Raw genomic sequence first — 58,702 nt, 5'->3', positions numbered from 1 at the left:
TCGTGAGCCCTGGCTCCCCTGCCCCACGTCCCCCACCTTCTCTGCCACACTTTCGACGGTGCCGAGGGCCTGGCTGAGCTCCGGCTGCTGGGCAGGTCGTGACCTGGCTGTCCGTGCTCCCCCAGGGCAGGGTCTAGCAGGTGGGGTGGTGGGGGTCGAATAGCCCTTCACTCTGCCCCTTTGTCCCCAGGCTTGGACAAATGAGTGATGAGTCAAGGGGTCGGGCAGGTGGACTCAGCTCTGCCTCTATCCTCCTGCTCCTCGTTCCTCAGATGCCTGTCGCCCGCCGCTGCCTCTCCCTGCTGCTCCTGTCCGCCTGTGTGGCTCTGTTGCTGCAGCCACCGCTGGGTGCCCGGGGAGCGCCGCTGGAGCCGGTGTACCCGGGAGACAATGCCACGCCGGAGCAGATGGCCCAGTATGCGGCCGAGCTCCGCAGATACATCAACATGCTGACCAGGCCCAGGTGTGTGTGCGAGAGAGGGAGAGAAATCCCTGTCCCCGCGGCCCTGGCCCACGAGCCCAGCCATGCTCTTGGGAAAGCAGAGCATGTCTACTGACCAGGCCTGGAGCCCTGGGCCCTGGGTGGGATGGTGCCCAAGGGTGGGCATGAGGCGGGTAGGCTGGCCCCTGGGCACAGGTCTTCCCGCCCCCTGCCTCTCCACCTGCCCCCTCACCAGGTATGGGAAAAGAGACAGAGGAGAAACGCTGGACATCTTGGAGTGGGGCTCTCCCCACGCAGCTGCCCCCAGGTAGGTTTGCTTCCCTGCTGTGTGTGCCCAGGTCCCCGGGGGCTGTAATGGGGGTGGGGGGAGGGGAGAACACAGGCCCAGAGTTGGCCTGACGTCTCTCGAGGGCGCAAGGACTGTCCACCCCCACTGCCATGTCCTGCCCTCTCCTCACAGGGAGCTCAGCCCGATGGACGTGTAATGCCACCGCCTGCTTCCTCTGGCTCCAAGGGCAGTGCCGGCCCAGCTCTCCCCTCTGCGCCCTTGGCAATGGCCAAAGCTTGCTCCCCGCTGCTCCTCCGCAGACTAAATAAAGCAAATCAAAGTCACAGCCTCTCTGTGTGTCTCTGTGGACCCCTAGGAGGGACGGGGGGGGGGGGGGGGGGGGGGGGAGGAGCAGGCTGGCCAAATGCTCAGGAGAGAAAGGGGGAGGGGAGGGAGGCGAAGAAGGGAAAGGAAGGTATTGCCAATGATCCAGAAGGTCTGTGGGGTCTTCAGAGCCCTTCAGCTCCTCCTCCCCACTTCACAGAGGGGCAGGCCCAGGGGAGGCAGGGACTCCTTCAAGGCCATTCAGCAAGTCAGTGAGGCTTGAATTTTCCCATTTCAGCACTTTAGACTTTCCTGGTCAACAGTCTGATGACAGCCCTGCCCCTAAACGTATCCTCTCCTCCACCAATTCTTTCCTACACCCAGGCAATAGGTGAAGTACTCATTTATACTAAAGTGTCCTTGACACGGGGCGGCGGGGGGGGGGGGGGGGGGGGCGGGGTGGGCAGGGGCAACAGCCCAGCCCTGAGGAATGACTGGTGCTAAGTCATGACTGGTGCTGTATCAGCAGCATTAAGAGCCACCCGTCCCTGGACAGGTCAGAGACGTGTCACTGTGCATGTTCAGTAGGAACACGGCTCATCAGGGGGCGCGGGGCCCGGCAGAAGCATGGCCGGTGGAGGGGGACTGTGACAGGGAAGGATCTGGAGATGGGGTCATGTGCAGACTGTTGGGAAAAGGAGCTTACCGTGTGCCAGGCGCATTCAACAACGCTGTGAGGGAGATACTGTTAGCCTCACTCTACGGAGGACGAAACCGAGGCTCAGAGAGGTGCAGCCGCTTATCCAAGGTCCTGCGCAGACAACAAGCTAGTAATACAGGGCTACGGCATTGGCTATAGAATCAGATGAACTTGAGTCTGATTCCAGGATCTGCCACTTTCTGTCTGTGTGCTTTGGGGCAGGGCTATAACCTCTCTGAGCCTCAGATTCCTCATCTGTAGAGTGGGAAGGATGACAGGGTTGTCGTGAGCGTGATGTGAACACATATAAAACACTTAGCATGGTCCTCGACCAGGTAAATGCTTAGTAAATGGGAGCCTTTGAGGGGCAGACTGGTTTGCAGCTCCTGGCCAACCAGCTGCATCCACGAAGCATGCTAGAAAGATGAGCAGAGAGGAAACACACGAAGCTACACTTTCTGGAAGAGGGTGACGGTGAACTCCGCGTGGCTCCTGGATGGGGCTCTGGAGGGCAGGCTTTCCGTGATGAGAAGGAAGCGTCTTGGACGGACCAGAAACTTAAAGAGAACTTGTCCTGAGAAGTAGTGAAATCCTGGTGTAGGAGCTGCTCACGCAGCTGCAGGAGGGGAGGCCGCAGGGGGAGTCGGCCTTCTGGGAGGAGGCTGGGTTAGCCGAGAGTTCCAGCCACCCCCAGGAGTCCGGTCTTCGGCTTCCACACTCTGGTTCCATGAGGCTGAGGACCCAGATTCTGCCCCAGGGAGGCCTGCACTGAGGATAAGTCTCGAGTCTCGGTGGGCCCCAGTGGCCTTCTCCAGCCCTTGCCCTTCTTGGACACCTTGAGTAGGTGGGATGGGATAGTGTGTGTGTGTGTGTGTGTGTGTGTGTGTGTGTGTGTGTGTGTGGCAGCTATGAGGCAAAGGCATGGCTGAAGGTGATTCTCAAACCCAAGTGGGTGGATGGGAGGGGGCTGGTTTCAGCAGAACAAAGTCTGAGTTTGGATGACGGAGGCCGAAGCCCCAGAATTTTCTCTGGCAGCTAAGGGGATAGGCTCTGAACAGGGAGAGAGGTAGACACTTCCCTGGGACGGGAATTAGGATCCTGCTCAGGACACACTTGTGTGTGAGAATTGGCTCAGGAGAGATGCGTCTGCTGCTGACAGCCCCTGCCCCTGCCCAGGCCTTCTGATGGCCACCAGCCCCCAGAGGAGAGTGGCACCCTGGCACCCAGCTTCTCAGGGACAGGCCCAGGCTGGGCTCCTGCCTCTTCCCCTGCTCTGCTCATCGCCAGAGGGGCTGAGGCAGACCTGCAAGGAAAGGCAGGACACATTCTTTACCCTGAGGGGCAGGCAAAAGCACTGCGGCTTGTTCCTGTGCCAACACGGACATCTGGGCTAGCATCAAAGCTTCTGTGTGTGTGTGTGTGGGAGGGGGGGTCATGGCTGAAGCCCCTCCTTTGAGGTTGCTGGGACCGGCTCCTCTCACCTCTGCTCGCCCTCTAGTTAGAGCCCCCCCCAATGGTGCATGTGTGTAAGGTGAGGGCAGGTGGCTGGGCTGCAGGGAGAAGGCGGGGAAGAACCGCAGGGGAGTCTTTTTCACTCGCAGTAGGCGCTCCAGGGTCCCCTTCAGCCTATGGCCCCCAGAAGTCACCCCCCAGAAGTCACCAAAGCCGTAGAAATATTTCTCTTTATTGTTCTCACTGGGGGTGGGGGAGGTGGGCAGGTAGGAGTTAAGGCTCCTCGCGGAATATAAAGCGGGTCGGCGGGAGAGGAGACTTGAGCCAGGCATCTAGAGGTCAAGGCCCGGCCTGGAGAAGGAAGTCCCTGCGGCCCCCGGTATCCCCACCCCCACCCCAGGGGCTTCCTCTCCTTCCAGCCCAACCTGCCCCCAGTTCTGCAGCTCCCTATCGATCGATCGATCGATCGGTGCCAGCCTGCCCAGGCTCTCCTACCTGGGGCCCTGGGAGGAGGTCAGTGGTTATGGTTTCCCGGTGTTCTGTTGGGGAGGTTTCCTAGCATTCTCTGGTAGCGGTTTCACGGTGTTTGCTGGTGGACTTTTTGTGGTGTTCGCGGCATTCTTGGGGTTTTTAACGTTTTTAGATTTCTTGGGGTCCTTAGACTTCACGCTGGGGAACACACGTCTTTGCACAGATCACGGGGCGGCCAGGAGCGGTGGGTGGGGGTGCGGGTGGCGTCCGTTTCCTCCCCCACCCCCACCCCCTCCGTCCTCCCTCCCGCTCTCTCCCCCCGCCCACCTGCTGTTGAAGAGCTTCTCCAGGTACTTGTTGAAGTGGGCGAAGTTGGAGAGCCAATCTGCCGCCCTGGGCCCGGGGGGCTGCGGCAGCCGCATTTCCTAGCCCAGGGCGCCCCGGGGCCGCAGCAGCAGCAGCGGCACCAGGCACACCAGGACCAGTGCGCACGCGCAGCGCAGAGACGGCGTCTGGAAGGGGGGGGGGGGGGGGCAGACAGAGCCGCGGGGGAGGGGCGTCTCACGTGACGCCCACGCCGGGGGGGGGCGTGGCCGGGTGCGCGAGCCCCGCGCCGGCGCTCACGCTCAGTGGCGCGTCTGCCTGTGGGACGCACACAGGCGCGCGAGGCCGTCAGGGACATCCCGGTGCCTGGGTGTCCCGACCGAGAGGGGCGCAGCTGGACCCGCAGTGATGCGCCTGCGCGCGCAAAGCACCGGGGAAACGCGGCTGGCGGGGATGAACCGGGACGCGCGCCCTCGGATGGACCGGGAGGATTGCGTGGAGCCAGCGGTCAGCTCCCCCCCCTCCAATCTCAATCTCTCTCTCTCTCTCTCTCTCTCTCTCTCTCTCTCTCTCTCTCTCTCTCTCTCTCTCTCTCTCTCTCTCTCGCCTCCTTGCTGTTCCTCAAAAATGCCAGACAGGCCGTTCTCTGCCTGGAAGACTTCCTCCAGGGGTCCGCAGGGCCAACTTCCTCCCCGCCTCGGGCATCAGCTCAAAATCAACCTCCTAAATGGGTCCTACCCCTGTTTACAATTGCAGCCCATCCCTTCATCTGGTTCTACTTTCCCCCTCCATTTCACCTTTAACCTTTATATTCTGTGCTTTTAAAAATTGTCTTCATCTCTCCCAAGAGGCACGCCCCGCCCCCGGCCAGTGGAAGCACCATCACCCCTGGGCCTTTTGCCTGTTTTGCTCACGGATGTAGCACAAGCACCTAGAACAGTGCCTGACGCTTCGCAGGTGCTCAATAAAACATGTTACGCGAATGCCTAATGTGGCCACATCCTGGAAAGCCCGCCCGGGGATCCCCACGTATGCCCCCAGCTGTGCACGGAGAACTTTGTGCTGGCGACCCACGCGCACGTCTGGTGACTCGCAGACTGTGACGCCCATTCACTTAATACACACCCTCCAGGGCCTCTGGGACCCTCAGCCCTCTCTTGACCAGGCACGCCCCTCATCCTCCCTGCCCAAAGCAGGGGCAGGAGACCCTGGCAGCTGTTCTGGCCATCAGATTGGCAGAAGGGCTGCCCTGGCCTCACTCCTTCATGCCCTTAGTGCCTGGGGAAGGGCCCTTGGTGCCAGCCTCCGTCCCCAAGCTCCTGGAGAGCACAGCTGACAGGGGTCCCGGACTTGGCCATCAGACATTACCATGGTTCTGGGCAGGCACAGAGCGGCACAGCGGAAGGGCATCTGTCCAGGATCCCCCGGGGCTCTTTATATCCATGCCCCCTTCCCCGCTAAGGTCCCCCCACCCCAGCTCGGCCTCCTCCCGCCCCTGTGTCTTAACCTGGGAGTTGGGAACAGGGAGAAAGCGGGGGTGGAAGCACATGGACTGCCAGCTGTCCCGACCCCGGGGCACAGTTCCTGCCAGGGGCCCAGAGGTGTGGGCGGCGGAGGCTGGAGGCACCGGGGAGGAGGGTCACGTTTTGCTTCGAGTCTAAAGATTCTAGGGAGGGACAGTCTCTGGGGTTGAGAAGGGGCTGAGCTTCGCCCAGGGACTGTTCTTGGGGTTGGGAGGGGGCTGTGCTGAGAGACCAGGTGCGCTTCCCCCCCACCCCCCCCTCAGCCGGGGCCTCAGCAGCCCTACTCCTGGCTTCAGAGCTGCTGGCAGGGGCATGGGTGAAGTTAAGGTTTCTGCCTTTAGGATTGCAAGCCCTACTGCTCATCCTGGAGATTTTCACGGCCTGTGTAGCCACCTTGGAGACCCTGATGGGAGACCTGCAGAACTTTCTAAAGTGTGGTGGGCCTTGGCTGCCTCAGTGATGAACTCAGGCCTTGAGCTGCCTCAGGTCACAGAGCTTTGGCCGTGCGGCCTGTCAGGGCCCCTCTACCTGCCCAATGGTGCTGCTTTTCTGTGGCGGGGTTGTAAAAAGCGGACTGAAGCTTTTTCATGCCAGTCCCTGTCTCCCTGCCCCCCCACCCCCCAGAAGGGACACAGTAGGAAGAGCAGGGGCTTCTGGGTAGGAATCCTCACTTTACTACTTCCTGGCTGTGTGACCCTGATTAAGGGGCATTATCTCCCCTGAGCCTCCGCATCCTCACCTGTGAAATGGAGCTAACCACACCTATAGCCTTGGGGTTGTTGTGAGCAGTTGAGTAGGATGATGTAGCTGAAGCCCTTGGGCAGCTTCTGGCACACAATGATGTGAGCCCCTCCACTCAGGGATGCACCCTCTGCCCCCATCCTCACTTCTCCCTTGGGGGAAGGGATGAGAAACTCAATGTCAATGTCACCGAAGTTTCTGCGATGGTTCAGCAGCCAAGTGAGACGGGACTGCGTTCCCACAGAGCCAAGACTCTCAAGAAAAAGAAATGAGGTTCCTATGATAAAATTCCATAGTGCAGATTGGGAGGAGAGATGTAGATATCAGTGTAGATATCAAATGTAGATATCAGATGTAGATATCAAATCCCAACAAATGGACCATATATATATTAAAGTTAGTTTATTTTGAGAGAGAGAGAGAGAGAGAGAGAGAGAGAGAGAGAGATAGCATGCCCTTGCTCAAGCGAGGGCAGAGCAGAGAGAGACTCCCAAGTAGTGGCTCGAACTCACAAACCGTGAGATCATGACCTGAGCCAAAATCAAGAGTTGGATGCTTAACTGGCTGGCCACCCGGGTGCCCACAAACAGGCTATCTTTTATTTCATCTAGGCACAAGCCCACTGTTGATGACCCCGTGCCTGAAAGAGCTCAAATGATGTGCCCTCGTACAGCCTTGGCTTTGAGGACCCAAACTGCCCTTACAAACCCCAGGGCTTTCACTCTCAGTCCCTCACTCTTCTCCACTCACTCACTCATTCCAGGAACTGTCACGTGCTGAGGGATGGTGTTCCTCTACCCTCCTTCCTGGCAGAAGAAGAGAAAATGCTTGATGGGGTGAGCAGGCTGGGGAAGGAGGCAGAAAGCACTGAATATTATTATCACAATCACAAAATATTATCACAGTCCTCATAGCCCTGCCGAGTATCTTATCTATTTATTTACTAATAACTGATAATCACTGCAGTTGCTCAGGCATCATCAACTGCTTTTGCGTTTGAGGAAACAGACTCAGAGAAATTATGAGACTACCCAAGGCTAGTGGGGCTGAGACGCAAGCTCAGGATGGTCTCAGATCTGGAGAAGCGGTCCCAGCTTCTTGGGAAGCCACCCTGTCTCTGTCCCTCGGGATTCAGGCCATCTGCAGTTCGGAGTTCCCCTCGATCACTTCTCGGTCCCTTGGCCTGTCAGCTACTCCTGACTCTGAGTGGGTTTTCTCGCCAAGCTCTGCGCCCCCTCCCCCCTTTCCATTCTCCCTCCATCTGCTTGGCTCTGTTTCTCCTAGAGGCCTTTTTGAGTAAACTCTTCCCTGTTCCTCCAGGTCTGGTGGTCAAGACACAGGCACTGATATCAGAATGACCTGGGTTCCAAGCCTGGCATAATCGCTCGTTGGCTGTGTGTCCCTAGACAAGTCGCTTTGCTTCTCTGATCATGATGTCCTCAGCTATGGGGGAAACACCAGGGCTAGGTCATGGGGCTATTGGGAGACGAAGCTGAGAGAAGGATTCTCAGGCTTCCGGCCCCGAGTCTTCCTTGAATTTTGTGAGTTGTCCCAGGACCCTTCAGAGAACCCCCCTTTTGCTTCATCTGGTCTTAAATTGGATTTTTACTTGTTACTGAGCCAAACCAAAGCAAACTGAAAAAAAAAAAAAAAAAAAAAAAACTTTGGCTAACAAGCCTTCCATTATTTCCTGGATTAAACCCAAACTTCTTAGTATGACGTTTGAGGTCGCTCACAATGTGACCACAGCCCACTTAAAAAAACACACAAAGCCTTCAAACACAATTTTATAGGAGTATAATTTAAACACAATAAAATTCGTCTATTTGAAGTGTACAGGCGGATGAGTTTTGACAAATGTGTAACCACCCCCACAGTCAAGACACAGAACATTTCCATCGCCTGAGCTGGTTCGCTCCTGCCCCTTTCCAGTTCATCTGGCCCCAAATGACTAGTGATTTGATCTCTATAGATTAGTTTTGCCTGTTTCCGACTTCGTATAAATGGCATCAAACAGTCTGTTCTTTTTGTCTGGCTTCTTCCACTCAGCATAACGTTTTTGACATTCTTTTGTATTGCCAGGCACATCGGCCATTTGTTCTTTTTTATTGCTGAGTAGAACTGTCCCTGGATGAGGATGTACCGACCATCGGTTTATCATTCCCCTGTCCTGGAAGTTTGCTTTTCCACCCACTCTCTTTAGCCACATCACCTGCTCATGGGCAAGTTCTTCCCTCAACGGACCTGTCTGACCCTCCGCCTGTTAAGACTCCAGTGGCCTCCTGAACAGCTCTGCACTTTCATACCCCAGCCCTTGCTTGTCCCTTCTATCTGGAATGAGCGTCTTCCACTCTTCTGCCTGGCACAGTCCCAGGTGGGACTCCGTTCTGGCCGTTCCTTTTCTGCGAAGCCTCCCCCGTCCCCTCCCTGCCCTACCCCGGGGTCCTTGGCTCCTCTGCAGAGAGGATATCCGGATATCGAGAGGCAGATATCCACTAACTAGCCTGGCAGTCCTCACCCGTCCGCACGCCAGGCCCATCGTCTGATGATGATCCCTTACCTATTCCCATCCTTGGCTGTACGCTGCAATGAACCGGAGGACTTTCCAACTACCACTATACGGTCCTGCCCCCAGGGTCCGAACCGTGTAATCGATCACCCACCTGATGGCAGGCACGGCTTTAGGTGCTGGAGTTACAGTAGTCAATAAGATATAGTCATTATCTTCAAAGAACCTCACAGTAGTGGGAGTAGGTACTTCTCGAATGGACTAGTTAATAGTTCAAGAACGATCTACCAATCCCTGTTGGGGACTTGGGGCCGGAAGCCTGAGGGTTTTGGGGGGCGCCTGGGTGGCTCAGTCGGTTAAGCATCTGACTTCCGCTCAGGTCATGATCTCACGGTTCGTGAGTTCGAGCCCCGCATCGGGCTCTGTGCTGACGGCTCAGAGCCTGGAGCCTGCTTCGGATTCTGTGTCTCCCTCTGTCTCTGCCCCTCCCCCGCTCATGCTCTGTCTCTCTCCTTAAAAAATAAATTAAAACATTTTTTAAAAATTAAAAAAAAAAAAAGAAAGAAGGTTATTAGCCCCTTTATGAGCAGAGTGGGAAATTGTCAGCTTGGATACATATTTTGATGGAGTGGGAAGGGAATTCAGGAAATGAATTCCAATTCCCAAACCTCCCATTTTATAGATGAGAAAAGCCAAGGCCAAGTAGCCAGGTTTTCTGCACTGGAGGAGGAAGGGGGTCTCTAAAAGCCAGAAGGTTCTTGCCTTAGGGCTTCACTGCTAGCCACTCTTGAGAACTGCTCAGCTCTTCTCAAGCCCAGGGTCGGATGCCAAGTTAATAAAAGATTTAGGACCCATTCGCAAAAGTATTTTAATCAAGCCTGGACAAATTCAAGATTACTTTAAGCTGTGACGGATAACAGCGAAGGATTAGCTAGAAAGACTACAAATTGTGTCTAGAAGTTAATTTCTTGTAATGCTGATAATTTTATGCACTGTCTTAAATTAAGTCACATTTAAATGTTATGTAAGTGCAGCAGTTTCTGTGAGTTATCATATTTTTGTAGACTGGAGAACAATTTATAGAAAACTAAGCAAGTTTCTTTACTAACAAAACCTGCTAAAGCTTAGCTCTGCCACTTGCTTGCTGTGCGATCCTGGGCAGACAAGTCACTGAGCTCGTCTAACCTTTCATTTCTTCATCTATGAAGAAATGAAAGCCAGAAATAGTACCTATGAAGTAAGGCCGAGGCCGCACGACCTGGGGCCAAATCGCCGCTCCATCACCTAGCAGTGGAATGCCTCTGGGCAAATTTCTTAGTCTCTGTGGCCCCCAGTGCCTTCGTCTGTAAAATGGGGTCATAGTAGTCCGCCTCTCGACGAGTTGTTATGAGGACCAAAGGCATGTATACGGGCGAAGGGACTGGAACTGTTGCGGGCTGAGGGTTCACAAACGGCCGCTGTGGTGCGGATCGTGGTTGGAGCACGGAGTGGCAGCCCACGAGTGCAGGATAAAGCTTTGAATTATGAGTAAGCTTTCTGAAAATTAAAAGGAGGCAAATCTCAGCAGTGGGGGTGAAGTGAGTAGGCAAATGCCCCAGACACAGTGGAGAGGAAAGAGCTACCCCACTTCTCCTAATTCCATACTATCTCTCCTCCTCCCCCAGGAAGCGTGGAATAGGGCCCATCTGGCCATCTGGCCCAGGAAGTAGGAGGCTGGGGCACTTCGGTGCTGTCAGAGTTCAATTCTCACGGCAGGCACTAGAGACAGCTCGGGGCAAAGCAGGCTTTGCGTGTGAGCTGTGACCCTGAAGGTGGTGACCTCAGACAGGAGAGTGCACATCGTGGGCCCAGTGTGGCTAAACCCCGACGCGGAGGGCAGCAGAAGGTGGTGGTGGGGAGGCTTGGAGCTGAGCAGTTGGAGCCAAGCAGGGCTGGGGGCGAAGAGCCTTTGCTGTGTGTGTCAGGGGAGGGGCAGAAAACGGATCGGGGCCTGGGGCCTCCCTGCATTCCGGGGAAGGGGCCATGGCCAGGGCATGCCCTGAACAACATTGCCGTGGTTCACAAAGCGCTTTTATGTGGGTCACCCGCTCCAGTCTATACAGGGCCTGTGAGATGGATATTACCCAGCCCAGGCCAAACTGGTCTTGCCTGAAGTCTCCCAGCAAGCCGCCCTAATGATCTCCATGGCCCCCCGTCCCTTCTGTCTCTGCCCCAACCCCACTCTGCGAGTGCTCCCTCGGCCCAGGGTGTGGGTGCGTGCATGCACGCCCGCACACGCAGCCCTCTTCCAGGTCACCGATTCAAGCAGGGACACCCCTCTCTCCTTTCTTTCTGTCTCTAAACAACAACTCAAGTGCCTCACACAGCCCACAGGGCATACGTATATTCCCACTGTCTATAGCCTCCCTCCACTCTCTCCCCCTTTGGCCCCTCATCCCTGCCTGTCCGGGTCTACAGGAGCAGTCCAAGGCATAATCGGTTTACGAGGGTCTCCAGCAATGGATATTGGGTTTTGGGGCTACTGGGGTGGCTAGCAAGACTCCCTCCCACTCTTAAGGTCTGCATTGCCTTTTGCAAGCTCGTCCCCACTCTGGTGATGGGCTACTTATTCCTGGCCCCTGATGTGGCGTCCATAGCAAAGCCCTCGGCACCCTGGTGGGGGAAATGGAGGAAGAAGAGGAAAAGAGAAGTGGGTGGCACAGACAGGGCTGGGCAAGATGCCACCAATGGTTGTGTGGGCAGCGGGAAGAGGACACACAATCCATACCAAATACCTGGGGATCCAGAAGCCCTGGGACGTCCCATGCCCTGGAGGACCTGAGGTCAGTTATGGGCACACCAGATATCCAGAGGCAGAGATTAAACATCCGCTGCCCAGAGGGCACCTTGCTAGAGCCTCTTCGACCCAGACCCAAAGGGGAACATTTTCGGAGCACTTCCTGTGTGCCTTGCATTGTGGCAGCCACTTTACATCTGTCCTCTCCCAAGGCGGAGGCTGTTATGCCCATTGTACACATGAAAAAAACTGAGACCCAGAGAGGTAACTGGCCTGGGACACACACATCACCCACGTATATATATGCAGTGAGAGTTTCAAACTTGTTTGTTTGTTTGTTTATCTATTTATCTATTTATTTATTCTATTGAAAGATATAGCCAATAGGAAAGATTTCCAGAACAAGACTGGCAAGTTGCAGCGGTGGGGGGGGTGAGAAGTTGAAGCGGGTGGGTCTAGACAGACTTGGGATAGCTGTTGGCGGCCCCTGCTGGCCATTATCGGGAGTGTAACATCACTCTACACCGCGCGAGAGCTGCCTGAAACTCACAACAGCCACTCTCTGTGTCCTGATTCCCAAAGCCCTGGGATGAACATCCACCAGAGGAAAGCCTTGATTTTAGGGGAAGCAGAGACACTGCCTGCACCCTTGTGACCTGCGGAGGCTGGAAGACTGAACTAATTACAGACCACAGAGAAGACTCTATCCCCCTCGCCCTTTCCCCCTTTTCCCAGCACGGTGGGCAGCCACTGACTGGCATGGGATGCGTTGTGAACCTCTCCAACCGGCTTCCCTTCTCAGCTACTCTATCTCCCACCAGTAGTACCTCTCATTCCTTGGGGACCGCTTACTGCACCTCTGTTATGACATTCAACTATACCACCAGGCACCACCCGCCTCCCCGATCTCCACCCCAGTCTGTGAGCTCCAGGAGATCAGGAGTCACTGAACCTGGCATCCAAGCTGGCATCTGACTCGGTATGATGGAAGCTGGCCCCTTGTCTGAAACAGAATAGGAGCATCCTACTCTGCATCAAGAAATTCTTCTCCCCACACCAGAACCTCACCAGGCTGTTGTGAGAATCAGCTTATCAATTGTAAGGTCCTAAAAAGATGTGAGGGGCTGGCATTCTGTAAGGCCCTTTTAGAAAGATACTTGTTGACTGACTACTGGGGTGTGTATGTGGGGGAAAGCAGCTGGTAAAAATAACAAATTGGGCTCCACCTCCCTCGTGGGCCAGAGTCTGGGATTCCACCTTGTCTTGGGGATCCTGAATGGAATTGAAGGTTTGTTATGGGTTGCTATGGCATTATAGTTGCCTGATTGAAAAGAAGTAATTAATATTTCAGAGGGATTCAAGATCCTTCCACTTCCCAACCAAATGCAATGAGCTGAGTGATTCTCTGCTTAGACGTGGACAGGTGACAGTGGAGGGTAGCCTTCATAACGGGAAGGGGACTTTTTTTCTGAGTTGAATTAGGAGGATCTTCTGGTTTGAGGGCTGAGGAGGGGGTTGACAACCGTGCCCCAGCAAGCTTCTGGTTGGCAACTGAAGCCTGCAATTCCAGGATTCACCATCTGGGGTCGCTAACTACCTTTCTTCTCCTCCCTCAGTAAGGGCGGAGAGCATGGATGCTCATGGCTTTCAGCAGAGTTTGGCCTGGTGTTATGCCTTTTCCCTATACCTATATAACCAAGAGCCCTCCAGAGCTCATCAGGGGTGAACTGAGTCTCTTGGGGCCCTGGGGCCAGTCTCCTGCTTCCTGGATGGAATCACAAGTCAAGCCCATTTCTGAGATTTCCAGGCAAGATTCCAGGATGTAGTCCATTTCTCTCTCTCTCTCTCTCATTTAAAATGTTTATCTTGGGGCACCTGGGTGGCTCAGTCAGTTGAGCATCTGACTTCAGCTCGGGTCATGATCTCACGGTCTGTGAGTTCGAGCCCCATGTCGGGCTCTGTGCTGACAGCTCAGAGCCTGGAGCCTGCTTCGGATTCTGTGTCTCCCTCTCTCTCTTCCCCTCCCCTGCTCATGCTCTGTCTCTCTCTGTCTCAAGAATAAAAACATTAAAAAAAAAAAAAATAAAAAAAAATAAAATGTTTATCTTGAGAGTGAGAGCGTGCACGCGCAAGTCAGGGACCAGCAGAGAGAGAAGGGGAGAGAGAAAAAAAAAAGAAGAATCCCAAACTAACTGTCAGCGCAGAGCTGACTTGGGGCTTGATCTCACATGAGATCATGACTTGAGCTGAAATCAAGAAGCAGAGACTTAACGGACTGAGCACCCAGGCGCCCCTTTCTTTCTTCTTTAAGATTTTTTAAAAAGTAATTTTGACACTCAAAGTGGGACTTAAACTTACAACTCAGAGATCAAGAGCCGCAAGCACCACCACTGAGACAGCCAGGAGCTTCGTTCCATTTCTGACATTAGGATCCCAGCTAGCAAGAAAGAGGGATAATCTCTGCATATTCCGGAAGGCGATTGGAGGGGGTGGGAGAACACTGAAGTCAGAAAGGTACCGTGGCTGGCCCCAAATGCTCAGCCCTTTGAACCAAGGATGGTCTCCAGGCTGAACTTCCAAGTATTCAAGGCCATACACTATCTTTTACAAGCAGGTCTGGGGTGGAGCCAGAGGCTGGGCTAAGGCAGGCAACTAACTGGGTTTAACACTTTATTTACTTCTTGAGATGGAACTCTGAAGACTGGATAGCAAGTTACTTCTTTCCCTATTCCGTAGGAAGGGTATGGACTAGCTCTCCGATCCAGACTTAAAATAAGATCTCAAACTACTCCTGGAAGGCATTTCCCCCATTTTTGCAAATTCTTCCAGAGTGGCTGGGATCCAACTATCCACCATTCGAGTCCTTGGAAGCTGCCCCTGAGCCCGAGACCCTCTGGGGATGGGTCTCTTGCCCCTTGGGGAATCTTCCTAAAGGGAACTCCTGTTCCCTTTTCCGAAGCGGGGAGAGGGATAGCGGGGAGAGGCGAGGCCCGCCTGAAACTGGAACGCGGGTCTAAGCGGAGAGAAGGGAGCAATCTTTCACCATCGCCCTTTTAAGGGATCGCTGGGCGCCGAGGGACACGGGTGGGTACAGGTCCCAGCCTGTGCTTCCCCGAGTGGAAAGAGAGCAGGGGGTCTTGGGCTGCTTGGTGTCTCCCAAACCACCACCTCCCCGCCTACCCTCCAGCCGCTCGGGAAGGCTACTTTCTCCGGCCTTTCCCGCGACGTCCGTATCCCCCTCCCTTCCTCTCCCCTCTCCGTCTCCGCCCCCTCGCGCAGAGGAGGCCTCGCCGCTTTAAGAGCCAGGGTAACGATTGACAAGCAATAAACGCGAAGAGCCGGGTTGCGCTGGAGCCGCACCGAGCTACGGACTCCCCGGGGCGCAGGTAGGCGCCTCCCCCCCCACCCCTGGGCCAGCGCTCACCCCAAGGTCCTTGCTTCCTCTTCGTGCAGGTACAGCACTTGGGGCCCTATTCTCTGGGTCCGGTTTTCCCCGGGTCCCTTCCCTCGGGTCCGTCCCCTCCCTCTCCACCTCCCTCCTCCCTTCCTCTCTCGGGGGCTCCTAGGGAGAAATCAAAGCCCGGTGTCCCGTGATGCTGCCCCCGCGGTTAGGGCTGTAAAGTGACATCGGGCTCAGAGCTGGTGAGCTGTGCGAGGCTCCGGTATCCGCGAGGCCTCTTCGGGGGCCGTGCGGATTCGGGGGACTTTGGAGCCGGGCATTACGTAAGAACCGCGCTGTTAGCGCTTCCGGGGGGTGGGGGCGCGAGGCAGAGGTTGCGTGGGTCCCCGTGGCCCCTCAGACCCCCTTGGGAGGTCAACACTTCAACCTACCCTGGGAAGGGGTCCTGGGAAGGGGGGCGCGCTGCTTCTTTCGCCTCCCAGGCTGTAGCGGGGGCGGGTCGGGGTCGAAGGCCAGGGCTACGGCCTGGAGACCTGGGAGGGGATCGGTGCCAGGAGCGAGGAGCGGGGGTCAGAAAGTTAGGTCAACTAAGGGGCGGGGGGAGTGAGGCGGGGGGCATCCAGTCAGTGACCTCATCCCCTAGACTCCCGCGGGCGCGCTTGCAAAGAGCCTCCTTTGATGGCTCGCAACACGCCCCCCTTCCCCCAGGTCCTAGCGCCCAGCGGGTTAGGGCCGAGCCGGTGGGGCTGGGGCTCTCTGACTGTCGGTGCGTGCAGGTCCGCACGTCCCTAGACCCCCATCCTTTAGGCTGTCTACCCCTCCCACGATCTATCGGTCTTCAAAGCTCCTTTGTCAGACCTTTCTCCTCAACATCTCTTTGTATGTGTATTGATGGAGGGGTCCGCATCACCTACTGACCCTGGGTGGTGTGGATGGTCTGGAGGTAGGGGTGAAAGGACACCGAGACGCAGGCTTTTGGAAGCCGAGGAGCGCGTTCCCAGAAGCCTGGGCCCCGGACCTTGGCCCAGAGCCAGCCTGGCTTGCCTGGCACTGCTGTTCTCATGTGGGCACAAGCCAGGCCCCGCCCTCTCAGAGGCCTGGGTGGGGGTGGGGAAGAGCTAGCCGATGCTGTGGGAACGGATTACCCAGAGAAAAACCCAGGCAGGCTGGGCAAGACTCCAGGGGACAGGATCCTCCCTGCCTCTTCTCACCTTCCGCTCTCTAAGGAAGGAAGATGTCTGGAGTCCCCTCTGCCAATAACTGTCGGGGAGAACGGCACCAGCCAGGAGAATGCCCCAGGTTCCAGGTGGTCAGGACTTTGGATGGGGGAGGAGGGAAGGAATCCGGACAGCAGGGGTTGGCGTGGGGGCACTGGCTGGCACAGTAGATGCTGGGCATTTCTCCCAGCCTGGGTGCTAACCTCACGGGGGGGGGGGGGGGTGGTTCCCTTCTTCTCCCCTAAAACTCCTTTCTTCCATGTCTTTAAGGGGCAGATCCAGGAGGAAGCGAAGTCTTCCCCCAGCCTTTGTAATTACTGCTACCTGAGTTCAGGTGACCAGCTCTGGCCTGGGGGTGGCAGGCATGGGACCAGGGAGGGTTGTATTAAAATCTGGTATTGGTCCCTCTAGGGAGAGTCCTTTTTTTAGGGGGAGGTGAAGGTGTGGCTCCCTACGCCCAGGGCCCAGCAGGCATTCAGTCCTAAAGTGGGCACTGCCAGCTGCTTCCCTCCTCTCCCCCACCCCTGCTGGGAGTCACTGCCTCTAGTTGTCACGGCAACTGGGAATTAGGGTTTTCACCACCAGCAAGTGCCCAGGAAGGCAAAGGGAGGAAAAGGTAGTGGGTGGCTCCCTTGCACACACCCCGCCCCCCACTGGAGACTGGGGAGCCCACTGCTCTCCTTGCCCCAGCTCTGGGCTAAAAAGAGGCAAAGGGAGAAAGAGGAAGTCAGAGAGGGCTTGGGAAGGTATGACTTCATTTCTGTCGGCCAGACAGACGAAAGATTGTAAGAGCATCTCCACTGGCTACGTCTAGGTTCCAGAAGCAAAATAAAACAGGTGTAGTTCTTGACTTCACACAGCTTACAGCCTGGGAATGGACATCTTTCCTGCTTTTGCCTCAAATTCTGGACTCTTACCCTCCCCCCTCAAAAAAAAATAAATGAATAAAGGACAGATGGCAGACAGAAACAGTTAAAATCCCAGGTTTTCATTGTAGCTCTCTATATTAGCTCTGTGACCTTAGGCAAAGCAATGAACCTCTCTGATCCTTCATTTCCTCCTCCTTGGAGGAATGGGCATGTAATATGTGCTCTTCCTGCCTTCCTGTGGGATCATATAGTCTCTGGGTAATGCCTTGATCCTGAGGGGAACCCCCACCACCACCACCACTGCCGCCATTCCTTCCCCATTGCTGTGCCATTGTTCCTTCTCATTCGTTTTCCTCCCCTCCTCCAGGAGAGACACTGCAGAGCCCTTGCAGACCTCACCATGCCAGTTGCTGCCACCAACTCTGAGTCCGGTAAGAAGGGGCTGAGGAGGTCAGTTTGTATCAGTGGTTCAGAGAGTGCCAGGCAGGGGCTTGGGGTTGGAGAGCAGCAGTCGGGCACGTCCACGGCTACCTGGCTACCTCTAAGGATAAACTGGCCCCCACTGCTGCTCCATCCTGCCACTCAGCCTTTCCTTCCAGCTGCTTCTATGGCCCTGCTGCGTCTGCCCCAGGGTGGGGCTAGAGACGTGGCACAGCTCACCTCCGTGGAGGGCAGGGACTTGTGCGCTTCGGAGATGATCCACAGTATTGCTGGAGGGCAATGGCACGGGGCCAGGCTGGTTGGGGAGGTGGCCCTTAGGAGCTGGCCCTTGGAGGATGGCTTGGGAGTAGAGGGACTATAGCAGAACAGCCTGGGGCTGAGAAGTCCACAGTGCGGTGCCCACCAGACAGGTGGAGTAAACCAGCATGTGCCAGCGACATGTGCGTCTATGTGTGCTGGGACATAAGGACCTGTGTGTGGGGAGTGCCAGTTCAGGAAGCCTGGACCTGGTTCTGTAGGAGGTTTTAGGGCAAGGGAGTGAGCCACCCAGATGAGCTCGGAAGCCTCAGGAGCAAATTACTTAACCTCTTGGGGCCTGCGTCTCCTCTTCCATCAAGAGGTTGATGTGAAATTCAAAGGCTGTGATGATATTTCCATCATAGGACTATTCACAGTTGTTATGCTGTGCTGCTGGGTTATTACCTCAATTAGCCTGTGACCTTGAGTCCTTTTTAGGACCTAGGTTTTCCCGTCTGTAACATGAAGCGATTGGACGAGAGAAGTGTTCTTAACTTTTCTTGGTCCTGAATCCCTTTGTGAGAATCTGATGACAGCTGTGGGCCCTCATCATAGACCAATGCTTCTATGTACAAAATCTGCATTCTGCCCCAGGGGTTCATGGACCCCCTTGTGCATTCAGGGGCCCACCAGGTGAAGTTCCCTATGCTTGAGGCTAGGGGCCCTCACACTGTAATCTGCTCTGTTTTGCTCTGATCTATCTGACCTCCTGTCCATGCAGCCCCTTCCCTTGCCTCTGCAAGACATTCCAGGCCTCCCAATTTGGCTAGAATGATTCCCCTGTCCCTCTCCTCTGAGAAAGTGAGCCAGGAAAGTGAAGGATGCTGTGAGTAGGCCAGACCCTAAACTGTGACACCCTTGTCCCCACAAGAAAGGCCTTTTCTCCATGTAGTAGAGGCACTGTCCCCCAGCTTTGACAGCCTTGGAGGGCTCAGTGCCCCTACCTCCTGTCCAGCCTGCTCCCACTCTGCTCCAGTCTGCCTGGGCCCCACTGTAAGCTGCTTGGGAGTTAATTAAGCCCATCCCTGAGCCCGTGATTAAAGGCCTCTCAATCTGGGGCTGCCCAGTAAACCCATTAATAGTGCCTGGAAGGGGTGTAGAGGGAGGGGAATTTGACTTCTTTGTTGCAGGCCAGTTGATAGGGGCATGGTGGGGGTGCAGTGGGGGGTCAGGCAGGGAGGGGAGTCTAGGGGCATGGGTACAGTCTGCTTCCTCTGAGGACTCCTGGGGACCCTGATCCCCTGGTGTTCTGCCATAGGCTACTTCTGCCTTCCCACATCCAAAGGAAGGAGGACAGGAGCAGGCTGCTTAACCTCTTGGAGCCTGAGTTTCCTTTTCTGTAAAGAGGTGATGTGAGACCCTGAGACCATGAGCCTCTCGGTCCTTCCTGCAGGCAGCCCTCTCTGCCTGCCCCAGGCTGGATTGGCCCCTGGCCTCAAAAATCTAATGATGGATCTGCCTCTGCTCATTTGTGGCCGTTACACTTTCTACAGGCCTGATAGACAGATAGCAGTGCCCCTGCCTCTGAGTTCAGGGTCACCCTCCCTCTCCTCACTCCCTTCCCCGAGGGATCCCAGCCTAGGGATCTGCACAGTGAAGTTAACAATGTCCTCCTACCCTTCCCCACGGGTCAACATGGCCATTGTCATTGTGGAGTGGGATTCTCACAGAGAGACCCAACTCTACTTCTAGTAGAGTGGAGGGCCCCCTTGGGGATGGGTTGGGAGATATGTGGGTTATGGCATGGGCTGGGTATTTAGAGAACTTACCCCTGGAGTCTCCAGACCTGCAGCCCTACCCTCTCTTCCCTCTTTACTTGACTCCCCCTTGTCTTTGAATCGAGGCTGGGATGTGGGCTGTTTTGAGGTGGAGCTGTCTCTTTAAATCTCTCTTGCATCCCTGGGTTAATGTCCTGGTGTGTAATCCCTCCTGCTGCCATGGCAACCAGGGGTGCGTTAGGACCTGGTGCCACTCCTCAGGGAATGGCTGGCTGGCTGGCTGGCTGGTGGCAGCAGCAGTGTCTGGAGGTGGCCTCATAGGTACAGGGTATCAGAGGAATGGAGGCAGCGGGCTGGGGTGACTGCCAAGTCCTTTGCTCCTGCCCACCTGTGTCCCTGCTGCGAGAATGCACCTTTACCTTTTCCCTTCCCAGATGCCTGACTTGCCCACCAGGCATCATCCCTAATCTAAGGGGAGAAGCTAATGCGTGATGGGGGAGGGGAGAGGCTGCGGCTGAGGTGTGGGGTCAGAAGGGCTTGAGGCACCCTCCCCTGCCCGCAGTAATAGTGCTCCCTTCCCCTCCTTTTCCTCCCTGTTCCCCCCCACACCTCTTCTGCGCCCCCCTCCACTCCCCCAAGGCTAGCAGGTAGGGGGAGGCATTTGGGGTTTGGTTATCTGCCCCATGCCACTGCCACTGCCCCTGGCAGTGAGAGTGCCCCTGGTACTGAGAGTCATTCTTGGGGGCTTCCTTTGATCCTGAGGGGGTCATCGTAAAGGAAACTGGGTCTGGAGAAGGAACATACGGTAGAGGTCTGAGGGCCAGAGGAGGAAGTGGCCTGGGTGTACTGGAGAAGAGACTTCCAGAAAAGGGGGGCGGGAACAAGCTGGGGCCAAATCCCCGCCCCGCCTTAGGTTTCCTGCAGCTGGACTGTGAGAGGAGGGGTCTCTGAGCACCGCCTCAGTTGTGAAGGGGCAGCAGGCTGAACCCCCTGCCCCACAAACCTCCTCTCTGCCGCCTCCTCCCCACCCCCGCTGGTGCGAACACGGGTGGGGGGGGGTGATCGAGCACCAGGAAGACCAGGACTCCCTTTCCCTCGGCCCCACTCGCACCCTATCACCGCCCCCTCCCCACCCGGCTGCTCCAGTCGGGCTTTGGCCAATCAGCAGGGCGGGCAGGGAGTCTGAGCCTAGCTATTGGCTGATCCTGCAGAGGGCGCTCCCCGAGTCCCGCCTCCTCCAGCGCTGCCCTCCTTGGGCAGGGAAGGCAGCGACGGCTGCGTGGAGGCTACTCCAGGAGCCCCGGAGCCGGGGGTGGGGGGTAGCCATGGCGGGCAGTCCGGGCAGCGGGGCCTCCTTGGAGGGTATATCCCTGGGCTCTTCTGAGGAAGCCGATCTCCAGAGGGAAGGTAGGGAAAGGCGGGGCGGGAGGCTGGGGGGAAAGCTGGACCCTTAATCTACTCTCCTCCCTGGGGGTTTGGGCATCTGGAGAGCGTGTCCTGGGAGCGGGCTCTCAGGAGCCTAAGGGTCTGGGGGCACAGCCTGCCAGGAGAGCTGGCCTGGACAGAGGGCATTAACTCCCCTGCCTCTGTCCTCCTCCAAGGCTGACAGGCTTGTGAGCCTGTACGTGAGGATGGCCCGGGAGGGTGGATCCCAGGATGCCCTCGCAAAGCGGGAAGAGTCCCTACCCTGGCTTCTTTCCAAGGCCACTAAAGGCCTTGAAGGTCTCTGATCAATGCCAAGCCTGGGCCTGAGTAGGAGGGGTCTAGAGGGCTGGCTTGGATGCTGTTTCTGGAGAAGGTGGGGGGGGGGGGGAGGGAAAGAGGGGGTCCTTGAGCCATGGCTGCTTCTCCAGTTCAGAGCCCCCTCCTCCTCGTCCCCATTCCTGCCTGGAGGAGGGGGCGCTGATAAGAGTGGTGAGAGGAGGCAGGGACTGTATCCACCCCTCCTCCATAGCTTGAGTGCTGTTACGTAGATGCAGGCGTGGGTGGCTGGGTGGCAGAGTAATGATACCCCCTGCCCATCTCTGCCCCCAGCTGGGCACATTCTGCTTCTCCCGTCCTCCTCCTAGAACCTGCCACAGCCAGGAGCTCCCACCTCTGTGGGTGCGTGAAGACAGCCCCTACCTCAGATCTCAGCAGCCACTGTGGTGGCCCAGTGTCAGGTGTTCTCACGTCCTTGTTATGTCCCATGCCAGGCTGCGGGTTTGCTGATCCCTGGGCTGATTTGGTCTAACCTCTGCCCTTGGGTGCCCGTTTCCCCAGCTCCTGCCAATGTTCTGGGCCTCTCTGTGTTCTATGGCTTTGGCTCTCTGTGTTCTATGTTAACTTCTCAATGGTAATAGATCACTCTCTGCCAGAACTGAAGGGCCTGTAGACACAGTTGCACCCACCCGTTTTACAGGAGGGAAAGACCGAGGCCGGTGAGGGACCGTGACTTTTGAAAAATCACACTGAATTAGTGGTACTGTTTGTACTGGGTACTGTGGAGGCTCTGGCCGCCTGCATGGCTGCCTGCTTGACTCTGGGCCTGCACTCAGGGACACCCCCAAGTACTGTCTGTCTTATCCTTGAACCCTCTAGGTGCAGGTGGCTGAGTCCCGGGACCAGCCCATCCAGAGCTTGAGTGAGGAGTCTGTGATTCTCTGGTTTAGGACAGAACCTGGAACCTGACAACTGCTTCCGTTTCTCCCCCCACGCACCTCGAGTCCATTTTCTGCTTCCAGGAGCCCCCCACCTGCCCCGGCTGGCATTACCTAGGGCCTAGAGAACAGGCCAAGCAAACTGCCCCGTCCCCCCACCTCCCTTCCCCAGGCATTCAGGGGCCTGGAGTGTCGGTGCTGGGCATTGAGGGAATTGCTGCTGGAGAGGGGCTGTCTTCTGTGGCGCACAGGGCAGGAGGGTGGGATTGCTGTGCTGTGTTTTGGCCTCCTGTGCCCAGCTGGTACCTGTGTCTCACTGCCCGTCTCTTCTTCCCAGCCATGCAGCAAGTCCTGGACAACCTGGGATCCCTCCCCAATGCCACGGGGGCCGCGGAGCTGGACCTGATCTTCCTTCGAGGCATTATGGAAAGTCCCATAGTAAGATCCCTGGCCAAGGTACAGTGCTTCGGGGAGGTGGGCATAAGAGCACGGTGTCTGGGGAGGTTGTGGGGTGTTGGCCACAGGGTGCCTGGGAATGGGGCATGTGGCACTTAGAAGACCCTGGGAGGGTCTCTGCATGATGATGGTGCCCAGGTGATGGATCTGCATGACTGCAGGTGAGGGGGCTGTGTCGTGCCTGGCTGGTGAGAGCGTGGACAGGCCCATGTGGGCAGATGTGACCGCCAGCTTGTGGAGGGTGCGTCTGCCGAGGGGCGGGCACGTCTGTGCATTGGAATCTCCAGAGTTCATCCTGCCTGTCTCTCCCTGCCTTCGAGCATTTTGTGCAGGTGTCTTTTTTAAAGCCACCTGCCACACATCAGGTGGGGGAGAAACTCACTAAGAGAGAAAGTCATGAAACGAGTTGGTAATGGCCGTGATAGAGACAGATGCACTAGGTGTTTGGGGAATATAAGGACAGATGCCTAACCTGGCCCGATGTAGCCAGTGAAGGCTTCCTGGAAGAAGGGCCACTTGAGCTGAGTCTGGAAGAACAAAGAGGAGGGAGAGGGCATTTGGGGACAAGGGAAGAGCTTGAGCAGAAACAGAAGTGAGAAAAAGCCAGAAGTATGCGGGGGACTGTGAGTGTCGGTGTGAGGCTTGAGCTTCGGGTGCAAGACAGAGAGTATAAGCTGCCGAGATGCTGACAGGTTGTGGCGGGCCCCGGGGGCTGTGCTGGGGACTTGGGCCTCGTCCTGTGATGTCCTGTGAGTGACATGGGGCCTTTTGTGGGTTTTAAGCAAGGGCGTGTTGATGGCACATGGTCATTTTAGGAGCATCCCTCTGGCAGCCATGTGGAGGATGGTTGGAGGGTCAAGGCTGGAGCTGGAAAGACCTGAGTTGGAGATGGCCGTGAACTAGACCTCTAGTAACAGGGCTTGAGGGAGGGAAAGAGGAAAGAATTATTGAGGAAATAAATTGACAGCGTTTGGTGTTTGGGTGTGGAAGGTGAGGGGTGGAGGTCGCAAGGCACCCAGGATTCTGCATAGGGGAAGTAAGAGGCTGGTGGTGCCCTCAGCTGAGGTGCGGGGGGTGGGGGGGGCGGGTAGAAGGGCGCCCCGTCTCCTGGGGAGGAGGCAGCGGAGTTGCAGAGAATCATGTGTGATTGCTCAGGGTTTTCAGAGAAGCGGGGGGCAGTGGTCTGCTGGAAATTAGGGATCCGGATGGAGCAGGGGGATTTGGAGATGAAGATTTGACTAATCGCTGAAGGGAGGGCAAGGGGTCCCCACTAAAGCCAGGGAGCAGGATTGACAGGGCCCCAGACTGCCCGTGGCAGATGCCGGACTTTCGAGGTGGGGGTGGGCTCAGTCCCGGGATGCCAGGAGGAAAGGGGGTGGCTTTGGTCTATGTCTTGTGGGCTGTGGAGGCTGGGATGCAGGGGGGCAGTGTGAAGGGGACCAGTGAGAGGGAGGGACTCAGAGCATCACTTCTGGGGCCCAGACTGGGAGAGCGGGGAGGGGGGGAAAAGATGGAGGCCTGGGGGCTCTCTGAGGTCATAGAGTGTTTGGGGAGAGAGTGCATAACTAGAAGAGAAGGCAGAGATTAGAGAGAGGGAGGCGGGAGGTGAAAGATTTCCAAGGAGCACAGCTCTAGGGGGTAACACGACAATTTAGGATGTGGCTGCAGTGGATGGGGAGGTCATTGATGTTAAAGAGGCTCAGAAAGGAAAGGTTTGTGTGGGGGTGGCGTGGGAATCTAGGGTACGACAAGACATTGGGGTGGGAGAAGACCGAGGCAGGCCCAGGGTTTCAAGGAGTGGCGATGGAGTGACCAGGAGTGTGACAATGATGCTGTTGAGACAGCGGTAGAGGGCGGTACAGCCAGGTGGTGGCTTTTCCTCAGGGTAGGGATGGGGACTCTGGCACAGGACAGCCGTGGCTGGCTCCAGCATGGGGTGTGGGAGGGACCAGGCCGCACTGGAGGGAGAGAGCTACTCAGGGGACACTGTGCCCCGGGGACAGAGCCTGGTCGTGTGGAACGTTCCGTATGAAGACCTGGGGAGGTTGCTAACCACGGAGGGGGCAAGGGCTGAAATGGTCAGTAGTGGGATGTTCTGGGGAGGAGAAAAGTGAGCAGACTGGGGGGAATTGGAGAAAAGGCCGATTGCTTTTCGTTCAATGGTCAAGGACTGTATTCGTGTATTAAAAGTAAAAACAGGAAGGGGCTTCTGGGTGGCTCAGTCGGTGAAGCGTCCAACTCTTGATGTCGACTCAGGTCATGATCTCATGGTTCATGAGATTGAGCCCCTTGTCCGGCTCCGTGCTGACAGTGCAGAGCCTGCTTGGGATTCTCTCCGTCTCTCTCTGCCCTTCCCCCGCCCCCCACCCAATTAAATAAATAAATAAATAAATGAGCATTGAAAAAAATAAAAATAAAAACAAGGCATCACGCATGTTTCCGACAAAGAGAATGTGAGGTCCCGGAGGGCAGGGGTGTCCTTCTGTTTGCATCCCCAGAGCCCAGAACAGCCCTTGGCATACAGTAGGTGGTCACTAAATATTTGCTGAATGAATGAATACAACGAGTGTAGGAGTTAAACCCAACAGCTGTGTAAGTACCTATCTCCAGGTCGTGAGTGCTGGCCCTGTTTTCTTTAGTGCTTGTTGTTTCTTTGCAAGAAATAGGAAGTATGTTGTCGTAGGGGCCCCTGGGTGGCTCAGTCGGTTAAGTGTCCGACTCTTGATCTCGGCTCAGGTCACGATCTCACAGCTCGTGAGTTCAAGGGCCGCCGTGTGGGCTCTGTGCAGACAGCTGAGAGCCTGGATCCTGCTTCAGATTCTGTGTCTCCCTCTCTGTTGTGTGGTATTCCAGTTTATGAGATAGAGCCTGGTGTATTTATTTATCGGTTCTACTGAGAAAAGGTGTGATGTTGCCGACTTTCTTCTACTAAGGACAGCGCTGCGGTGAGTGTCCTCACATTCAGCTGCTTCTGCACGTGTGTGAGTCTCTCTACGGTGGACACTTGGCAGTGGCATTGCTGAATATGCACATTTTGACCCTCGACACCTGTAACCGGCCAAAGCCAATTTCAGAGTTGGATTTTTTAGACCGTTGTCCCCTCTGGGTCACGTTAGCTGTTGCTTCTACAGTGAGACAGCCAATGAAATAGAGAGCTTTTAGGATAGCAGAATCTCGGGGTTAGAAGGTCCCTCTGAAGCATGATGGCCCTTGCTAGCGTCCTTCTTCGGTGTCTTTGTCTGATCCACGAGACGGCCCTCCAGTGAGGGGATTGCTGGCTGTACGATTTCCCGTCACTCACCCGGTCAGCCATCACTGATAAAGCGAATATCTGTTGTGTGCTCACTGAGTACCAGGCACAGGGCTAGGGCTGTGGGAGTGAGCGGTCAGATAGTTTGTTCTCCAGATGGAGTCCAAGTCTGTCGCCCTGGGGTGTCACGGTACAGCCTACCTGAGAAGTTACCGACGAACCGTATCAGACTGGAAACATAAACTCCCTTCTCCAGACTTGTCCTTGGGGGATAAGCTGGTCAGAATTTCCTCCCAAGAGATTCCCAGGATGGTTCCAGATGCATAAAGCACAACAGAGAATAGGGTGGACCTTTCTTCAACTCTGAGACCCCCCAGTACGAGGCTGACAGGCCAAGAGGACCCTGTGACTTCTCTCCACTGAGCTGTGAGACAGACAAGAAGTGCATCTCCATAAAGGCCTGTCTGAGCTCAGTAAGAATCCTTCCCATCCCTGTACGTGTGACGCTTTGCAATGGAACTTTGTCACTTGTCTCATCGAGTGGCAGAGTTTCTCCATTCTTCAGTCTGGGCTTGACCCCATGACCTGCTTTGGACAACAGGACCTACTTATTCCTTCTCACAACTTTAATGGCCTTGCATACAGAGATACATTTCCAACTTACCAGACAAAAGGGCTCGGATCAAAGATCCAGTTGTAAAAACTTGGTTCTCTTGGCAAAGTGGCCCATAAACAAGCTGGAACTTCCTGTAGTAGCTATTAAGCCCCGGCCCCTTCCCCTATGGGGTGGGACTTGCCTGTTCCCTCTGGGGATGTGGCAGACAGCCTGGGAGGGGCTGGGTGAGTAGATCTTGGATGGAGGGGCGGGGCCTGAGGGGACAAACCCAGAGAGTAAAGGCTCTGGAGGGAAATCAAATCTGGCCGACAGATCATAAATCCAGGGGGTTGGCTGCAGACAACAGGTGGCAGCCTTAGCAGGCGGGTGACATAGGGGAGGGCCGACTTGGATCCCTCAGCAGGTGTTCCAACAACAGGCAAGTCGAAGGTGAGGAATCCAAGTCAGCTGACATTCAGAAATTCTGGCAAACTGTTACCAGTGGAGACATCTGCCAGCTGGGGGGCCTGTGATCTAATCCACATGAGATGAGGTAGACAGAACATGGGGTTTGGAGTCAGAAGAGTCCTTGGTTGGCTGTGTGATTTTAGTATGTCTGACAACCTCTCTGAGCTTTAGTTATTTCTTTGGAAAAGTGGGGATGATGATGTCTCTCTTTCAGAGTTGTAGTAGGGATGGGGAAAGTCAAGGATGTAGAAGTGCATGTCAAACCATAAAGAGGTGTTACAATGCAGTCTTGTCCATTGACTGGAGTTCACTGGGAGACTCCACTCCTGTAATAAGGCCGGAGTGAGAGAGTCCTAGAAGAATGAAGGAGTCGGGGTGGGGGCTGTCACTGAAATAGAGACTCTGACCAAGGGACATGACAAGTGGAAGCTACGGTGGTGGGGAGCTCAGTGTATCAGTCAGTTTCTGCTGTGTAACAAACCATCCCACAATTTAGTGGCTTTAAACAACCATGATTCATTTCTCATGATTTTTTGGATGGTTTGGGTGGTTTTTCTGGTCTGGGCTGCTCAGCAGGGTGGTCTAGGATGTTTTCATTCACACATCTGGTGTCTCAGCTGAGAAGGCTGCAGTGTCTAGGATGGTCTAGATGTGGTTAGAGGGTCCCTCACCCTCTAGGAGAGAGCCCAGGTTTCTTCACATGGCAGTCTCAGCAGCAAGTGAAGACAAGCCTCGAAGCCTCTTTTTGCATCATATTTGCTAATGTCCCCCGACCAAAGCAAATCACATCATCAAATCACGATTGAAGAGTGACTTTACCTTCTGGCACACCACCCTCTGGGACTTCTTTCAGTTCTTGAGCTATTTAATTATGAGCATAGGCGTCAAATGAGAATTCCCTGTCTTTCGCCACAATCAGAGATGCCGGAGTGTGAGGGCAGAGGGGGAAAAACTCACAGAGAAATGGCTGTGTGACATTTCTGCTTTTGCAGTCTGCTTCCGGACCAGCAGCTGACAGATCAGGGTTCAAGTACCAGCTGCACCGTTAGCTAACTGTATACTTGGCCCAGGCTTCTGGTCTGTAATAAGCTTGAGCCCCTGCTGTGCCGAAGATGATTGTCAGAGCAGAATTCAACAAATGGTTACCACACAAACTCAAAACTTTCCTGGTAGTGGGGCCTAGTGCCTCAACTGCATGCATTCTCCAAACAGGTGCCCAGATGGTGGCACCACAGCCGTGGAGGAGCCCAGGAAACTGACTGGAGTCCCTGATGTACACAGATGAGTTCTGGGCTCCGAAGGAATTCGTTTCACCCACTCAAGTCTCAGATAATGGCCTTGGGACTACTAATCTCACAGGGTCATTATGACATTTTTTTAAAAATTTTATTTATTTTTGAGAGAGAGAGAGAGAGAGACAGAGCGTGAGTGGGCCAGGGACAGAGAGAGAGAGGGAGACACAGAATCTGAAGCAGGCTCCAGTCTCCGAGCTGTCAGCACAGAGCCCTGACGCAGGGTTCGAACCCACGAACCATGAGATCATGACCTGGGCCGAAGTCAGTCGCTTAACCAACTGAGCCACCCAGGTGCACCCATCTGGTATGACATTTAAATGAGATATTTTGTAAATGTGCTGCTTTACCATTGAACGTACGTATACCCCATGGCCCAGCAATTTTGTTTCTGGGAGAAACTCTTACATGTGCATCAGGAGATACAGACTGGAATGTTCATAGCAGTGCTGTTCACGATGCCCAAATCCTGAAATGACCCAGGTGCTTCCCAAGGAGGGGGCATGAATCAAATGTGGCATATTCACACAATGGAATATAATATGGTTAAAATGAACAACTGTGATATGGGGGGGAGAAAAGAATGAATCATAGAAGAATAATGTTAAGTGAAAAATAATAAGTGAAACAAAGTAAAATGTTATCTCTTAATATGGAAAGTGAGAGTAAATTTTAGCAAGATAATAGTGGGTAAAAAAAATAGTAGGTAAAATAATTTTTCACTTAATAATGTTAAGTGAAAAGAATCAGGCCCCCAGGAATTATATATAGCATAATTCGCCCTTTTTTAAAAAAGGTAAGAATAATTAAAAATGATACTAATTCTAGAAATATGTATAATGCATAGAGATAATGAAACCGTGAAATGGAAGCCGGGGCAGGATGATGACAGGGAATCAAGATGGCGGTTTCTGGGAGTGGATGGATGGCTGGGCCATGTGGTTAGATGTAGGATATTGTCAAGATCCTCATGTATGGTTTGAGTGGTGGGTTCTTCGATCCTTGTTATATTACTATAAAAATGTCTAACTCAATGCCGACTAAACTGAAAGGGAGCCACGCACAAACCAAACCAATGACGAGAACATATCACAGAGCAAGGATAGGATGAATCCAATTCTGGGTTTTCAAAGTCCCAGAAAAGTGTGTTGTAAATTATGGTACCTGTTAGGTGTTCTCAGCGCTCGTCACTCCGCTGTTTAGATCACGCTGCTGTAGTGTTTCTTTTGTATTTGAATGGTTAAATGTGTAAAGTTTCCTCTGGGCCGTGAAGGTCCAGCTTGGAGAGCTGTGCTTTTATATCAGTGGGTGAGACGCCCGGGGCAGCCACAGGAGGATGAATGGACCAGCCTGCAGGGAGGTGTCATTACGGGAGGGATGGGAGGTAGGCAGCTTGGGAGGGGCCCTGGCTTCCGGCTCAGTTAGTGAGGGCTCCTGGGGAAATCTGTTCTCCCCTGTTAAGCCGAAGAGACAGACCGGCTAAAGTGGCCATTGTGAGATGGTTGCATGCCCCAGTGCCACGGTTCATTCTTGAAATACAGTTCCTGGGCCCTGGACTCCATGCATTGTTCTAGTCGCTGGTAACAGGGCCCGGAAAGCTTGGCGTGCTGTGCCGAGCTAAATGACAAGAGCACATACGTTTTGGTGGAACCTTCAGAGACATGCCTCAGTTAGCACCTGGGGAACATCAAGGAACATCAAGGCATAACTGTCTTCTTTCTTTTTTTTTTTTTTAATGTTTATTTATTTTGGGGGTGGGGGGGAGGGAGACAGAATGCACAGAGAGGTAGGGAAGGCAGAGGGAGGGAGGGAGAGAATCCCAAGCAGCCTGCATGCTCAGTGAGGAGCCCCACGTGGGGGCTTGAACTCATGACCATGAGATTATGACTTGAGGCTGAAATCCAGAGTCCATAGCTTAACCAACTAGGACACCTGGGTGCTCCAAAGCATAAGTGGTTTCTGAGTGCTACTCCTTTGCCCCTTCAATTGTCTGCTTCTCCCACGCAGGAACATTCTGCCCCGCCAGGCTGTGGGCGTCTGTCTGAAATGCTTCTCACCTGCCAGAGGCTGGTTTAAGTGACTGTGGGGCTAACGTGCCTCCCCCTGCAGATGCTGTTCCCCTGGCCTGTTTGGGGAAGAGAAGATAGAAAGAGCTACCCTTTACTGAGCACCTACTGTGTGCCAGGCCCTGTGTGCATCTCCCCGAATCCTCAGGGTATCCCTATGAGGTGTTATTAGAATCTCTTCCCTTGGGCTTGAAAAACATGTCTCCTGAACCTGCATCATTCATTGCTGCACATTGACACGTAACAACCCATGAATAATCTTGCTTTATCCATACCTCCACCTACATCCCTCTCTCCTGAATTATTTTGAAGCAAATCTCAGACATAATTTTATCTGTAGTTCAACATATATAACTAAAAGATAAAGATTCTTTTTTAAATTTTTTTTAATGTTTATTTATTTTTGAAACAGAGAGAGACAGAGCATGAACGGGGGAGGGGCAGAGAGAGAGGGAGACACAGAACCGGAAGCAGGCTCCAGGCTCCGAGCCATCAGCCCAGAGCCCGACGCGGGGCTCGAACTCACGGACTGTGAGATCGCGACCTGAGCTGAAGTCGGACACTTAACTGACTGAGCCACCCAGGCGCCCCTAAAAGATAAAGATTCTTAAAAATATATTCACACTACCATTGTCACACATAGAAAATTAAACAAAAAATTTCCTATAGATTTTTAATAAATGGTATTGGGATACCTGGATTGTCCTTTGGAAAGATATCAAAGCAGATCCGTACTTACACCATACACCAGAATAAACTCAAAGCAGATCGGAGATGTAAATGTGAAAAATAAACCATACATATCCTAGATGAAAACATGGATCTGTGTGTTGGGAAAGCCCCCCTTTTAAACTATGCCTTAAAAATCAGATGCATGTATTAATAAACTTTGCATTGACAGAAAACCGTAAGCATCAAAAGACAATGACAAACTGGGGGAAAATATTTGCAAGAGATAGCACAGATAAAGGGCTTATCTTTCCAACACAGAGCACATTTGAAAAATGGGACAAAGAAAAAAAACCAAGACCTGATAGAAAAATTGGCAGAAGACGTGAACAGGCAATTTGCAGAGAAAGATGAAGAGATGGCCTTTAAACATATGAGGAGATGCTCAGCTTCACTCCGGAAGCAAAATGCAAATCAAGACCCACTGAGAAATTGTTTCTCGTCCACGTGATTGGCAGACACGCAAAGGTCTGATCACACGCTCCGGTGGCAAGGCTTCAGGGAAGTCTCTCATCCAAAGCTGGTGAGAGGACAAAGCGGCCCAAGCCCCATGGAGAGGGGGGTTGTCAATATCTAGCAAAACCACAGTGTATCTACTGCTTGATCCAGGAATTGACATGGAAGGTTTCTCTACAGATAGACGACAGCTATGCCAGGTTTTTCACTCTAGCTTTGTTTGCAATAGTAAGAGATTAGAAACAACCTAAATACCCCTGAGAATGGTTGAATGAATTATGGTACTCCGGTCGTGCGGTGACTCAAACGCAGTAATTAAAAAAATATATAATAATAATAAAGGAAGATCTCCACGTAGCAGCATAGAGTGATTTCCAGGGCATACTGTTAAGTAAAAGCCAAACAGCAAACCAAGCCAATTAAAAAACAAACAAAGAAACAAAAAGAAAGCAAAGAGTGTGTGTGTATAGTGTTCTACCTTGTATGTAAAAAAGAAAGAGAAATATTTACTTACTGTTGTGAAAAGAAAGAAGGGGCTCGAACCTGTGAACCAGGAGATCATGACCTGAGCTGAAGTCATACGCTTAACCAACTGAGCCACCCAGACGCCCCTAAAATCTATTTTTGAGAGAGAGAGAGTGCAAATAAGGGAGGGGCAGAGAGAGAGGAGGACAGAGGATCCAAAGCAGGCCCTGTGCTGAGAGCAGGGAGGCTGATGCAGGGCTCGAACTCACGAACCCTGACCATGACCTAAGCTGAAGTTGGACACTCAACCAACCGAGTCACCCAGGTGTCCCTAGGTTTACTTTTTATATAGATTTAAATTATCTTTTTGGGAGAGAGAGAGGGAGGGAGGGGCAGAGGGAGAGAGAGAGAGAGAGAGAGAGAGAGAGAATCCCGAGCAGGCTCCACACTCAGCATGGAGCCTGATGTGGGGTTCCATCCCAGGACCATGAGATCATGACCTGAACCGAAATCAAGAGTTGGATGCTCAACGGATGAGCCACCCAGGTGCCCCTAGATTTAAAATGTACGATCTCGCGGTCCGTGAGTTCGAGCCCCGCGTCAGGCTCTGGGCTGATGGCTCGGAGCCTGGAGCCTGTTTCCGATTCTGTGTCTCCCTCTCTCTCTGCCCCTCCCCCGTTCATGCTCTGTCTCTCTCTGTCCCAAAAATAAATAAAAAACGTTGAAAAAAAAAAATTTAAAAAAATAAATAAATAAATAAAATGTGAACCACGTAAGTGTTGTAAATATTCAAACAATACAAATGAATTGAAAAGAATGAAAAAAGCAAACTCTGAGATTAAGTGCAGATAAGCGAATCTGTCCACATATTAAATCGTTAGCGTAACTATACAGAAAAGGGAATTAATTCTGGTACTTTTGCTCACAGTATTCTGACTGTATACCCTAAGTGAGATATAGTCTAAGGCTGTACTATTTGATACAGTAGCCACTAGCCACATGTGAGTATTTATTTAAATGCTTAAATTAAAATGAAAACACTTAAATACACTGCACTGCTGATGTAGAATTAAAAATTCAGTTTTTCAGTCATACTAGTCCCGTTGCTTGATGGCCACATATGGCTGCCATGTTGGACAGCACAGATACAGAACATCTCCCTAATGCTGTAAGTGCTTTTAGACTATTCTGAGGACAAAAGGGACTGCAGATAAATCTTGACTTTTACTTAAGTTTGTGATAGGTAGTCACAGTAGTTTAGCAATTTTGAAATCCTTCTGAATTTTGAAGGATGGAACAGATAAGCAGATATATTCATATTTTTGGGAAATAAGTTCTCACTGAGGGAGAAGGGAGGTACAAATACGGAACGGGAGCAGAGGAGGAAAATTTTGCAGCGTTAGATTTTAATTGGAACTATCAGGGTCAACGAAGGGTTACTAAAGAAGTGACATGCCAGAAGCAATGAGCACTGAGTACCCCAGATCTTGGTTTCTAAGTACCATTCTCTGCCAAAAGGAATCCAAGTTCCTTGGAGAAATTGCTGAGCCCAGACGTGGGGTAGGGAGAGTCCAAGATGAGCCTGTGGCAGAGGGAAGAAGGTGCTCGAGGACTGATGGGAACCGTGTCCAAAGGACACAGGTGTGTTTGGAGCTCCCAATGAACATAATTTGGGATAAATTGAGACCACGAAGATAGCGACGGTGGTGGAGTATAATGCAGAATAAAAAAGAATCCATAGTGATACAGAGAGGGGAGTTTAGGTGAGAGGGAGGTGGGGTGGGAGGGAAAAAGGACTAGTTCTTTCTTACAGGAGAATGCCAGCTAATAAATGTAGAAGGGATAACGGAGTTAGAAAATCACTATTTTGCAACCCCCAACTTAAGAATTGATTTAGACAGGGGTCATAAATGAACGCTAAATACATCAATGAAAGATTGTTGGGGAACAGAATAGTCACAGCCTCAAGGTGTGGGAAAGACACAAGATTGCTTATGTAGAACCCTGGCCAAAAATGATTAACCTGAGTCTAATCATGGCAAAACAATCAGAGAAATCCAGTTGTGGGGCATTTTGCAAACTACTTGCCTGAACTTAAAAATGTCCCGAAAGACCAGAAGTTACTGGGATCTGGTCTAAAGGGGAATAAAAAGATGTGGCCTTTTTGTAACCAAATGTAACACATGGTCCTTGATGAGATTGTTGATCAGAAAAAAACAAAAACAAACCCCCAAAACTATAAGGGATACTTTGGGGACACTAACCAGTATTTAAATAGAGACTGTCTATTAGATATTACATCAATGTGTCAACGTTGAACTTCTTCCAAGTGGTGGTGGTATTATAGTTTATGTAGCTGGCCTCCTACTTGTTCTTAGGTGATGTACGCTGAAGTAGTCTGGGGTGAAGTGACTTAGGTCTATTTTTCAAATGGTTCAGAGAGAAAAAAGTCTTCATTTATATCCCTGAAATAAGACTCCTTACTTCCTGACCCAACTAACATAACTCTCCTTGCTGGACTGGTCACTGGTAAAACCTTCCTTCCCCCTTTTCAGAGCACATGGAGCCCAGAGTCCATAAATCAACAAGCAGGTGCAAGGTCCTCTCCTGGCACCATGTGCATTTGACCCTTGAGCAACATGGGTTTGAGCTGTGCGAGTTCACTCGTCTGTGGACTTTTCTCAATAAATAAAGCACAGTACTGTAAATGTTTTCTCTTCCTTATGACTTTCTTAACATTTTCTTTTCCCTAGCTTACTTTATTGTAGAGTACAGTATATAATAATATAACGTAGATAATATGTGTTAACCAACTCTTTGTTTTTGGTTTTGGTTTTTTTGAGAGAGAGAGAGAGAGACGGGGGGAACACTCATGTGAGAAGGGAAGGGGCAGAGGGAGAGGGAGAGAGAGAATCCCAAGAAGGCCCCACATCCAGTGCGGAGCCTGACATAGGGGCTCAATCCCACGACCTTGAGGTCACGATCTGAGCTGAAATCAAGAGCTGGGCACTCAACTGACTGAGCCACTCAGGCACCCCAACCAACTCTTTGCTACCCATAAGGCTTCCAGTCACCAGTAGCCTATCAGTAATTAAGTCTTTGTGGAGTAAAAAGTTATATGTGGATTTTTGACTGTGCTGGGGTTGGTGTGGCAAACCCTCGTGTCGTTCAAGGTCAACCGCACCGGTTTCTCGTCCCCTCCCTCACTGGGAGCACTAGGCTGAAGGCCTGGAGACCCAAGTTTGGGTCCCTGTGACCTTGAGCAAGTTACTCCACCTCCCCGGCTTCTTCATCCTGGGCTACAGGATGTCCAAGACCATGATGTTGGATGGAATAAGTTGTCCTTGAACTCGCATGCTTACAGGGTCCCGGGGGGGGGGGGGGGGGGGGGGCTGGAAACAGCGTGATAAGTTTCACGGCCCTCTGTGGCAACAGGATGAAGGTTTATCCTTTGTACTCTCCCTTCCCTAAATTGGGTCCTAATCACCATTTTGGGGGTGAAAGGAGAAGGCAAGGTGTGCCTGCGCAGGTGGGAGGGTGCTCGCTGCTGGGTGAGTGAGGGTCTGAAGCTGATGTCAGAAGCGGAGCCAAGGGCGGGGTCTGAAGTCAGGATTTGCGCTGGGGTGGGCGGGGCAGTGTTTGGTAGCTCAGGGTTCTCGGGGAGCCTCAGGTGTTACCTGCCCCGCCCTCACCCACCAGGCCCACGAGCGGCTGGAGGAGACCAAGCTGGAGGCCGTGCGGGACAACAACCTGGAGCTGGTGCAGGAGATCCTTCGGGATCTGGCGCAGCTGGCAGAGCAGAGCAGCACAGCCGCGGAGCTGGCCCGCATCCTCCAAGAGCCTCACTTCCAGGTTCCGGCCCCGGAGGGGAGGGGGGCGGGGAGTTGGGGTGGTGGCTGGGGCGGCCCCTGGGAGAGGGGCTGGCGGGGAGTTAGAGCCACGGGGCACTGTCCCACGGTCCCTCCCGTTTCCGCCACCTCCCCAGTCCCTCCTGGAGACACACGACTCTGTGGCCTCGAAGACCTATGAGACTCCCCCGCCCAGCCCTGGCCTGGACCCCACCTTCAGCAACCAGCCGGTGCCTCCCGACGCGGTCCGCATGGTGGGCATCCGCAAGACGGCTGGAGAGCATCTGGTGAGGCCACGGGGCAGGGCTGGGGGTGGGATCCGGAGGGGGGCGGGGTGGAGAGTAAGCAGTGGAGGCCGGATCTGGCCCGGAGAGGGCTGAAGGGGAAGATGGTTCCAGCTTTGCCCCGGGCCAGGCCCGTGCAGCCCCAGGAGACCGCAGACACCGTGCACCTGAGCTGCACACGTCCCGCGTGCCAGGACCCTCCCCACTCTGCCCCCCTTCCCTCCATGAGTGGCCCTGTAAGTGAAGGATTGGGGCAGAGAAATGGAAGAGGGGGACTCTGTGAGTCCGGGGTGGAAGGGGTGAGGGTGGGAATGGAGGGGCCGTTAGGAAACCCACTTGAAGATTCTGCCTTGAGCAGCTGGGGCCTTGTCACATCCGCCCTCCACCCCCCAGGGAGTGACGTTCCGTGTGGAGGGCGGCGAGTTGGTGATCGCGCGCATTCTGCACGGCGGCATGGTGGCTCAGCAAGGCCTGCTGCACGTGGGCGACATCATCAAGGAGGTGAACGGGCAGCCAGTGGGCAGCGACCCCCGCGCGCTGCAGGAACTCTTGCGCAGTGCCAGCGGCAGCGTCATCCTCAAGATCCTGCCCAGCTACCAGGAGCCCCATCTGCCCCGCCAGGTGGGTCCCTCCACCTACCTCCCCACCCAGCCCAAGGCCCAAGGGGCAGCCGGGACTCCCAGCCGCCAGGGTCACAGGCCCACATACTCGCGCATTGGCCTGAGTCTTGGGCACTCATACGCATGTGCAAGGGACGTGCGCGCGTTTGTACCCGCGTAGGCAACCTGTATCGATGCAGCCCCGGGCCTATGTGTACCGGGTGCGCGCATGCACGATGCTGAGTTGCCAGGTGCCCTGTACAGCTGCCTCCTGGTTGGTGGAAGGTGGGGGTCTGGCCGTTCTGTCCACTTTCTCCTACTGGCTCTGTAGCCATCTGCCAGAGCCCCCTGTTCCAACAGGCGGCTGTGGGTGGACTGAGGGATCCTGCAATGGGTGCCAGGATTGTGTCCCTTACCCAGTGATCTGCCTCCTCCTCAGCGGGTGGCCGCCTCAGGCCCCAGGCCTGACCACAGGCCCCATCAGTCTGAGTCCTTTTGTTCTAGATGCAAAGGGAGGCCGCTACCAGGGGGGCCTGGGGGCACCATGCCCCTACTAGGGGGGCCACGCCTTAGCCTCTTTCACCTTTGTGAGGGCCTGGGGAAGACAGTGGACCGGGTGACGGTCCCCCCACCCTCAGAGGGGGAAGTGGGGTAGGGGGCTGGTCTGAGAAGGGTTCTGACCTCCAGCCTTACCTTTTTCCCTTGACCCTTCTCTGATCCCCCATCCAGGTATTTGTGAAATGCCACTTCGACTACGACCCTGCGAGAGACAGCCTTATCCCCTGCAAGGAAGCCGGCCTGCGCTTCAGTGCTGGGGACTTACTGCAGATTGTAAACCAGGACGATGCTAACTGGTGGCAGGTGAGCCCTCGGTGTCTGTCTCTCCAGGCGTGGTGTGTGGGGGAGGTGAGCACCCAGGGAGGTGTCTTCTCACTCAGGCAGATCTTTCTCCCTTGTTCGTTTTCAGGCATGCCACGTCGAAGGGGGCAGCGCTGGGCTCATCCCCAGCCAGCTGCTGGAGGAGAAGCGGAAAGCCTTTGTCAAACGGGATCTGGAGCTGACACCCACCTCAGGTATGAGGGTTCCCCCCCCCCCCCCCGCCCCACCGCCTCATGACCCCCTAATCTGGGATGTGACACAAGCCTGACTGGCCTCACTCGCCCATCTCCCTGTGGCCAGGGACCCTATGTGGCAGCCTTTCAGGAAAGAAAAAGAAGCGAATGATGTATTTGACTACGAAGAATGCAGGTGGGTGTTGGGGGCCCCCTTCCCTGTCCTCCTCTAATATGGCATGCGCCCTCCCGCCCCCCGCCGGTGACTTGTTGGTGCTGATGCTGCCAGTCCCATCCCCAGGACCTGCCCAGTCTCTCTCTGCTGCACCCCCCCCCCCCCTCCACGCCGCCACGCCACCGCCGCAGCCCTCTTATCCTTGGCCTCCCTGAGGCCCGGCCCCACCCACGCCTCCCGCTTAGCCTGATGAGCGCCATCTCCCTGTGTTCAGAGTTTGACCGGCATGAGCTGCTCATTTATGAGGAGGTGGCCCGCATGCCCCCCTTCCGCCGGAAAACCCTGGTGCTCATCGGAGCCCAGGGTGTGGGCCGGCGCAGCCTGAAGAACAAACTCATCATGTGGGATCCAGATCGCTATGGCACCACCGTGCCCTGTGAGTGGGAGCCGGGCCTTGGTGGGCAGGGGACTGGGAGCAGGGGCTGGGGCTGGGTCCACTGAGCAGGCATCTGCATGGACTCCCAAGTCAAGGGGTACTTTTGAGTGAGGCGTGGGGGGAATGCGCCCTCTGTAGGTGGTAGGGGGGAACTGCAGGCTGGAGAGGGGTGGGGAAGCTGTCCTTTGAACCTGTGGCCTGGGTGGGCTGGGGGCAGGCCTCGCCTTTCCTCCTCTCAAGTTTCACTTAGGAGAAGCCCCGCTGGGAACCACACAGGGCTGCGTGTGGCCTTGTGGAAGACGGGGCTTCTTGGTGACAGAACCAGCTGGGGTGGTGAGAGCCCCTGGTTCCTGGAGGCGGGAACCTGAGTGCTGACCCCAGGTCTCCTTGACCTTGGTGTGTGGCTTTGGGGTGCACATCGCCCCCTCTGGGCCTCAGCCCCCCATCTGTGAGCACTAGGTTGGCGCAGTGAACTCTGAAGGTCCTGTCAATGTGGGAGTCTCGAATGCGTGTGTGGCAGGGGTGAGGGTGAGGGTGAGGGTGCGGGTGTGGGGAGGCGGCAGTGTTTTGAAGGCGGAGGGAGGCCGCCCCTCCCAGGCTGCAGGACCGTGCGCGTCTGACATGGTACAGCCTGCTTGTGCTCACTCAGCCCCTCCTTCCCCCCAGACACGTCCCGGCGGCCCAAGGACTCCGAACGGGAAGGTCAGGGCTACAGCTTTGTGTCCCGTGGGGAGATGGAGGCGGACATCCGTGCTGGGCGCTACCTGGAACATGGCGAGTACGAGGGCAACCTGTATGGCACGCGCATCGACTCCATCCGGGGCGTGGTCGCCGCCGGCAAAGTGTGCGTGCTGGATGTCAACCCCCAGGTAAAGTCCCAGCCGGTCTGAGATCCCCGCTGGGTACTCTGCTGCCCCACCCCCAGCACTCCCCATATGCTTCCAGGCACTGGTCTCCCAAGCACCCTCATATATCCCGCAACTACTGCTAGGGACCCAACCCACCTGGAATCTCTTTCTTGCCCTCCCAGGCCCCCTCTAGCCTCTTCCGGTTTCCCAGTCCCCGGCCACCTGCCAGCTGTTCCTCTCCCATTCATCCCCAGGTTCTGTTTCCCCACCCTCCCAGGTAGCCCCCAGCTATCCCTCCTCCCCCTTCCAGGATGTCCGTGGGGATATACTCCCCCACCCCCTTCTTCTCCCGCAGGCAGTGAAAGTGCTGAGAACAGCTGAGTTTGTCCCTTATGTGGTGTTCATCGAGGCCCCTGACTACGAGACCCTCCGGGCCATGAACCGGGCTGCATTGGAGAGTGGGCTGTCCACCAAGCAGCTTACGGTGAGGACTCTGAGGTGCGGTGGGAGGGGCCTGATGGCTGCCCCGGGAGAAGGTAGGCTGGAGCTGATGAGGAGAAGAAGGTGGCATTGGGGAAAGGAGAGAGGGCACCACCCAAGGTATCAGTGACGTTGGACTCCTGACTCCCACTTTATCCGTTTGGAAACAGAGATCTGAGCAAGGAAGTAAAGTGCCCAGAGTCTCATAGAGTCAGGGATACAGCTAGCCTGGGGTGCAGGAGCTTTTGAAAGGCCTGCCACTCCGTCCACTGTGGGGGACAGAGTGTTTAAGGGAGCCCGGAGGGCCGGGGGTGATCTCTGGGCAGAAGTGGGCCAGGCATTCACAGCTGGAGGGAAAAGCTGAAGGGAAGGAGGAGGCTGGAGGCTGGAAGGATGGCTGGAGGGATGAGTTAGCATCAGGGAGGAGGCTGGGAGGAGAAGCTTCAAGTCACTGGTTACAGGACACCAGGGCGCCTACCTCCCCCCCAGGTACCCCTTGGAGCCGCCTTCTCTGGATGTACGGTTTCCAGAACTCTGAGCTCAGGGGTCCATCTTCTGGCCATGCCTGGTACTGCAGTTCTCAGGCCCCTGGTCAGAGGCTGTCTGGGCTGGGCTCCCCTCTGAAGTCCCCTGGCCACAAACATAGCCAACTGGGGCCACTGGGACAAAGCTGGGCCAGCCCTAGAGCTTCCACCTCTGCTCATTTAAGTCAGCATTCAAAGTGTCCTTCCTACCCCTGCTCAGCCAGCTGGCCAGCTTTGATTAGGTGTGGGGTAGCGGTGGCCTGGGGCACCCGTGGATTGCCTTAGTGGGGGTGTGCTTGGGAGGTGCATCTCAGGCGCCTGGTCACACTGGAGGGAGCACTGACCTTGGGGTCAGACAGACCCTCTGCAGCCACTGGCTGGCTGGGTGACCTCTTTGAACCTCAATTTTCTCCGCTGGAAATGGGGAATCATTAGTCCTGCCTAGCAGAGCTATCGCGAAGATCACGTGGGTTGCAAAACAGTTAGTGCCATGCTCGGCACTGACTAAAGGTTATTTCCTTCCTTCCTTCTTTTCACCCATCTGTCTGTCCCTGGTTGCAGGAGAGCCCCGCCTGGAGACGTGCGATGGCTCCTGCCTCCCTAGCCAGGGAGTCTGTACCTGATATGGCTGGGCTCTGGGCAGGGGGATAGATGGGGGAGGCTGTAGATCCCCCGTGATGATGGGGGTGACTGGGGGACACTGATGGCCGCGAGGTCCCCTTGTGCCAGCAGGAGGCAGACCTGAGGAGGACAGTGGAAGAGAGCAGCCGCATCCAGAGAGGCTACGGGCACTACTTCGACCTCAGCCTGGTCAACACCAACCTGGAGAGGACCTTTCGTGAGCTCCAGGCTGCCATGGAGAAGCTGCGGACAGAGCCCCAGTGGGTGCCTGTCAGCTGGGTGTACTGAGCCTGTTCATGTGGACCTCACCCCTCTGGGTTGCGACCCATCCCCTTCCCCAGCCATGACCCCCAGCCATGATCCTTAGCTCTCATCCCTGGTGGTCTGGCTCTCCCTGGGTGATGGCTCCTAGGGGGCCCTAATCTGGCTTCAGCACAGAGGCATGCACTGCCAAGGAGATGGGGTGTTCATGGGGTACCTCTGTGCCCAGGTGCTGCCCACTCCCCATGCCCACTGGCCACCAGATGTCCCTCTCTGAGGGCCAGGCTGTGCCCAGGAGTGTCAGAGTCACCTCCATAGTGCTCAGTCCAGAGAAGAGAAAAGCTGCTTTGGGACCCTGTGGTCAGTAGGTACACTGCCCCCAGGGCACCTCTCTGCAGTTACCTTTTCTCCTTGGGCTAGCCACGCCCACCCAATTCCTGGGCTCCTCCCACCTCTCACACCTGTGGCCTAGGAGTGGCCCTTGGGCTGTTTCCAGACCGGGAGTGCAGGTCCCAGCAGCCAGGCAGTCCTGGGCGGTGGTGGCAGCCTGGTGCCGTCCTGAAGGCTGGAGGAACCCGAGCTTGAACCAGCTCCCACGGCGGGGGGAGCAGGGCCGTCCCAGTTCCCGTGGAATCGGGCGGAGTCCCACAAGCGGACCCCGCCCTGTCCTTCCCTCATCCACAGCTTTTCACTGCCGAAGTCTCTCCACAGACTTCTCCAACGTGCCCCTGACAGGTCAGCTCTGCTCCCCCGCGGGGCAAGGCCAGCAGGGGTGAGTGGGCTCAACAGGGGTAGGGGTGGGCTGAAGACCGAGCCAAGTGACAGGGAGCCTGCTCCTACTGATCGTGGCCCACGGTGGGGCATATCTGGGCTCCCTGTTGGTGACCATTGTCCATTGTGGTCTCTCTGGGGCGGGGGGGGTCCAGGTCGCCCACTTGCATCAGATCTGCCTGGGGGGGGGCGCTGAGGATGGGGCGCAGAGGGGACCTTGTGAGCAGGCCATGGGGCCTGGGCTCGGGCGGAGGACATTTGTGCTCTAGCCAGCTTCTTGTCGAGCAACTCCAGGGGGCGCTATCCACACGGTTTCAGCGCAGCTTCTGTTCCTCATGCTGCGGCACCCGGTCTGTGTGTGTGCCATTGGTGTGTGTGTATCAGTGTTAGTTTTTTGGAGAAAAGAAGCAAAGGGTGGTTTTGCTTTGGAGGTCACTTTTTTGGGGGTTCCCCATCAGCCCCCATTTCTTATGAGGCTCTTATCCCACATTGCAGAGCCTTGGCCCTCCCCAGATGTCTTCCTCCACCTCTCCTGCTGTTCCCTTATCCTAAAAGACACCCCCCGAGTCCTTGGGGAAGGCAATTGTGTAAAATAAGAGAATCCCTTTTAAGAAAATAATGCCGTCCTAGACTTCCCCAGGCATCTGTCCCTCGTCCTTCTTTGTGATCCTGCCTGGGGTCAGCCTGTCCTTGCCGGGACCACCCCATCGCCCCCACCGGCCCCCCCCCCCGCCCCCCCTCCCGTGACTTCCCAGTTCTGCTGAGTGTCTAATCCGTCTTCGCTGCAGGTTCAGCCCAAGCTGGCCCCTGAACCACTGTGTGCCCATTTCGTAGGGAAGGGGAGGGAGAAGAGACAGAATATTTATTACAAAGTTAGAAATATATTTATTATAGTAGGGATCTCATTTGCATTCGCAGAGGATATGCAAATGAGATGTAAAGGTCAAGCCTGCTCCCATCTCGTTTGCGTAGCTCTGCCTCCACTATGCAGTCGCCTTTACACTCCCCTTTTCCCTTTGGCCAGTGTTCTTTTCATCCTCAAGTCAGCTCTTCCTTGCATCACCCTTACCCACAGCCCAAGGGGACCAGGAGTGGGAGGAAAACACCCGAGGCAATCAGCGGTATCCTTTGCCAGTTCCCGCCTCCCCTGGAGGACTTGGGAGTAGAGGCACCCGAGGATCTGCTGGTGCAAACCCCCTGCCCTTGGTTAACCTCCAAAGTGCCCTGATGGAGAGACCATCCTCCGACGGGGGTGGAGGGAGGTTGGCATAGGAGGCTGGGCACCTTGCTGGAGCATTGGCACCTGGCCTTTTAGGGCAGATCTCCTGTGTTGATGCTGTTCTGTCACCTCTAGTGATTCCTGGGCGGCTGGGCTGGGTCCCTCCTCTCCTGTCTTCATCCCTCCCTGAACTTCATCCTACCTCCCCTGCCCAACCCCCCTCCACCCCCCCCCCCCCACCCTGACCCAGGGCTGGGTTGGAACAGGTGTGTGCCCATCATGTTACATCTCCCCCACCCCCCCCACCACCTCGCCCCAGACGCTTGTATTTGAGGCACCTCAGGATAATGAGGACTCTGCCCCCCACTGTCCACACTCAGTGCCAGCCTGGTGGCCCTGTCCCCTCTTCTCTCCTCCCTCAGTCAATTCTTGAGCTTTTGCTCTGACTAGTTTTCTTTCTTTTCCTTTGATTAAATGTGAAAACAAAGGCTTCTGGGCTCTGTTTGTCTTTGCTTGGGGCCCGGTGGATGGCTTCTGGACAGGGTGAGAGGGGGGCACCCAGCACAAGTGATTCTGGAATGGGAGTTGGAGTGAATCGTCTTGTGTCCTGTGATGTCTTCTAAGATTTCGCATTCCACCATTCCACATGCCCCGTCCCCAGAAAATGCTTGTTCTAAATGCTCAGAGCTGGGGGTCTGCGAACATTCATGGGGGCCAGGGGACCCAGGGACTCCATGGCTAATCACTTCACCCAGAACTTGCTGTGTGGAGCAGGCCCCTGTACCTCTTAGGTTCGTTCTCTGTAAAAGTATCATGGACTCTCCCAGCGCTAATGCTAGGATTGGTTCTAGGTGCTCAACCATACATGCCATAGAGAGCTGGTTGAAATGTCACCCACATGTCACCATGGGTGGGTGTGTGTGTGTCAGATCCTTCAGGGTGAAGGCATCAGCCTTCCTTCCCACCTTGCATTCTTCGGGGGAGCCTGGAATGTTCACTGGGGATTCTCGGCAGGGGGCTCTAGCTGTTCCCTTCTCCCTGTAACAACCAAATGTGGAACTGGCTTTCTTCCTTCCATTTCCCCCAAAGCATCCACTCGCACGAGGACAAGCGTGGAGGCTGACTTTACCGGTGATTTGGAGGCAACCATAGGGGCTTACGTCTTCCACCTAACAGCTCTGATGGGAATTTAGAATTGAATGTTAAATACCCCAACTCTGAATGTTCCCTGATCATTCCCAGCACATAGAATATTTTTCTGGTCAACCTTTCTCTTTGGGCTCCCCCGCCTCCCTCCGTGTTGCTGGACCCTCTTCCTCTCATTGCTGAACAACCTTCTTCCCATCTCCAGGGCGTCCTTGGAAAATGGATATTTCGTTGCCATACCTAGCAACCCTTGTTTTTTCTCGCTCACATTAATGTCTTGCTCACATCACATCTGGTAGGAATTGGGTGTCACTCCTAGCAGTGACTCAGGGATCCAGCCTCTTTCCATTTTTGACTCCACCGTCTTTAACAGGCTCCACCGAGGTCACGGAAGAGGAATAAAGTGTAGCGTATTACTCAGGGATTTTATTGGCTAGGTCAGCCTGCCCACATCCATTGGCCAGAATCTCATCATGTTGCCCTGGATTATTGCAAAGGAGCCTGGGAAATGTAGTTTTCCTTGGTACTCAGGAAGAGGAACTGGGATCTAGCCAGTCTCTGCCAGGCTGGGAGTGGAGTCTGGGAAGCCCTGTGTTTTAAAAGCTCCCCAAGTGATTCTAATCTGTAGCCAAGATTGCCAACCACCGCTCACCTATTTTCGCCATAACTTTGGGGGTGGAGGAAATCTCCTTTTAGCCCCGAATTGGCCTCAAGCTATTTTCCCAATAAAGATAGTTGAATTTCTTTTTTAAATGTTTATTTATTTTTGAGAGAGAGAGAGAGAGAGGGGAGGGGCAGAGAGAGAGGGAGACACAGAATCCGAAGCAGGCTCCAGGCTCTGAGCTGCCAGCACAGAGCCCGATGAGGGGCTCGAATTCTCGAACTGTGAGATGGTGACCTGAGCTGAAGTCGGACGCTCAACCGACCCCCTTAGGCGCCCCAAGATAGTTGAATTTCTAAAAGGAATTCTGCCACCATTTAAAAAATTCTTTTTCCCTCCTGGCACAGTAGCATATGGTTAGTAGGGCAGAATGGATTCTTATCATATTATAGTTGGGAAACTGACCTAGAGAGGTGATGAGCTTTGTCCAATGTCACACAGAAAGTCGTTGGCGGAGCTGAAACAGACCCCTGGATTCCTGGTTCTCAGGCTGGGGCTTTCCTTCCAGTGCTGCTTCCCAAAGATCGAGGCAGATTGGCAGAGTCAGGGTGGGGTGCTCTTGGTGGAGGAGGAACATGGGATAAGAAAGGGAACCATGAGCATAAGTGTGGGCTACCTTGCCATCCCCAGATTCAACTCTTCAAGAGATCCAGGCATGCCAGGTGGTTGAGGGTGCCCACGGTCTAAAGCTCGCCCAGCCCCGGCCCCTCCTCCCTCAGAACTGGGTGTAGTGGTGACCCCACAGCCCTGGGAGGGACTGAGCAGGATGTGCAAGGGAGCAGGGAGAACTTCTAGCTTATTCCATTCATCTGTGTATCTAATCTAGTCGTTATGATCAAGGTTTTAATTATTTAGAAACTTCTATGTTTTACTTATCTAGTAAAGAAAGTTTTCAACTACTCTCTTGATCAGTGTTATTTTTCTCAGTAATTATTTTTTCTAGAAAGTGAACTCTAGGATCATTTTGTCGGAGTACGCCCTTTTCCCGTGGGGATACTAATTGGAATTGCATGCAACTGGGCCACTCATTGAGAAGGGTTTTCACTCTGCAGTCTTTTCCTGCAAGACCCTGGTCTGTCTCCCTTTCACTCAGGTCTGCCTTCCAGCCCAGGCCCCCCACCCCCCACCTGCCCTCCAAGCAGCACTGGTCCGACTGGCGTGCTCTCCAGTCGGCAGCAGACTGATACCAAGGAGACCCCGTGACTGTCTTTTTTTTTTTTTTTTTTTTTAATTTTTTTTTTTTCAACGTTTTTATTTATTTTTGGGACAGAGAGAGACAGAGCATGAACGGGGGAGGGGCAGAGAGAGAGGGAGACACAGAATCAGAAACAGGCTCCAGGCTCCGAGCCATCAGCCCAGAGCCTGACGCGGGGCTCGAACTCACAGACCGCGAGATCATGACCTGGCTGAAGTCGGACGCTTAACCGACTGCGCCACCCAGGCGCCCCAACCGTGACTGTCTTGTAAAACAAAATTCGTTCCTTTGAAAGGACTGCCCTTGACCCTAAGATTCTCTCTCCTCTACCCTACTCTTAGGGGCCAAAAGGGTCTCCTTTTTATAAAAAGGGCTTTCTTATACTTTGGCACAAATCTTAGTACAATTATAATGAATCCCAAATCATCTTTGAACAAGTGAATACAACCATCCGAGGTACATTTGCTGAGATTTTCTTCCGTTAAAAACGTACGCGTTGTAGGGGCATCTGGGTGGCTCAGTCGGTTAAGCACTGATGATTTCGGCTCAGGTCATGATCTCCCGGTTTGGAAGATGGAGCCCCTCATCAGGGTCCATGCTGAATGTGAAGCCTGATTGGGATTCTCTCTCTCTCTCTCTCTCTCTCTCTGTCTCTCCCTCTCCGCCCTTCCCCCACTCACATGCACTCGCTCACGAGCGCGCACTTTCTCTCTCTCTCAAAATACATAAATAAACTTAAAAAATGTATGAGTTGGGCAGGGGTCTCTGAACTTCTGCATAGGAAAGGGCCTTATAAGATACAGCGTGACTCCCGATTTTACATGGAGGAGGTGGGTGCGCCCTGTATAAGTTCTGAACAGGAGCTTAATTCTCTTTGTCACCATTAGTCAGCCTGCAGCATGCATTCGTGACGAAGGACCTAGAAGCATCTTGAAGCATGACCTTTCTGGGACAATACAAAAGGATAAAGGTAAATTTGGCCCCAATTAGGCAAATAGTATGAAACTTGAAACACAGACACCCTTAGCTACAGCTGCACCCGTGGGATGGGCCCCAACCGCTACAGGGACATTTCAAAGTACTTAGTAATTTCAATAATGACTGTAATAGTCATGAAATCACAGGTGGATAGCCATTTTCAGGACTCTCAGCAGGTAAATCAGAAAATTATTGTATGCTAAGGCCCAGGGAGAAAAGCTCTCGGAAAACGAGGCTGACCCCGAGGGTCAACCTTCTGGAGGGTTGCCAGAAGACAAAACCGATGATTACAGCAGTCCTCTGAACCCGCTTACCCAAGGACATCTCTTTCGTGGCGGGAGTCCAGTTCACGGGAGCAGCCAAACGTCTTTGGGAAAGACCACGCTGGAGCCACGGTGCACCGTGGGGACCAGATGTGGCAGGCGTGAGGCGTGAATGTGCCCCTCTGACCATCATCCCTGCCCAGGAAGGGGGAAGGGCCGTGTCGGCAGCATCTGGAGGTCGCTTCGATTTCTTTCCCTCTTTTTTCATCTCCACGCACGTTGGCACGGTGCCGGACAATTTCACAAATTACCTAAGCGTTTAAAGCCCCCACCCCACCCATCTTTTTCGGGGCTTCGTCTTCCTTCCAGAAACACATCTTCCCCTTTCTGCAGCTCCCCAGAAACCTGCCCTCATAACGTGCGGCAGAGGCGCCCAGGCACTGGTCTGCGGACCATCTCATCTGTGACGATACGAGGAAATTAAGAACAAAGCGGAAAGTTTACGATTAAGCCAAACAGATTTAAGTTTAAGAATTCTATTTTATTCCGACGCAGTGATTGTGAATTTTATCTTATGTGCCAACGTAAGAAATACTTCCTTTTCTTTCTAACTTGAATCTTATTTTTCCCTGAGTCTCTGCTCATCAGAGTAGAAAGAAATGAAATCTCACTCCTGTTTTGGAGGGCTTCCTCCCTTCCCCGGAGTCCTACAAAGATCGAAAGGACTTAGTGCCTGGAAAATGGGAATTGGAATCTAGTTCAGGCAGAGTGGTGAACAAAGGACCAGTGTGTTTTTTTTGTTTTTTTTGTTTTTTTTTTTAATATATTTTCAAGGGGCGCCTGGGTGGCTTAGTTGGTTGAGCGTCTGACTTCGGCTCAGGTCATGATCGGCGGTTGGTGGGTTCGAGCCCTGCGTTGGGCTCTGTGCTGACAGCTCAGAGCCTGGAACCTGCTTCAGATTCTGTGTCTCCCTCTCTCTCTGCCCCTCTCCCGCTGGTGCTCTGTGTCTCTCTCTCTCAAAAATAAATAAACATTAAAAAAAAAAAAAAAGAAAAATTGAAACGCAAGAATCTAAGCCAGTGTCGTCCATGTAAAATAGCAATTAACAACATGTTTAGGGGCGCCTGAGTGGCTCAGTTAAGTGTCCGACTTTGGCTTAGGTCATGATCTTGCAGTTCATGGGTTTGAGCCCCAAATTGGGCTCTGTGCTGACAGCAGAGAGCCCACTTCAGATCCTCTGTCCCCCTCTCTCTGCCCCACCCCTTCTCTCTCTCTCTCTCTCTCAAAAATAAACATTTAAAACAACAACAACAATGTTTAGTTTGTGCCATTTCACAAAGAAAACTCTAGGCTCACATGCCTTCCTGCTGAATTCTACCAAGTGTATAAAGAAGAACTATTAGTAATTTACACAAATTCTGCCAGAGACTTGAAAAGGAGGTAATATTTCCCAGCTTACACTGATACCAAACCCAGACAGAGTGCTTAACAACAAAATAAAACTACCAGCCAATATTCTTCATGGCTAAAGTAACAGCAAGGACACAATGCTGGTTTAACATTAGAAAGTCAAAGAACAGAGTCTTTGACTCTGTTTTTTGACTAAAAGAACATATGATCATCTCAATAGCTGCAGAAAAATCATTGACAAAATATTCATTTCTCATTAAAAAAAAAACAAACAAAATTCTCAGTAAACTAGAAACAGAAGGGAACCTTCCCAACCTGATAAAAGATGAAAACCCTATAGACAATATCACACTTTTGGTGAGACCGAGTACCTTCCCCTTAAGATCAGGGACAAGGCAAGAATGTCTGCTTTCAACATCTCTTTTTATTTTTATGAAAAAAATTTGTTTCGGGGGGCGCCTGGGTGGCTCAGTCGGTTAAGCGTCCGACTTCGGCTCAGGTCATGATCTCGCGGTTCGTGGGTTCGAGCCCCGCATCAAGCTCTGCGCTGACATTGCAGAGCCTGCTTAGGTTTCTCTCTCTCCCTCTCAAAATAAATAAATAAATAAACCTAATAAAAAAGGGATAAACCCATGTGATCCATTCAAGAGGAGTAGACCTCCTGCTCTGGCGCTAGGCTCGGGGGCCTCACGCTCAGATCGAGCCCCATGATGCCTCCCCCTGCTGTAGCGCTGGGTGCCTGTCACTTCTGCAAAGTGCTGCAGGTGGAGAGCACGTGTCTCCTGCTCTGGAGGTGCCTGAAAGCTCATCACGACCCCTTCTACCTTCTCTGCTTCTGTTTTCTCTTAGCCTATGAGCCACCGCCTCCTGGAGGAATTTAGAAAAATCTCTCCTGGGGTGCCTTGGCCGGCTCAGTCACTGGAGCCTGCGACTCTTGATCTTGGGGTTGTGAGTTCGAGCTCCAGGTTGGGTGTCGAGATTATGTAAAAATAAAAATCTTTTTTTTTTTTAATTTTTTTTTTTAACATTTTTATTTTTGAGATAGAGAGAGACAGAGCATGAATGGGGGAGGGTCAGAGAGAGGGAGACACAGAATCTGAAACAGGCTCCAGGCTCTGAGCTGTCAGCACAGAGCCCGACGAAAAATCTTTTTAAAAAAAGAATTAAGTGGGACATGACAAGCAGGCTATAAAGTTGTATATCCAAAAGAGTCTGTAAGAGAACAACAGCAAATGATGTGGAGAAAAAAAAAAAAAAAACAAAACTGGAAGGAAATCCAACAAAATGCAGCAATGATGGTCTCCGGCAGTAATGAATCTGGGCGACCTGTTTTTTTCTCCTCCCCTTCTGTCTTTCTAACTTATCTATACTGAGCAATCCCTCATTTCATTTTTTAAAGAAAGTGGAAAAAGAGAATATAGCAGTTCTGGTATTCTACACCCCCCCCCCCCCCCCCCCCCCCCCCCCCGTCCCCTCCCCAGGGATCCAGACTCAGGGTCACGTTCAGGTTCCTCTAAGGTTCCTGTCCAGTCCTCTCCTTCCTGCCTTTCAGAAGCCCACCTGCACCCTGTGGTTTCCTACCTCCACGCCCCCGCCCCCAGCCCCAATCCATAGGCAATTAACCCTTTCCAGACAAGGAAGGAGCCAAACTTTTCTCCATCCTACTTCCAAAGCTGGGATGCATGTCTGGGTGGGGATCTGGGAAAGGCAACCGTCCCTGCCAGCCCTGAACTCACCTCTCGTGGACATAGCAGCCTCTGTGTGTGTGTGTGTGTGGGGGGGTGCAGGTGGGAGTCCCCAGACACCAAATATAGACTCTAAGCTGGATGAACCCGAAAATTTAACAGGCCCACTGGTTCTCAAACTCAAGTATGAGAATCACCAGACACTTGTTAGAAAGGCAGGATTGTGAGCCCAGCCCATAGTAGGTCCCCGGAATCATATTTTTAAATTAAATTAAATTAAATTAAAAATTTTATTGGGGGGGCAGAGGGAGAGAGAGAGAGAGAGAGAGAGAGAGAGACAATCCCAAGCAGGCTCCACACTCAACACCCCCACCACCCTGGGATCATGACCTGAGCTGAAATCAAGAGTCAGATGCTTAACCGCCTGAGCCACCCAGGCACCCCCAGGGAATCACGTTTAACCAGCCTCCTGAAGGACTGCGGTGCAGGTGGTTTATAGGCACATTTCGAAAATCAGAACCCCGTCTGTCCCCAGCAAGATTTCTTTCTCACTCACTTATGCAGGAGACAGTGGTGCTGAGTCAGGAAGGAAGAGAGAAGATGGTGAGGTCTGGAGGGGGTGGCTGTTGTTGGGCGCCCAGGCCCAGGGGATTTCTTGCAACAGATACAAAGTCAGACCAGATCTCCGGAGCTGGGCCCGGCTCTGGCAAGCTCCACGGGCTGTAAGTTCCTCGGCTGCACGACTAGGCCAGCATGTGAACATACTGGGCAGGTCCCAGGCTCCCGCTGGGACTGTGAGACCCCCACTGCAGGCTCCAGGGCTGACAAAAACTTCCAGTCGGGCTGGGGCACAAAGGAGGAGAGCCTGGAAAGGGTCAGGGGACAGCCCCAGAGCCTGGCAGGTGAACTCTGAAAACTGCAGCAGGAAACTTATCCGGGTTAGCGCATAGCCAGCCATTCAGATCCCCCCTAAGCATTTTTGCCGCTACACTGAGATGAACTTCGAGAAGCCGAGCTCCTCCCCAGACATGTGGAGGGGAGGCCCTGGGATCATGTCCCCCTCTTGGTCCTGGAAATAGACTTCTTCTTCCTCTGAAGTCTGTAAAGACAACGGTCAGGCAATGAAAAGCAGAGTCCAGCTGGGGCGGGGGGGTGGCCCAGGTGCCTGCGGGGTCGACCCTAGCCTTTTCCACAGTTCTGGGCCTCTATCTAAGGGGCAGAGACTGACAAGTTCTCCCCAGACCTCTCAGGCTTTGATTCATGCCCCTCACCTCCTCCCAAACATCCACCCCTTGGGAGAGCATCTTCATAGCCTCTGGCAGCCCAGAGCTCTTGCAACTGTGACTACCAACAAGCTATTCAAGAACTTTCTGGATAGGGGGAAAAGAGGATGTAAGGTCAAGAGTCCTGAGTTCTGAATGAAAAGTCCTGAGTTATGATGGGGTAGGTGGGTGGATGCAGGGGGCAGTGTTCAGGGAGCGGATGCCGAAGAAAGCGTCCCCCCTCCACCCACCAATTTCCCCGCATTGTCAGAGAGGAGCCCGACTGGGTGGCTCCAGACCCCCAGTGCCCTCTGTTCACACCTGGCTGAGGCCCCGGATTTCTGTGCAGGGGTTGACGGAGGGCTCTGGGCTGGCTCGAGGCCCAAGGGGCCCTGCAAGGTTGATCACGGCGTAGTCCAGCGACTGAAACAGAGACTCAGAACAGTCAATTCTTGGCAGGGGTGATGTTCCCCCACCACAGCGAGAGGAGGGAAACAAGGGGGGGGGGTGGAGAACACAGGCGTAGAGTCAGAGTCCTTCCGTCCTGTTTCCTACATCTCAGAGTGACCTTGGGCAAGCCTCCTAACCTCTCTGAGGCTCAGTTTCCTCAGCTGTAAAATGGGGATAAGAATTTTTCTTCCCTCGGGGTTGTAATGACTATTCATGGTAGTGTTTTACAGCTCAACACCTGGGAACTCCTGGAACGATTTTGTTTTTATTATTGTTATTTTTATCCTCGAGGCAGAAAGAATGTACAGGCTCAAGGTCCTCCGCAGGCCCTGGTGGGGGGGGGGGGCGGGGGAGCAAATGTCAATACCTCAAAGGTTCACCGATTAAGAAACCGCAAAGGAAAACTTCTTTACAAATCGTTAAGTCTGAGCACCCCCTCCTTGATCAGATAAGGAAACCAAGGCCGAGTGAGTAGGAGTCATCCTGTGACCAGGCCTGGCGGTCCCCACAGGTCCCCAGGTCAGGAATGCTAGCCCCTTCCCCATTTCCCCCAGCCAAGTCTCCCAAGGGCATAACTGCCCTTAGGTGTCCCAGCCAGTAAGTCCCATGGCCCAGTGGGCACTAAAGACAAAGAAAGAAACCCCCGGTTTCTGAGTGTCTCACTTCACTTGTGCCTCACCACAACCCAATGACACTGAGGCTCAGAGAGGTGATGTAACTTGCCAGATGTCACACAGCTGCTGAGTAGCTGAGCTGGGAATTGTACTCACGACCATGTGACCTCAGACCCCAGTTCTTTTCCTATACCACGCTGCCTGCCTGCTGACCTGGCAGGGCGTGACTCACACTTCTTGTTTCCATGTCCCTTGTCTCCTAACTGCCCCCTTCCCCCTGTTGCTATCACCGCCCTAGCGGCAGGGGATGGAGACAGAGGCGGACGTTTGAGCCGTCTCTGGTGACACATCCAGGCTCACAGGACAAGGTGAAAATCAGAGCACAATTTCTCAGGCAGGCTAGGACTGGGGACACGAGGGGACAAGGGAACAGGGGAAGGGGAAGGAGAAGTCACAAATCCTGTCACTCATGGCCCTAGTCTCTCCCGGCCTTGCCTACGGTGAGGACCCGGCATAGCTGGGGCTCGATCAGAGGACTCCCGTTGTCATATCCATTCTCCATTAACCCCATATTTATAGCTTTGTGATTTGGCCCAAACCCAGCCACTGCTGACCGCTGACCACCAGCAGCCACGCCAGTGTCACCTATTCAAGGGTGACTGAATTTGAGGAAAGAGGCTCATGGAGCAGAGACCAAACCACACATGCATGCAGGCAGTAGCCAGGACCACCACCTGACGTCCAGGGCGGGTCCCTCGTTGGTCCCTCTGCCCACGCCATGGGCCACAGGCCCACTCCAGCAAGTGTGGAGACGTTTTCTGTGTGGTTGAACATACAAGCTACATAGGAGAGCCTCCTGGTCCAGGTGCTAGAAAAATAGCAGGGAATCAGGGAAGCCTTGGGAAGTGGGAGTCGAGTCCTGATCGCAGCCCAGCACTGCCCTCTCGGGATGAGAACCTCTTGCAATAGCTCTCTGGGCAGCGGAAATGCTGGTCTGACCCCTCATACTTCCCTCTGAGTTTTACACACCCCTGGGGCTCTCTGGCAGAGCCGGCAGAGCGTCCCCTTCCCTCTTTGACCTGAATGTGGGTGAAGAAAACCCCAAGCCCTTTAAATTCCACCTGCAGACTCTGCCAGAAAAACTGCAAAGAAGCCAAAAGGGAAATAAACCAAAGAAAACCAAAAGCTCTCAATTGGTCATGTTCACAGGTTCTTGCCTCGGACCCTCTCGGGAGACCTTGTCTCATCCTTCCCTCGACAAGGGTCCCCCAGCCACCCACCAGCCTCTCGGCCCTGTGCCCTTTCCTGTCTCCTCCCACTTGAGCAGGAAGAGTCCCATGCAGCCCTTCCCCAGTGTGGGCACAGGGGGCTGGTGCAGGCACTCTGGCCTCCCCAGCAGTTCTCCCTCCTGCCCCGCCCCTCTTCTAGAAGGCAAGGTGCACCCCAGGAGGCATAGCCAGGAGGCGGGGCTCTGGCAGCCCCCCTCCCATCCTTGTCCATGACCTTTCTCTCATTTCTGTCTGCCATCTCTGGCCTTGTCGAGCTTCCTGAGACAACAGCAGCTGCTTCCTAAGCCAAAGCCCAGTACCCCATTCCTGCCCCAGCCCCTCCCGGGGGGTCAGGCCTGAGTCTTTTGTCCTTGCTGGCGCCAGGAAAGAAGGCAATGGCGGCCCCCCTTTCCTGCCCCCATGTTTAAGAGAATGGAGTGGAGGCATCTCAGTAAACAGCCCAGGGAGGGGTGGGGGGCTGGGTGAGGCAGGTGTGGCTTCTGTGTCCTGAGCCCGTGGTTCTGCAGCCCTCCCAAAGACTCCTCTGGATCCTGCTCTGACAATGTCTGGTTCTAAGAGGGGGAGGGGAAGAGGGCGCTGGGTCCCCGGGAAAGACCCCTGCCTGGTACCCGCTGGGAAGTCAGGGTGAGGAGGGGCACTCTGTGGCTTGCACCTGGTTTTGGGGCTCACTCAGACTCCCAGAGATGGAATGCAAGCCTTGCCTGGAGGACGGTCATGGGCAACCGGGTAGGGAGACGCAGAGGCAGGGCCGGGAATCCTGATGTCCTACCCCACAGGGATCCGAGTTTGGGCCAGCTGCCTTCCTTACCAAGTGTGAGAGGTGGACCTTCTCGTTCCTCTGTGTCTCTGTGGCCAGTTGAGCTGAAAGAGACCAGCAGGAATACCCTGAAGCCTGCACCGGCTCCCACAGAGGTGGACTGACCCCTCTGTACTTTAGAGCAGGGCCTTCCCTACAGGAAGCAGGCAGACAGGCTGTGCAGAGAAGCTCCTTCCAGCTCGTGCCTCAGCACGGATCCAGCCTTTTGGGATCAGTCCATGGACATCCCCTTGTGTGGGCCGGAAACTGGCTGGGGAAGTAATTCCATGGGCTAAGGTCATTGCTTTTAAACCTCAGTGTGCATACAGGATCCCGGGACATTTTATAAAAATGCCCACTCCCATTCAGCAGGTTGGAGGTGGGGCCTGAGAGTCTTTTTTTTATTTAAAAAAAAAAAATTTTTTTTTAATGTTTTTATTTATTTTGATACAGAGAGAGACAGAGCACGAGCAGGGGAGGGGCAGAGAGAGAGGGAGACACAGAATCTGAGGCAGGCTCCAAGCTCCGAGCGGTCAGCACAGAGCCCAACACGGGGCTCAAACTCACAGACTGTGAGATCATGACCTGAGCCGAAGTGGGACGCTCAACCGACTGAGCCACTCAGGCACCTCGGGGCCTGAGAATCTTTTAACAGGCTACCAGGGGATGTCACTGCTGCTAGCTGGGGACCACAATTTGAGAGGCAAGGTGCTAAGAAGTTCTGAGCTCTTGATCAGGAATGCTCCCACTCTGTGTGCTCTCCCTGACTCCTCTGCGGTGACCTGGGGACATGGGCAAAGCCAATATTTCTTCCTGGGGGCCACACAGGAAGAAGTCGGAGGCAGGCCCAGGATCCCCCCCCTCCCCGCCTCCCATGGCCAGGATCCCCCCCATGGCCACCTGCACTAGAACAACATTGCTCATTTGCAAAGGGCTCTGGCACCCTTCTTCCTGGCTCTACCGTTTCCTGGCTGTGCAAACTCGGGGCAAGCTGAGTAACCACCCTGCCTTAGTTTCTTCCCCTGTAAAACGGGGGCACTTGTAGTAAGTTTCTAATGCCACAGTATTGAGAGCATTAAAGGGGATAAAAGCAACAGAAGCGACAGAAGCGACATAAGGCACATAGCAGCTCCTGTGACCGTCATTTCAGCCAACCCTCTTACACTGTGCTGTTCATCAAAGGAGCCACGAGCCGCGACGGCCGCAATCATGCAGGCATGACTACTCTGAATTATTCCGGGTTTTGAAGACTCCATATGAAAAAAATGTAGAATGTGGAATATGTATCACTAAGCTTTTTATACTGATTCCACGTTGAAAGGGTAACGTTTTGGAAATATCACGTTTATGAAGTATATGATTAAAATGAACAGCTCCGCTTTCTTTTTACTTTTTTTCATGTTAACGATTCGAGAAGTTGAGACTTCATGTGTGGCTTGTATTCTGTTTCTGCTGTATTCTCTGTCTGTGATCTGAAAAAGCTGTGGCTCAGGGAAGTTAGGTGACTTCCCCAAGGTCACACAGATTAAAAAGTAGCAGAGCTGGGATTTGAAGCCACGCCTTGACGGGAGCTGAGCACGTCTCAAGACCCCGAGGCAGGGTCCATCCTGGTCAAGTGCTTAGTCTCCTAGCCCTCCTTCGCCCCGCCCCGCCCCCACAGCAGTCACACAGGGAGCTAGATCTGCGGAGGCTGGACGTGGCTTTGCTGGGATCGGTAGGGACAGAAGTGACTGATGAGTTCGGACAGATGGGAGCAAGCCAAGAGCTCCCATTCTCCCATTCCCACATCTGAATTGCTTTTTCCTAATGTTGACTGACCTGGGGCTCCCTCTGAAGGGAAGGGCGGGGCTCCTGATGCCCATATCTCAGAGGGAAACACTGACCCATAAGGTGTCCCTGCAATGGTGGGGGGACTGCAGGTCTCAGTGAGGTCCTTGGCCTCCCATCCTCTCCTCCCTACTTTTGCTCACCTTCCTTCCTCCAGCGGAGAAGATAGCTGCCGAGGGCAGCCAGGCCCGCAGCCAGAAGAAGGGACAGCAGCACCAGGACCGGGGCCAAGATGCGGACCATTGGGATGGAGACCCTGTGGGTGAGGCGGGGAGGAGCCCAGCAGCTGTCACCAGACGTCAGTGGCATGCCGTGCACCGTGGCATTCTTAGTCTGCTTCCCAGCCATGTCCTTTGACTTTCCCGAGGAGATCAGAGGGCACCAGGGACTGCAGCGTCTGGTCCCAGTGGAAGGGACCCCCGCCCCCACTACCAACCCCAGGAAACACTTTCAGCTAGGTCTGGACTTGGCAGTCCAGGCAGTCAGGCAGGAAGCCTCAGTCAGTAACTGAACGCAATGACATATAACCCCCAAGAACCAATCCTTCAGGCTGGGACTCCATTTGGGTAAGAAAAAAAACCAATTTTGGGGGGTAGGGTTCCATATTTTCATGCTTGGCCCAGGGCCCAGTGCAAAGTATGCAGGCAAAACTGGGGTGGCTGCCTCTTAGGCTGAGGCAAGGAGAGAGGTGGGGACTGGGGCCACGGTGGACCCTTCACCTGGGGGGGGTGGGTCTGTGTGTCCACAGCACCAGGGCTGCTGGCTCGGCAGTGTAGGTCGTTCACTGCTCAAGGGCCCTGCTGAGGGGGCTGGGGGCTGCGTCTGCCCTCCGCACTGTGACAGGAGGCTGTGTTGGCCTGGGGGAAGTGCAAGGACCTCACTTGCTCAAAGACACCTTATGCTTTGAGGATGGCCTGAAAGGTGACCTTGGTCGCCTGGGGCTCACCTGGACAGGGAGGTCCTGCTGGGGGCCGGACGAGTGTCCTCCGTCGAGGTGGGCTGCGGCTGTGTGGATGGGCGGAGGGTCCCTGCATGAGGAGAGGTTGCTTCGTGAGGAGAGGTGCCTGCATATGGAGAGGTTCCTGCGTACGGGGTGGTTCCCGTGGGCCTGGACGGGGTGGTTCCTGTGGGCCCGGACGGAGTGGTCCCTGGGAATGGAGAGGCCTCGGCCCCTGTCTTCCCCCGCATGGCTGTGGTGACTGTTTGGTGGAGACCAGGAGAAGCTACAAGTCCAAAAGCAATGCCTCAGCACCTCCCCTGATCCTCGAATCCCAGCGTTTCCCAGACCTCTGACCCTCGATCCCTGGACGCAGGACCAACTTCTCAGAACAATCCCAGCTAAAGGACACCCCGGGTGTCCTAGACGAAGCCATCTGAATAAGCAGGCCTCATCTCAGGCACACCCCAAACCCGTGTGTGGTTTTCAGCCCCTTTTGGTGCCTGTGTGATCACACCCCGCCCCTACCTCTGTGACCTATCCAATGACCACTCAGTACACAGGCGCCCTCCTGCCCTCCCCCTACGGTCCTGGCCAGTTATCACCTCTGCCCTCACCTCATGTCACCATCACAGGCCCACCCTCACCACCTATGCCTCTGCAGGCCTTGACCTCCCTCAGCAGCCACGGGGTCCACGGGGCAGGGCGACAGGGACAGGTCCAGGGGTCAGGCTGTACTGCTTCTCGCCTAAACTAACCGCGCTGAGTCCCTGATTCCTCCACGGACAGTACAGCTCCCAGGCTCTGGGGGCCCAAAAAGGGCAGTGCCTGGCACCAGGTCAGCCACTCCCAGGGTGTTTCTTTAGAGAGGAATGGAGGAGAGACAGAAAAACCATTCACTCACTCAATTCTGGGAGCGGAGTTTGCCAAGCTTTTGCCTGGGGCTGGAGGCTCCTGGTAGCAAGAGGCTGGAAGGAGGGAGTGGGGGAGGGAGGGCAGCAGGGACCTAGGGAAAGGGAGAGGCTGGTCTCAGGGGAGGCCAGGATCACTGCTCCGGGCCAGATTTCCTGCCTCGGTTGCAGCCAGTGGCTTTCCCGCCCCCGCCTCGGTTCACAGCCTTCGCAGTCTCCCCTCAGCCCCATGGGTGGTAGATTCTAGCTGATTCTGGCCTCCCACTCAGCTC

The 58,702-nt window shown here is 54.2% G+C and overlaps 3 protein-coding genes and 1 long non-coding RNA gene across 9 annotated transcripts in view; 2 read left to right on the top strand and 2 right to left on the bottom strand.

Moving 5' to 3' along the window:
- The first annotated feature begins 272 nt into the window (after positions 1 to 272).
- Positions 273 to 927, top strand: PPY (pancreatic polypeptide). The gene is made up of 3 exons (XM_042917479.1): positions 273 to 463; positions 678 to 749; positions 903 to 927. Exons 1-3 carry the CDS (start codon positions 273 to 275, stop codon positions 925 to 927), a joined length of 288 nt encoding a protein of 95 aa, XP_042773413.1.
- Positions 928 to 3,402: 2,475 nt separating this feature from the next.
- Positions 3,403 to 4,122, bottom strand: LOC122207200. The gene is made up of 3 exons (XR_006196712.1): positions 3,985 to 4,122; positions 3,682 to 3,855; positions 3,403 to 3,518 (listed from the first exon to the last, which is right to left on the bottom strand). It is a non-coding gene; the product is annotated as an uncharacterized LOC122207200 (long non-coding RNA).
- Positions 4,123 to 14,870: 10,748 nt separating this feature from the next.
- On the top strand, positions 14,871 to 41,921 carry MPP2 (membrane palmitoylated protein 2). 3 transcript variants are annotated; one of them, XM_042916929.1, is made up of 13 exons: positions 14,871 to 14,916; positions 17,384 to 17,447; positions 22,449 to 22,567; positions 35,588 to 35,740; positions 35,874 to 36,023; positions 36,414 to 36,641; positions 37,349 to 37,480; positions 37,587 to 37,692; positions 37,799 to 37,867; positions 38,121 to 38,282; positions 38,949 to 39,151; positions 39,486 to 39,614; positions 40,867 to 41,921. In XM_042916929.1, the coding sequence occupies exons 2-13, from the start codon at positions 17,417 to 17,419 to the stop codon at positions 41,041 to 41,043; spliced, it is 1,659 nt and encodes a 552-aa protein (XP_042772863.1). In that variant the 5' UTR covers positions 14,871 to 14,916; positions 17,384 to 17,416; the 3' UTR covers positions 41,044 to 41,921. The 3 variants fall into 3 exon arrangements, with proteins under 3 accessions (XP_042772863.1, XP_042772862.1, XP_042772864.1); XM_042916928.1 differs by lacking the exon at positions 14,871 to 14,916 and adding an exon at positions 16,427 to 16,481; XM_042916930.1 differs by lacking the exons at positions 14,871 to 14,916; positions 17,384 to 17,447 and adding an exon at positions 19,735 to 19,793.
- An 8,813-nt stretch (positions 41,922 to 50,734) lies between these two features.
- Positions 50,735 to 58,702, bottom strand: part of CD300LG (CD300 molecule like family member g) — an 11,832-nt gene continuing 3,864 nt past the window's right edge. Inside the window, exons 3-8 of one of the 4 annotated variants that reach the window (XM_042916908.1) lie at positions 58,424 to 58,525; positions 57,529 to 57,805; positions 56,726 to 56,838; positions 54,768 to 54,820; positions 51,928 to 52,029; positions 50,735 to 51,443 (exon numbers count right to left, since the gene is read on the bottom strand). In XM_042916908.1, the coding sequence (XP_042772842.1) occupies positions 51,330 to 51,443; positions 51,928 to 52,029; positions 54,768 to 54,820; positions 56,726 to 56,838; positions 57,529 to 57,805; positions 58,424 to 58,525 (761 nt within the window). In that variant the 3' untranslated portion in view covers positions 50,735 to 51,329. The remainder of the gene's footprint in view (positions 51,444 to 51,927; positions 52,030 to 54,767; positions 54,821 to 56,725; positions 56,839 to 57,528; positions 57,806 to 58,423; positions 58,526 to 58,702) is intronic. The other 3 variants (XM_042916910.1, XM_042916909.1, XM_042916912.1) reach the window with 3 other exon arrangements.

Source organism: Panthera leo, chromosome E1, assembly GCF_018350215.1.
Source record: "Panthera leo isolate Ple1 chromosome E1, P.leo_Ple1_pat1.1, whole genome shotgun sequence".
NCBI lineage: Eukaryota > Metazoa > Chordata > Mammalia > Carnivora > Felidae > Panthera > Panthera leo.
This window is presented reverse-complemented; position numbering and strand designations above follow the sequence as displayed.

Excerpts from the sequence above, each read along its gene's own strand:
- PPY (XM_042917479.1), top strand. The coding sequence starts at position 273 with ATGCCTGTCGCCCGCCGCTGCCTCTCCCTGCTGCTCCTGTCCGCCTGT. Across the intron at positions 464-677 it reads AACATGCTGACCAGGCCCAG|GTATGGGAAAAGAGACAGAG; the intron begins GTGTGTGTGCGA and ends CCCCCTCACCAG. Across the intron at positions 750-902 it reads CCCCACGCAGCTGCCCCCAG|GGAGCTCAGCCCGATGGACG; the intron begins GTAGGTTTGCTT and ends CTCTCCTCACAG.
- MPP2 (XM_042916929.1), top strand. The coding sequence starts at position 17,417 with ATGCCAGTTGCTGCCACCAACTCTGAGTCCG. Across the intron at positions 38,283-38,948 it reads CTATGGCACCACCGTGCCCT|ACACGTCCCGGCGGCCCAAG; the intron begins GTGAGTGGGAGC and ends CCTTCCCCCCAG. Across the intron at positions 39,152-39,485 it reads TGCTGGATGTCAACCCCCAG|GCAGTGAAAGTGCTGAGAAC; the intron begins GTAAAGTCCCAG and ends CTTCTCCCGCAG.